The 71911-nt window shown below is 41.6% G+C and overlaps 5 protein-coding genes and 1 pseudogene across 5 annotated transcripts; 1 reads left to right on the top strand and 5 right to left on the bottom strand.

Annotated features, from left to right (window-relative positions):
* Window positions 1-5635: 5635 nt before the first annotated feature.
* LOC113596286 (keratin-associated protein 9-7-like) lies at window positions 5636-6580 on the bottom strand. The gene has a single exon (XM_027048881.2). It carries the CDS (start codon window positions 6488-6490, stop codon window positions 6104-6106), a length of 387 nt encoding a protein of 128 aa, XP_026904682.2. The 5' UTR covers window positions 6491-6580; the 3' UTR covers window positions 5636-6103.
* A 5442-nt stretch (window positions 6581-12022) lies between these two features.
* Window positions 12023-13082, bottom strand: LOC113596289 (keratin-associated protein 9-9-like). The gene has a single exon (XM_053212114.1). The coding sequence runs from the start codon at window positions 13009-13011 to the stop codon at window positions 12493-12495; it is 519 nt and encodes a 172-aa protein (XP_053068089.1). The 5' UTR covers window positions 13012-13082; the 3' UTR covers window positions 12023-12492.
* Window positions 13083-21060: 7978 nt separating this feature from the next.
* On the bottom strand, window positions 21061-23855 carry LOC128313437 (keratin-associated protein 9-1-like). The gene has a single exon (XM_053212100.1). It carries the CDS (start codon window positions 23802-23804, stop codon window positions 23097-23099), a length of 708 nt encoding a protein of 235 aa, XP_053068075.1. The 5' UTR covers window positions 23805-23855; the 3' UTR covers window positions 21061-23096.
* Window positions 23856-29925: 6070 nt separating this feature from the next.
* Window positions 29926-39475, top strand: LOC106971737 (keratin-associated protein 4-3-like; annotated as a pseudogene).
* Window positions 39476-60004: 20529 nt separating this feature from the next.
* On the bottom strand, window positions 60005-61881 carry KRTAP29-1 (keratin associated like protein 29-1). Its single transcript, XM_015068603.3, has one exon. It carries the CDS (start codon window positions 61844-61846, stop codon window positions 60830-60832), a length of 1017 nt encoding a protein of 338 aa, XP_014924089.1. The 5' UTR covers window positions 61847-61881; the 3' UTR covers window positions 60005-60829.
* Window positions 61882-66009: 4128 nt separating this feature from the next.
* LOC106971742 (keratin-associated protein 16-1) lies at window positions 66010-68122 on the bottom strand. The gene has a single exon (XM_027048949.2). It carries the CDS (start codon window positions 68055-68057, stop codon window positions 66408-66410), a length of 1650 nt encoding a protein of 549 aa, XP_026904750.2. The 5' UTR covers window positions 68058-68122; the 3' UTR covers window positions 66010-66407.
* Between the last annotated feature and the right edge of the window lie 3789 nt (window positions 68123-71911).

A 71911-nucleotide genomic window follows, 5' to 3' on the forward strand; every position in this document is an offset into this window, starting at 1 on the left:
TTCCCTCCCCAGCCTTGGTCCTTACGTTATATTTGGTTTGGGAGTATCCCCAAGGTGAGGGGCATGATGCTGATATGCTCACTGGGACAGATTTAGTAGATCCCTGAGCCCAGGTTGGTTTCCCCACAGAAGCCTGATTCAAGACTCCCACAGGCATATCTGTCTCTTGTAACACTCTACCCCACCTGTGTATCCCAGTTCAATCAAAGACTCTTGGGTGAGATGTCTGGCATCATCTCTTTCATATGGCAAGGTATAACCAAAGTAGGTGGGTAGAAGCAGCAGCAGTTTACTGGGACTAAGCAAGCATCAGTTAATGTATCTCCTCATGACCAGTAATTTTGATTTATCTTGGAACAAATGGTTTCCCAGGATTTGCAGACTTCAGTTAAATAACTGGGTTAGTGGGCCAACCAGGATGAGTTGGCGACTTTACTTCTAACCTTGTTAACCAGCAGAGTGTGTGGCCTCACCTCACTGATAGCATATTTTCAGTTAATATTTGTTGTTTATATTTCTTTTTTATTTGCTTTCATTTGATATGGGAATTGGATTAGTTAAGGTGATACTTATTTTATCTTTTGGATCTAACATGTTTAAAAATTTTTAGGTATACCATTCATTTAAAAAGTGTGCAAGTTATTAATCCATCTTGATAGATTATCACAAAATGAACACACCCATATCAATATGACCAGAATAAGAAATAGAAATTAAATTCAGTCTCTCTAATTTATACTTCTTCACTTATCCCCAAAGGTGACTAATCACTGTGTTGACTTGTAACCGTATAGGTCAGTTTGGGCTTTTTAAAACCTTCATATATATGAAATAGTATAGAGTTGGCTCCCTTTACATTATGATTGAGAGACTACCAATGTAATTATTTGTTGTTTATTCTTTGTCATTGCTGTTTCTTTCACTGAATGAATATGACATAATTAGTTTCTTGACTTTCCTGTTGATAAACATGTAAGTTTTTTGAAGTTTGGGACTATTAAAAAATAGTGCTTCTATGAATGTTTCTTTGCAGGTTGTTTGGTAAACATATATAAACATATCTTTGGAATCCACCTAGGAGCAGATTGCGGATAGAATTGCTTGGTCAAAATATTTATCTCATTTCTGTTTCGTGTGCATGTCAATCTTTTGATTTTTCTGGAAATTTTTCTTATTTCTTTCCCATTATGGATGGGCCAAGTTGAAGGCAGAAACCTTCTTTAAAAGACCACAATTATTATATTTTCAAGTTTTACCACAAAACACATTGAATCCATTGTGCTTATTTTTAGTAGAGTAGTTTCTTCTCCCTTCATTCTTCCTGTGATAATCTGGCATTTTGTTTGTGTTGTTTAACTCTATATCCCTGACTCAATATAAATTGTACTTCAAATTTAAAAATTATAAGCCTACATGTTCTCATTCTCCCTCCCAAAGTCCATATATTATAGAGAAAGGATAACAGTATGTGAAAACAATAGTCATTCATATGTCATTGACCATAACATTTTTCCCCTTGGCCTTTTTATGGCATTATATGTAAGCAAGTGCCAAGGTTAACCTCGCTAGATAAGGTGTTTTCTAGAAATGCAGTGTTTTGTAGTGGCCTACAGAACATGAACTGAGGATTCTAGAACTGCCTGGTAGACTACTGTGAATAGAGTCAAAAGGTTCAGAGAAACATATATGTTAGAATGGATTTATTTCATATCAGCCCACAAACTAATCATGTTCCCTGAGAGGTCCCAAAAGAGATTCCTTCACAGAAGCAGTAAAACATATGCATCATTGAAAAGGCCAGTGGTGGTAGTCATCTGTGGCCAGGATTGATGGTATAAACTGATGATGGAGAACTGGGAAATGGGGGATGACAGAGAGCAGAGTTGTGGTAGATATAATTACTAAAATAGGAAGAAATGTCAATCAGTGGTCCTCGACTCACAGAGATCTGACTAATAGACTATGGCTTCCTTAAGGGTGAGGTAATTATGCAGCCAACAAGAGTATTACGCTGACACCAGTATATACACTGGAAAAGGATCAAGGACAGGTGAATCAGAGGCTGCTGTTAGTGACTTCAATAGAAAATGATGACCTCCCATTCAGTTTCCAGACCCAAGTCAGTTCTCAGACTAGAGCCCTTCGATTGAAGGAGAGGGTTAGTCTTCTTGAGAAAGATACTGCAAGAATGAAGTGTGTGTGTGTGTGTGTGTGTGTGTGTGTGTGTGTGTAGCATTGTTTCCCCCCAGTCCTTCCACAACGGATTTATAATCATATGCCAGAGTAACTGTACACTTGGGAAAGGTGAGAACCCAGATATATCTAAAGGTGTTGGATTCAGAGTTTGAGCAGACACTGATACCAGGACTCCTTGTGTTAAAATGCATGCATATGGAGGCCAGGTAATAAATGGAGTTCTGATTCATGTCCATCTCATGTGGGTCTAATTAGTATTAAGGTCCACTTTATACTCATTTCCCTTCTACTTGAGTAGGTAGTGAGTGACAGAATCCTTCCATTGTGTATCATTTGGGTCCTCTGAGAATCAGACACTGAAACAGTGGTAAGAATGTAAGAAATTCACTGGGGAGTGATGCCTATGAAAGGTTTAAAAAGAATGGGGGAAATAAGGTGGATTAGACAGCAAAAACCTACAGACTGCCATGTAGATGCAACATCTTTCAAAAAAAAGTACGAAAGAGGCAGCATTAGGCAAGGAGGATATAAGACTGCCATGCAGGTCTAACAAAACATTGCTCAACCCAATGGAGATATCCAGAGCAAAGATAGCCATTAACAAGTCTCATGTTGGGAAGAAAATGCTAGGCCCTAGTACCTTCATGGTGTGCAATTATCCAGGAGTTTACAGAAAGAACAGGGCCTTATCTGTAAAGCTGATGTAGATCCTGAAGTTGCTAACAGTTGGAAACTCAGCTACCTGCACTCTTTGCAGCAGAAGTACATCTCCAGACATGTGAAATGAAAACCATAATAGAAACAAAGGCGAAATAAGAGCCCCTAAAAATTCCTCGCTTCCTGATCAATGTATTAACCAGAAGCAATAGCAATCCATGGAGTTTGGTGCTTCCTCAAAGACTTAAAGAATACAGGGATGGTAGCTCCCAGCACAACTGTATTTGATTGCCTGTCTGGCCCCTGCAAAAACCTAAAGGATCATGGTATATAATTATGGAATACCTTAAATTAAATCAATTGATAGACCCATTAATAGCTATTTTTTTCTACAATAGTTCACCTTCTAACTTATGAGGATAAGGCCCCAATAATAGTGTTGATACTCTTTTAATAAGAGACAGAGACCAAAGCCCTCTCACTCTCTCCTTGCCATTTGAAGATACAGACATAAAGCAGCCATCAGCAAACCAGGAAGAAGGTCCAACTAAACATGTAATCAGCCAGCACTTTGATCTTTGACTTATCAGCCTCCAGAACTGTGGCATATAAATATTACTGTGTGATCCAACCAGTCTATGGAAGTTCATTATACCACCTGAAACTGACTGGCACAACCAATCATGTATCTTTGATCTCAGTGTGCTCAAGCCAACTTCCAGTTGCCACATATACATCTCTGTGTCTAAGGGTTCTCTTCATACAACAGCAGAAAGTCATGCTGTCTGTGCATACCATGTTGAGAAAAACACAACCAATGATTTTGGAGAGTTGTCTATGAAGATTCCGTCTCCATTTTCATCAGGTAGGTAACTCTAAAATGTATATTTTACATCATTTCTGATAATTTTCACTCAGGTATAATCAGTTGCAAACAGTGATAGTAGATTCTTGTGCACCCTTACTCACCCCATTTCTTCAATTCTCTGTTAGTGTGCAGTGCGCATCCTAAACAAACTGTATTTTATTCTTTTTCTCAAAATATATTCTCTGAGATTACAAACTATGACTTTACCTCTCTTGGTCTTAATTTCTTCTTTTCTAAAATATTTAGAATATTTACACTTCCTTGAAAGTTTATTCAGAATTAAAGATAATGTACATAGAGCATTTGTTTAATACCTAACAAGTAGTAGACAATACACGTTGTGTCATTTCCTCATCCCATAACCTAAACACCTAGCTCTTAAGACCCATCGGTAGATACGTTTCACTTTGTCAGTCTTGCCAGAGCATCCCGGATACCTAGAACTCAAACATTGGCATGTGCCCTGGATATGAGGCTTCACAGCTCATCAGAGATCCCTCAACTGCTCCCAGGAGGTGACTCAGGGATTAAGTTACCTATTCTTCTTAGAGCCTCAATCAAGCCTCACATCCCTGTGTGCTGAGGCAGCACCATTAGTTCAGGACCAGAACTGCCAGCCTTCTATCACAACCCCTATGAATGTCCACATCATTTTCTCTTTATCCTTCTTCACATTCTTCTCACTTCCCTGGAACAGGCATCTTTTTCTCCCCTCAAATGCTTCACAGTTCCTTCACAAAATACCGGAGGTTGTTCTGTTCCCGTAGGTGGTTCAGAGCTCATGGATTACTCGAAGTCTACATCCCCAAGCATGACCTCTCAATCCCTGACGTCGTCCTTCCTTAATTGTTTTGGTAGCATTTTTTTAAATATGAAATTGATTGTCAAATTGGTTTCCATACAACACCCAGTGCTCATCCCAACAGGTGCCCTCCTCAATACTCATCACCCACCCTCCCCTCCCTCCCACCCCCCATCAACCCTCAGATTGTTCTCAGTTTTTAAGAGTCTCTTATGGTTTGGCAGCATTTTGATCACAATGACAAATTGCTTTACCGTTGGGGAGCAAAATATGTTTGGCATAAAATTACCTGATACCTTTTTACTCTGCCATTAGGTCCTGAGGACCAGGAAGTCATACAAGAATGTGATTTTCATGACCCAAACACAATTGTGCTCAGCTGTGTCTCTTTCTTGTGAGGACACTGGATGCTCACATGTATCTGATGCAGAGGAGTGCAGAGGGGCTGGACAGCACCCAAGGAAACAAAAGGATCCTGTATTCACAAGAGCTCTAAAGGGCAGGTCTCGCTGCTCTGACACGTGGCTGCTATTGGATGATTTGTAGGGAACTGATGTCTACAACTTAGTGCTAGATGTCACCTGCATATATAGGAAAACAGTACTTTTGTGGTCAAAGAAGACACTCAGATGAACATCTTGCTAGTGCTTAGTCCCAGGGTTTTTCTAACTCATCAGGAGATATGAATGTAAGTGCACCTCAGTAAGGGCAAAAGACAGAGTCTGGGATCTTAGTCTGTCCATATCGCTTATGACATTCCACTGTGAAATTTCATCACCTGAAAATGGAGATCATGATTTGTGGAGGACTGTATGAGGCTCTAATTAGACATTGCATGTGATATTCCACCTGTGTATAAATCCTTACATGGGGAACACTATAAAAAAAAAAAAAAGACAAGTGGCACCTTGGTGGCTCAGTAAGTTGAACATCCAACTCTTGATTTAGGCTCAGGTCATGATCTCATGCTCAGCATGGACCCTACTTCAGATTCTCTTTCTCCCTCTCTCTCTGCCCCTCCCTCGGTCTCTCTCTCTATCAAAATAAATAAATGTTTAAAAAAAAGACTTGAAAAAATAAAATAAATTTTAAAAATTAAAAAAAAGACATTATGAGATGACAAATGGATTTATTAAAAAATATATGTGAGGCACCTAGGGAGACATTCAAAGGGATCATGACAGGAAGAAAGCAGCATACAAGAACCATCAGTGCACCGAGAAAGAAAAAATATTAGTGCACACTTCCCATTTTTGCAAAAACTTAAGTGTCAGTTATGTGGGTTTGTTTCTCCAAAGTACTTGGAGGGACAGGATAAAGATCTTGACTACAGAATTAGGCAGAAATCATGGCTGTACGAGGATGTGTAAAGCTGGCATGTGAGCCTTAAAGAGGAAGGAAGAAGATAATCAGGGAGAAGTAGTTGACTTTCATCAAGCTGATTCACAAGCTTGTAAACAGGCAGATGAGTAACAGAAATGTTTGTGATTGCATGCTGGTTTTCAGCAATGTTTGACAGTGACTTTGTTTCCCAAACAAAAATCAGTGTTGTGACCAGATGGTGGTTCTTGGCGAGGCAATCAGCAGCAGGAGGGCTGGCAGCAGGATCCAGAGCCCTGGGCTAGGCACCCAGGCAGGCAGCAGCAGGTGGGGTGGTAGCAGGTTCTCGTGCAGTACACAGGGGTACAGCAAACTGGCTGGCAGCACTGGGACCCACAGCAGTTTTGTCCACAGCCATTGGACCCACAGCCGCTGGACCCACAACAACTGGGCTGGCAGCAGGTGGTTTGACAGCAAGTTGGGCGGCAGCAAGGCTGGCAGCAGCTTGACCCACAGCCGCTAGACCCACCGCAGTTGTGTCCACAGCCGCTGGACCCACAGCAGCTGGGCTGGCAGCAGGTGGTCCGGCAGCAGGTGGTCCTGCAGCACATAGGCTGGCAGCAAGAGGAGCAGCACGAGTGGGTCATGGTGTCAGGGGTGGAGGGTGGGCAGGTCCTGTCCAGAGGTGAGGTTGTCAGATTCTGGTGCCTCCTCCGGATCTGGGGCTTTTATGCACTGGACCCCCAAAGTTTAGACCAATGGGCAGGACTTTCCTAGTTGGTGTTTACATTTTGTCCATAGTCACTGGGGGAATCATAAATGAGGAAGTTGTTTCCTAAATGTTAAGAATCATTACAAAATAAGTGTTTAATGTGTTTCCTACTTGAGAATAACTCATACAAACATTTTCAGATGAAAGGAAAGTGATCACATCAGCAGCATTGTTCTTGCTTCAATGATCATCACATCGTGTAATCTAGTTTCTGCTGGTCTGGGTAGGGTCAGAGCAGCTGTCCCTCCCCAGCTTTGGTCCTAGATTATATGTGGATTAGGAGTACCCGTGAGGTGAGGGGCATGATGCTGATATGCTCACTGGGACAAATTTAGTAGATGTGTGAGCCCAGGCCTGTGCCCCCCCAAAAGCCTGATTCAAGACTCCCACAGGCATATCTATCTCCTGTAACACCCTACCCCACTTGTATGCCAGTTCAATCAAAGACAATTGGGTAGCAGATATCTGGCCTCATCTTCTCCATATGGCAAGACATAACCAAAGCAAGTGGGAAGAGGCATCAGCAGTACACTGGGACTTAGCAAACATCAGTTAGTGTACCTCCTATTGACCAGTAGTCCTGATTTACCTAGGCTTGAGTGTTTTCTCAGAATAAGGGAATTTCAGTGGTATAACTAAGGAAGTATGGGCATACCAGGGTGATTTGGTGACTCTAGTCCTAACCTTGTTAACTAGCCTGCACAGTGCCTTCCCTGATGTAACAGATCACCTCTTTATTTATGTCAGTTCTTTTTCTTTCTTCCTCCCTTTGTTCCTTCACTTGTTTGTTTGTTCCTTTCTTCCTTCCTTCCTTTCTTCCTTCCTTCTTCCTTCCTTCATTCCTCTCATATCTTCCTTCTTCCTTTCTTTTGTTCTTTTGTTCTTGCTTTTTTTTATTTCTTTTCTTTCTTTCTTTCTTTCTTTCTTTCTTTCTTTCTTTCCTTCTTCCCTTCCCTCTTTCTTTCTTTCTTTCTTTTTCTTTCTTTCTTTCTTTCTTTCTTTCTTTCTTTCTTTCTTTCTTTCTTTCCCTTTCTTTTCCTTCCTTCCTCCCTGGTTCCCTCTCTCCCTCCCTTCATCACTCTCTTTCCCTCCATTCCTTTCCTTCCTTCAAACTGTTATTTTCTTTCTCCAATTTTCCTTTTATACCTTTCATTCCTTCTTCCTTTTTTGTCTTTCTTCCTTTTCCTCTCTTTTCTTTTCTTTTCCTCCCTCCTTCCTTTTCCTGTGTTTCCTCTTGATGCCTCCCTACTCCTGCTTCTGCCCTCCATCTTCTATTGTCTTATTGTTCTGTATCTTCAAGAAATTGCATCTGCCCACCAATAGAATTAAGAAAATGTTGAAATGAGTGGTGAAAATGATAGATTGCCAAAGGTGTCTTGACTACACCAGGGCTATGTCTTGGATATTAGTATGTTTAGGATAATGTACCTACCATATCTGCACCTCTATGCCTAAGTGCTCTTTTCATGCACAGCAGAATGTCAGGCTGCCTGAGCATGCCACATGGAGAAAAACACTCCACCCGTGCTTCTGGAGAGTTGGTTTATAAAGACTCCCGCTCCCTCATTGCTGAAATAGGAGAATCTCAACGTGTGTGTGTGTGTGTGTGTGTGTGTGTGTGTGTGTGTGTGTGATTTCTGAGATATCTTTCAGGTTAAAGCTTTAGTTGCAAACTGTGATGCTGGTCTCAGAGTGCTTCTTCCCTGTAACATTTCGCTACGCTCCGACCAGTGTGATGTGACCTCCCCAAAGAAACCACATTCCCAGACTCTTTTATTCAGGGTAGTTTCTGAGAGAAACCAAACTCTGACATTCCTTTACCCCACTCAGTCTCAATTTCCTCACCTCTACAATGGGAACCTTAATACCTACTTTGCAAATCCCTCCAAGAATTAAAGGGAATGCTCAGGAAGGATTTAGTCCACATCCAGCAAGTATTCGGAAACATGGATCGTGTCAGGTTTTCATCTCATTTTGCCAACATGGCGCTCTTGAGAACTGGCAGCGGTAGGCACGTTTGGCCTCGGCAGTCTCTCCAGAGCATCCTGGGTACCTAGTCTCCAATGGTGGCATGTGTCCTGCATAGGGGCCTTCGAAGCTCATCAGAGGTCCCTCCACTGCTCCCACGAAGTGACCCGGGGCCCTGTCTCCTATTCCTCTCAGAGCCTGAATCGGCCTCATAGCCCTGAGTGCTGAGTTGGCACCAGTAGTTCAGGACCAGAAGCAGCAGACTTCGTTTTTGACTCCTAGGAATGCCCACGTTGTTGTCTCTTTTTTCTTCCTCACATTCTCCTCACCCCCACGGAGCAGGCATCATTTTTCCCCCCTCGGTTGCTCACACTTCCTCTACAATATACCAGAGCTTATTCTGTTTCCTTAGATGATTCAGAGCTCGTGGATTCCTCAAGTCCTACATGCCCATTGCACGATCTCTCTGGCCCTGACACCATGCTTCATCAACTCTCTGGGCAGCATTTTGATCACAATGACAAACTGCCTTACAGGAGGGGAGATACATAGGTTTGGCAGAAAATCACATGATGCCATTTTACTATACCATTAGGTCCTGGGGACGAGGAGGCCAAACAAGAATGTGATTTGCACGACCCAAACACAAGCGTGTTCAGCTGCCTCTGTTGCTCACGAGGACACCGCAGGCTCACCTGTATGTGAGGCAGAAGAGTGCTGAGGGGCTGGATGCCACCCAAGGCAACAAGAGCATCCTGTGTTCCCCAGAGCTCTAAAGGGCAGGTCCCGCTGTCCTCACATATGGCTGCTGTGGCTGAGTTGTAGGACACTGATGTCTACAACGTAGTGCCAGTGATGGCCCGCCTGTACAGGAGAGTAACACTTCTGCAGTCAAAGAAGTTCTCGGATGGACATCTTGCTGGTGCTGAGACTAAGGGTGTCTGCTACCATGTCTGGAGATCTGAACGTAAGTGCGCTTCAGCAAGCGCCCAAACCACAGTCTTGGATGCGAGTGTGTCCATGTCAGCTGTGGGACATTCCACCGTGAAATCTCCTCAGCTGAAAATGTGCATAATGACTTGTGGAGGACTGTGTATGGCTCCACACGGACACTGCATGTGATGTAAAATGTACGTACAAATCCTTGCATTGGAAACGGTACAAAAACACAAAGACACTGGATTATCTGTTTTTCGGGTGTTGAGTTTGGTAAGTTCTTCATAGATTTTGGATACTAGCCCTTTATCCAGTATGTCATTTGCAAATATCTTTTCCCATTCCATCGGTCGTCTTTCAGTTTTGTTGATTGTTCCCTTTGCGGTGCATACGGGTTTTATCTTGATGAGTTCCCAATAGTTCATTTTCGCTTTGAATTCCCATGCCTTTGGAGATGCTTTGAATAAGAAATTGCTGTGACTGAGGTTGAAGAGGTTGTTGCCTGTTTTCTCCTCTAGGGTTTTGATGGTTTCCGGTCTCATATTTAGGTCTTTCATCCATTTTGAGTTTGTTTTTGTGTATGGTAAAAGAAAGTGGTCTAGTTTCATTCTTTTGCATGTTGCTTTCCAGTTCTCCCAGCACCATTTGCCAAAGAGACTGTCTTTTTCCCATTGAATACTCTTCCCTGCTTTGTCAAAGATTAGTTGGCCATACATTTGTGGGTCCAATTCTGGATTCTCTATTCTGTTCCATTGGTCTGTGTGTCTGTTTTTGTGCCAACACCATAGTGTCTTGATGATTACAGCTTTGTAGTAGAAGCTAAAGTCTGGGATTGTGATGCCTCCTGCTTTGGTTTTCAGTATTTCTTTTCAGTATTACTTTGGCTCTTCAGGGTCTTTTGTGGTTCCATACAAATTTTAGGACTGTTTCTTCTAGCTTTGAAAAGAGTGCTGGTGCAATTTTGATTGGGATTGCATTGAATGTGTAGGTTGCTTTGTGTAGTATTGACATTTTAACAATATTTATTCTTCCAACCCATGAGCATGGAATGCTTTTCCATTTCTTTGCATCTTCTTCAATTTCCTTCATAAGCTTTCTCTAGTTTTCAGCATACAGATCTTTTACCTCTTTGGTTAGGTTTATTCCTAGGGATTTTATCGTTCTTGGTGCAGTTGTAAGTGGGATCAGTTTCTTTATTTCTCTTTCTGTTGCTTCACTATTGGTGTCTAAAAACTCAATGGATTTCTGTACCTTGATTTTGTACCCTGCGACTTTGCTGAATTCATGTATCAGTTCTAGGGGGTCTTCTTTTGGAGTCTTTTGGGTTGTCCATGTAGAGTACCATGTCGTCTGCAAAAAGGGAAAGTTTGACTTCCTCTTTGCCAATTTTCATGCCTTTTATTTCATTTTTGCTGTCCGATTGCTAATGCTAGGGCTTCCAACACTATGTTAAACAACAGTGGTTAGAGTGGACATGCCTGTCGTGTTCCTGCTCTCACGGGGAACACTCTCAGTTTTTCCCCATGGAGGATGATATTAGCTGTGGGCTTTTCATATATGGCTTTTATGATGTTTAAGTATGCTCTTGACACAATGGACAGAAGACACAAATAGACACTTTTCCAAAGAAGACATCCAGATGGCCAACAGACACATGAAAAGATGCTCAGCATCACTCCTCATAAGGGAAATACACATCAAACCACACTGAGATACCACCCTACACCGGTCAGAGTGGCTAAAGTGAACAAATCAGGAAACTACATGTGCTGGCAAGGATGTGGAGAAACAGAACCCTCTTGCACTGTTGGTGGAAATGCAAAGTGGGGCAGCCGCTCTGGAAAACAGTGTGGAGGTTCCTCAAAAACATAGAACTACCCTATGACCCAGCAGTAACACTTCTAGGAATTTACCCAAGGGATACAGGAGTGCTGATGCTGGGGGCACATGACCCCAATGTTTCTAGCAACACTTTCAACAATAGCCAAAATATGGAAAGAGCCTACATGTCCATCAACTGATGAATGGATAAAGAAGATGTGATTTATATATACAATGGAATACCACTTGACAATGAGAAGAATGAAATCTGGCCATTTGCAGCCACATGAATGCAACTGGATGCATTACGCTGAGTGAAATCAGTCAGTCAAAGAAGGACAGATCTCCTATGTTATCACTCATATGTGGATCTTGAGAAACTGAACAGAAGTCCGTGGGGGAAGGCAAGGTCAAAAACAATAGTTACAAACAGAGAGAGAGGGAGGCAAACCACACGAGACTCTGAAATACAGAGAACAAACTGAGGATGGATGGCAGGGGTGCGGGAGAGGGGGAAATGGGTGATGGGCATTGAGGAGGGCCCTTGTTGGGATGAGCACTGGGTGTTGTATGTTAGCCAATTGGAAAATAAACTATATTAAAATAATAAAATGAAATAAAATAAAATAAAATAAAATAAAATAAAATAAAATAAAATAAAATAAAAAACAAAGACAATAGGTGATTCCAAATGATAGAGAATTTATTAAGAGATACAGGTGAGACTCCCCACGTCTAGGGAGACATTGAAAGGGAACATGACAGGCAGCAAGAGGCATACAAGCTTCTTGAGTACACCGAGAAAGAAAACATACCCGTGTGGGCTTTCAGTAGTTTCCACGAGTTATAGGTCATTCCTGAGGAGTTGTTTTGCTAACATATTTAGAGGGACAGGATAAAGTTCTTGACTATGGAGACCAAACAGAGATCCTCACTCTGTATCAGGATGGGTGAAGCTGGCACATGACCCAGAGGAAGGAAAGAAGAAGCGAATCAGGGAGAAGCGGTCCACACTTCATCAGGGTGATTCACAAGATTGTAAACAGGCGGATGAATAACCGAGATGTTGGGGATTGCGGGCTGGCTTTCCACAACGCTTGGCAGTGACCAGTTCCCAAGTGGCAAGTCACATGGTGGTTCATGGCGAGGCAATCAGCAGCAGGAAGGCTGGCAGCAGGATCCAGAGCCCTGGGCTAGGCACCCAGGCAGGCAGCAGCAGGTGGGGTGGTAGCAGGTTCTCGTGCAGTACACGGGGGTACAGCAAACTGGCTGGCAGCAGTGGGACCCACAGCAGTTTTGTCCACAGCCGCTGGACCCACAGCCGCTGGACCCACAACAGCTGGGCTGGCAGCAGGTGGTCCGGCAGCAGGTGGTGTGACAGCAAGTTGGGCGGCAGCAAGGCTGGCAGCAGCTCGACCCACAGCCGCTAGACCCACCGCAGTTGTGTCCACAGCCGCTGGACCCACAGCAGCAGGGCTGGCAGCAGGTGGTCCGGCAGCAGGTGGTCCTGCAGCAGGTGGTGTGACAACAAGTTGGGCAGCAGCAAGGCTGGCAGCAGCTGGACCCACAGCCGCTGGATCCACAGCATGTGGGCTGGCAGCAGGTGGTCCGGCAGCAGGTGGTCCTGCAGCACGTAGGCTGGCAGCAAGAGGAGCAGCACGAGTGGGTCATGGTGTCAGGAGTGGAGGGTGGGCAGGTCTTGTCCAGAGGTGAGGTTGTCAGATTCTGGTGCCTCCTCCGGTTCTGGGGCTTTTATGCGCTGGACCCCCGAGGTTTAGACCAATGGGCAAAACTTTCCTTGTTGGTGTTTACATCGTTTTCCACAGTCACTGGGGAATCATAAATGAGGAAGTTGTTTCCTAAATGTTAGGAATCGTTACAAATAAGTGTTTAATGGTTTCCTATTTGAGAATAACTCGCAGAAACATTTTCAGGTGAAAGGGAGGTGGTCACAACAGCAGCATCATTCTCATTTCAATGACCATTGCATCATGTGATCTAGTTCCTGCTAGTTAGGGTTAGAGCAGTGGTCCCTCCCCAGCTTTTATCTTTAGGTTGTATGTGGATTGGGAGTATCCTTGAGGTGATGGGCATGATGCTCTTATGTTCACAGGGACAAATTTAGTAGCTGCATGAGCCCAGGTCTGTTTCCCCACAAAAACCTGATTCAAGACTCCCACAGGCAAATCTGTCTCTCATAGCACCTACTCAACTTGTATCCCAGTTCAACCAAAGTCTCTTGGGTAGAGGATGTCTGGCATCATCTCTTCCATGTGGCAAGACAGAACCAAAGCAGGTGGGTAGATGCAGCAGCACTACACTGGGACTAAGCCAGCATCAGTAAGTGTGAGTCCTTTTTGACCAGTACTCCTAATTTACCTAGATTGAATGCTTTCACAGGATGTGGGACTTTCAGGTGTTATAAGTGGGGCAGTATGGGCAAACCAGGGTGAATTGGTGACTTAGTCCTTACCTTGTTAGCTAGCCTTGTCAGTGTCTTCACGTAGCTGATTACACTTTTATGTACATTTGCTCTCTTTCCTTCCTTCCCTTCCCTTCCCTTCCCTTCCCTTCCCTTCCCTTCCCTTCCCTTCCCTTCCCTTCCCTTCCCCCTCCTCTCCTCTCCTCTCCTCTCCTCTGTTCTGAAGTTTCTTTCCTTTTCTTTTTCCTTTTCCTTTCTTTTTTATTTTCTTTTCTGTCTCCTTCCTTCATTTCTTCCTCTCTCCTTGCCTCCTTACTCCTCCTCCTCCCCTTCCCCTTCATCCTCCTCCATCTTATCTTTGTTTCATCCAGAAAATGTATCAGCTTATTAATCAAATTAAGAAAATGTTGGAAAGAGTGATGAAAACCATAGATTGTCCAAGATGTATTGAATACACCAGCCATATATCTCAGAAATTTGTGTGTTTGGGACAATTTCTACCCACCAGATCTGCATCTCTGTGCCTATGGGCTCTTTTCACGGACAGCACAATGTCATGCTACCTGTGTGTGCCACACTAAGAAAATACTCAACTCTTGCTTCTGGAGATTTGGTTTATAAAGACTCCAGCTCTGGGGGCGCCTGGGTGGCTCAGTCAGTTAAGTGTCTGACTTCAGCTCAGGTCATGATTTCATGGCTCGTGGGTTCGAGTCCCACATCGGGTTCTGTTCTGACATCTCAGAGCCTGGAGCCTGCTTCAGATTCTGTGTCTTCCTCTCTCTCTCTACTCCTCCCCCACTTGCACCCTGTCTCTCTCTCTCAAAAAATAAACATTAAAAAAAAAAGAACCAGCAGTAGGCAAGTTTGCCCTTGACAGTCTCTCCAGAGGATCCTGGATGCCTAAGCTCCAACGTTGGCCTGTGTCCCAGACATGACCCTTTGTAGCTCATCAGAGGTCCTTCCACTGCTCCCAGGAGGTGACCCGGAGCATAGTCTCATATTCCTCTCAGAACTCGAATCAAGCCCCACATCTCTGAATGCTGAGGGAGCACCATTAGTTCAGGACCAGAAGCACCAGCCTTCTGTCCATCATGACTCCTATGAATGTCCACATTTTTTTCTCTTTCTTCTTTCTCACATTCTTCTCACTTCCCTGGAACAGGCATCTTTTTCCCATCAAATGCTTCATGGTTCCTTCACAAAAAAAATGGAAGGTGTTCTGTTCCTTAGATGGTCCAAAGCTCATGGATTTCTCAAAGTCATACATGCCCATTGCATGGTCTCTCAGTCTCTGACATTGTTTTTCCTTAATTGTCTTGGTAACATTTTGATCATGATAACAAATTGCCTTACAGTTGGGAAGCATAATATGTTTGGCAGAAAACTAACTAATACCTTTTTACTCTGCCATTAGGTCCTGAGGACTAGGAAGCCATACAAGAATGTGATTTCTTGCACGTGATTTTTGCTTCACATGCAAAAACAAGTGTGTTCAGATGTGTCTCTTTCCCATGAGGACACCACCTGCTCACCTATATCTGATGCAGAGGTGTGCTGAGGGCCTGGGCAGCGCCCAAGGCAACAAAGCGATCTTGTGTTCACAAGAGCTCTACAGGGCAGGTCCCGCTGCCCTCATATGTGGCTTCTGATGTCTGAATTGTAGAACACTGATGTCTACAACTTTGACCCAGAATCACCTGCATATACAGGAAAACAATACTTATGTGGTCAAAGAAGACACTCAAATGAACATCTTGCTGGTGCTCAGACCCAGGGTGTTTTCTTTTTTTAATGTTTTTAATTTTTTTTTAATTTACACCCAAATTAGTTAGCATATAGTGCAACAATGATTTCAGGAGTAGATTCCTTAATGCTCCTTATCCATTTAGCCCATCCCATCTCCCACAACCCCTCCAGTAACCCTCTGTTTGTTCTTCATATTTAAGAGTCTCTTAAATTTTGTCCCTCCCTGTTTTTGTATTATTTTTGTTTCCCTTCCCTTATGTTCATCTGTTTTGTCTCTTAAAGTCCTCATATGAGTGAAGTCATATGATTTTTGTCTTTCTCTGACCAATTTCACTTAGCATAATACCCTCCAGTTCCATCCACATAGTTACAAATGGCAAGATTTCATTCTTTTTGATTGGAAAGTAATACTCCATTGTATATGTATACCACATCTTCTTTATCCAGTCATCCATCGATGGACATTTGGGCTCTTTCCATACTTTGGCTATTGTTGATAGTGCTGCTATAAACATTGGGATGCATATGTCCCTTCAAAACAGCACACCTATATCCCTGGGATAAATGCCTAGTAGGGCAATTGCTGGGTCATAGGGTAGTTCTATTTTTAAGTTGTTGAGGAATCTCTATACTGTTTTCCAGAGGGGCTGCCCCAGCTTGCATTCCCACCAGCAGTGCAAAAGGGTACCTCTTTCTCCGCATCCTCGCCAACATCTGTTTTTGCCTGAGTTGTTAATGTTAGCCGTTCTGACAGGTGTAAGGTGGTATCTCATGGTGGTTTTGATTTGTATTTCCCTGATGGTGAGTGATGTTGAGCATTTTTTCATGTGTCGGTTGGCCATCTGAATGTCTTCTTTGGGGAAGTGTCTATTCATGTCTTTTGCCCATTTCTTCACTGGATTATTTGTTTTGGGGGTGTTGAGTTTGATAAGTTCTTTATAGATTTTGGATACTAACCCTTTATCTGATATGTCATTTGCAAATATCTTCTCCCATTCCATGGGTTGCCTTTTAGTTTTGCTGATTGTTTCCTTTGCTGTGCAGAAGCTTATTTTGATGAGGTCCCAGTAGTTCATTTTTGCTTTTGTTTCCCTTGCTTCCAGAGACGTGTTGAGTAAGAAGTTGCTGTGGGCAAGATCAAAGAGGTTTTTGCCTGTTTTATCCTCAAGGATTTTGATGGCTTCCTATCTTACATTTAGGTCTTTCATCCATTTTGAGTTTATTTTTGTGTACGATGTAAGAAAGTGGTCCAGGTTCATTTTTTCTGCATGTTGCTATCCAGTTTTCCCAGCACCACTTGCTGAAGAGACTGTCTTTATTCCTGGATATTCTTTCCTGCTTTGTCAAAGATTAGTTGGCTATACGTTTGTGGCTCCATTTCTGGATTCTCCATTCTGTTCTATTGATCTGAATGTCTGTTCTTGTGCCAGTACCATACTGTTTTGATGATTACAGCTTTGTAGTATAGCTTGAAGTCTGGGATTGTGATGCCCCCTGCTTTGGTTTTCTTTTTCAAGATTGCTTTGGCTTTTCAGGGTCTTTTCTGGTTCCATACAAATTTGAGGATTACTTGTTCTAGCTCTGTGAAGAATGCTGGTGTTATTTTGATAGGGATTACATTGAATATGTAGATTGCTTTGGGTAGTATTGACATTTTAACAATATTTGTTCTTCCTACCCAGGAGCATGGAATCTTTTTCCATTTTTTTGTGTCTTCTTCAATTTCTTTCATAACCTTTATATAGTTTCCATTGTATAGATTTTTCACCTCTTTGGTTAGATTTATTCCTAGTTATTTTATGGTTTTGGGGGCAATTTTAAATGGGATCGATTCCTTGATTTCTCTTTCTGTTGCTTCATTGTTGGTGTATAGGAATGCAACCAATTTCTGTGCATTGATTTTATATCCTGCAACTTTGCTGAATTCATGAATCAGTTCTAGCAGTTTTTTGGTGGAATCTTTTGGGTTTTCCATATAGAGTATCATGTCATCTGCAAAGAGTGAAAGTTTGGCTCCCTCCTGGCCTTTTATTCCTTTTATTCCTTTTATGCCTTTTATTCCTTTGTGTTGTCTGATTGCTGAGACTAAGACTTCCAATACTATGTTGAATAACAGTGGTGAGAGTGGACATCCCTGTCGTGTTCCTGACCTTAGGGGGAAAGCTCTCAGATTTTCCCCATTGAGGATGATATTAGTGTTGGGTTGTTCATATATGGCTTTTATGATCTCAAGGTATGATCCTTCTATCCCTACTTTCTTGAGGGTTTTTATCAAGAAAGGATGCTGTATTTTGTCAAATGCTTTCTCTGCATCTATTGAGAGGATCATATGGTTCTTGAACTTTCTTTTATGATGAACTTTGATATGATGAATCACATTGTTTTACAGATATTGAACCAGCCCTGCATCCCAGGTATAAATCCCACTTGGTCGTGGTGAATAATTTTTTTAAGTATTTTGGATCCAGTTGGCTAATATCTTGTTGAGGATTTTTGCATCCATGTTCATTAGGTAAATTGGTCTATAGTTCTCCTTTTTTGTTGGGTTGGTTTTGGAATCAAGGTAATGCTGGTTTCATAGAAAGGGTATGAAAGTTTTCCTTTCATTTCTATTTTTTTGGAACAGCTTCAAGAGAATAGGCATGAACTCTTCCTTAAATGTTTGGTAGAATTCCCCTGGAAAGCCATCTGGCCCTGGACTCTTGTTTTTTGGGAGATTTTGATTATTAATTCAATTTCTTTACTGGTTATGGGTCTGTTCAAATTTTGTTTCTTCCTGTTTCAGTTTTGGTAGTGTATATGTTTCTAGTAATTTGTCCATTTCTTCCAGATTGCCCATTTTATTGGCATATAATTGCTCATAGTATTCTCTTATTAATGTTTTTATTTCTGCTTTGTTGGTTGTGATCTCTCCTCTTTAATTCATGATTTTATTTATTTGGGTCCTTTCCTTTTTCTTTTTGATCAAACTGGCTAGGGGTTTATCAATTTTGTTAATTCTTTCAAAGAACCAGCTTCTGGTTTCATTGATCTCTTCTACTGCTTTTTGATTGCTATAGCATTAATTTGTGCTCTAATCTTTATTATTTCCTGTCTTCTTCTGGTTTTGGGTTTTATTTGCTGTTCTTTTTTCAGCACTTTAAAGTGTAAGGTTAGGTTGTGTATCTGAGACCTTTCTTCCTTCTTTAGGAAGGCCTGGATTGCTATATACTTTCCTCTTATGACCATCTTTGCTGCATCCCAGAGGTTTTGGGTTGTGGTGTTATCATTTTCATTGGATTCCATATACTTTTTAATTTCCTCTTTAACTTCTTGGTTAGCCCATTCATTCTTTAGTAGGATGTTCTTTAGTCTCCAAGTATTTGTTACCTTTCCAAATCTTTTCTTGTGGTTGATTTCGAGTTTCATAGTGTTGTGGTCTGAAAATATGCACGGTATGATCTCGATCTTTTTGTGCTTGCTGAGGGATGATTTATGTCCCAGTATGTGGTCTATTCTGGAGAACATTCCATGTGCACTGGAGAAGAATGTATATTCCACTGCTTTAGGATGAAATGTTCTGAATATATCTGTTAAGTCCATCTGGTCCAGTGTGTCATTCAAAGCCATTGTTTCCTTGTTGATTTTCTGATTAGATGATGTGTCCATTGTTGTGAGTGGGGTTTTGAAGTCTCCTACTATTTTATGGTATTACTGTCAATGAGTTTCCTTATGTTTGTGATTAATTGATTTATATATTTGGTGCTTTCACATTTGGCGCATAAATGTTTACAATTGTTAGGTCTTCTTGGTGGATAGACCCCTTGATTATCATATAATGCCCTTCTGCATCTCTTGATACAGTCTTTATTTTAAAGTCTAGATTGTCTGATATAAGTATGGCTACTCTGGCTTTCTTTTGTGTGATAGATGGTTCTCCATCCCCTTACTTTCAATCTAAAGGTGTCTTTAGGTCTAAAGTGGGTCTCTTGTAAACAGCATATAGGCGGGTCTTGTTTTCTTATCCGTTCTGTTACCCTATGTCTTTTGATTGGAGCATTGAGTCCATTGACTTTTAGAGTGAGTACTGAAAGATGTTAATTCATTGCCATTATGTTGCTTGTAGAGTTGGGGTTTCTGGTGGTGGTCTCTGGTCCTTTCTAACCTTTGTTGCCTTTGGTATTTATTTGTTTGTTTGTTTGTTTATTCATCTTTTGTCCCCTAAGAGAGTCCCCCTTAAAATTTCTTGCAGGGCTGGTTTAGTGGTCACAAACTCCTTTAATTTTTGTTTGTCTGGGAAACTTTTTATCTCTCCTTCTATTTTGAATGATAGCCTTGCTGGATAAAGAATTCTTGGCTGCATATTTTTCTGATTCAGCACATTGAATATATCCTGCCACTCCTTTCTGGCTTGCCAAGTTTCTGTGGACAGGTCTGCTGCAAACCTGATCTGTCTTCCCTTGTAGGTTTAGGACTTTTTTTACCTTGCTGCTTTCATGATTCTCTCCTTGCCTGAGTATTTTGTGAATTTGACTATGATATGCCTTGTTGGTGGTCAGTTTTTATTGAATCTAATGGGAGTCCTCTGTGCTTCCTGGATTTTGATGTCTGTGTCTTTCTCCAGGTTAGGAAAGTTTTCTGCTATGATTTGCTCACATAACCCTACTACCCCTATTTCTTTCTCTTCCTCTTCTGGGATCCCTGTGATTATGATGTTGTTCCTTTTTAATGAGTCACTGATTTCTCTAATTCTTAAATCGTTCTCTTTTGCCTTAATCTCCCTCTTTTTTTTCTGCTTCATTATTCTTTGTAAGTTTCTTCTCTATATCGCTGATTCTCTGCTCTGCCTCATCCATCCTTGCCGCTGCAGCATCCATTCGAGATTGCAGCTCAGCTGTAGCATTTTTTACTTCATCCTGACTAGCTTTTACTTCTTTTATCTCTGCAGAAAGGGATTCTAATCTATTTTCGACTCCAGCTAGTATTCTTATTATCATCATTCTAAATTCTGGTTCAGACATCTTGCTTGTATCTGTGTTGGTTAAGTCCCTGGCTGTCGTTTTTTCCGGCTGTTTCTTTTGGGGTGAATTCCTTCATTTAATCATTTTGAAGGGAGAAAAGCAATTAATGAGGTAGAAAAAATGAAAATGAAAATGAAAAAAATATTAAAATTAAACACACAGAAACACAAATCAAATAAATGATGGTAGATCCTAGATGTGTTTTGGTCTGGGTGTTGCAAGTGGCTTGATAAATTAAAGAAAAAAAAGGAGAAAAAAGAAAAAAAAAATTGTTTGAAAATTTGAAAAAATGAATACACTGAGGTAGACTAAAATGAAGTTATAGAAATAAAATATATTTTGAAAAACTTTACACAAAAGTAAAAACTATAATAGAAAAAATTAAAGAAAAATATGTTTAATAAAAATTGAAAATAAAAATGAATTTTCCCTTTCTGTATTTAAGAAAAATAAAAGAAATGAAAAAGAGAAAAAAAAAAAGAAAGAAAGTTGAATAGGTGGACCAGCTAACAGACTGAAATATGACTGAAATTACTTCATTTTTCCCTAGAAGTCAAATTATGAAGTACTTCATAGTCCATGAACTTAGCAGGCAATGAGACTTGTGTTCTTGGAGAGCGAGGTTGGCCCAGTTGGGCGGGGCTTAGTGTAATGGCTCCGTTCTCCACTAGATGGCGCTGCTAGCCTACTGGGGTGGATTGTGGTGCTTGTAGGTAGGTATGCGCATGGGCGGGAGTAGTGAAAATGGTGTTACCCAGTACCCAGTCTCTAGTATGGGAACTCTGTTCTCCCCAATCAGCAATCGCTCACCTGTCCTTCGTCTTTGGCTTCCGTCCACTCTCTGCTTCCACACTGTCTATGACTGAGCCCCAGGCAGCACCTCCCTCCTGAGTTTTGTCTCAGATGCGGCTGCCTTCCCTGGCCCCCCACTTCTAAGGGACTGTGGCTTTGACCCTCTGCGGAGGATCTCACCGAGCAATGGCTGGGTGCCAGCTGCACCCAGGGACACTTGCAGGACTGTGCTGCTGCCAATGCCCAGAGACTGGGGCCAGGTGCCAGCCCACCCCAGAAAAAGTTCATGAGACAGTGTAGCAGCACCACCTCAGGGATTATGGCAAATCACAACACACATCTGGCACCAGGCTTCACCCCCAATGACATCGTTCCAGCACCAGCGAATGTGGCCATTCTCTGGGGTCTGCTGGGCCCAGGTGGCCTCACAGCCTCTACCAAATGTCCTTCCAGCAGTGGAACTGCTTCTCCCCATGTGGCTCAAGAACGTCCCAGACCCCACTCTGCTCCTGAGGATTCACCCTTCCCACCAGAGCACCTCCAGGTATTGAGCTGCAGAGTTTCAGACTCTGCACTCCCCTGTTTACAGTCTTAATGGAATTTAAACCCTCTTCTTTCTCCTTTCTCCCTGTTTAGTTCAGTCCTTGCAGCTGTTTCCACTTTTCTGCTTTCTCTCCAGCTGCTTTTGGGGAGGGGTGCTTTTCCCGTATCCACACACCCCCTGCTGTCTCCATCCTCTCTCCACATGCAAAAGCCGCTCCCTGCCCTCCAAGGCTTCTCTCTCCCCAGGTTCACCTCTCCACACCGTGTACCTGCTGAGTTCTGTGGTTCAGGTTGTGCATATTGTTGTGTTAATCCTCACATCAGTTTTCTAGGTGTGCAGGATGGTTTAGTGTTGGTCTGGCTGTATTTCATGGATGTGAGACACACAAAAAACTTCCATGCTGTTCCGCCATCTTGGCTTCTCCACCCAGGGCGTTTTCTAACACGACTGGAGATATGAATGTAAGTGCAATTCAGAAAGGGAAGGAGATGTAGTCTTGGATCTGAGTCTGTCCATGTCAGCTACGACATTCTGCTGTGAACTTTCCTTATCCAAAAGTGGAGATAATAATTTGTGGAAGACTATATGAGGCTCCAAATGGACATTACATTTGATAGGCAACTTGTGTATAAATTCTCACATTGGGAGCACTAGACAAAAAAAAAAAAAAAAAGAGAGAGACAAAATGAGATTCAGAATACAACAGGATTTATTAAAAAATATAAGTAAGACTCTCTGCATCTAGGGAGATATTCAAAGTGATCATGACAGGTAGAAAGCATCATAGGAGGACTGAAATATAAAAATGATATGAAGTCTTTCATTATTTGGTGACACCCATGTATGAGTCGTAAGGATTTGTTTCTTTATCTAGATACTCAGAGGGACAGGATGAAGACATGAGTCAAAGACCTGGAGTCAAAGCAGAGATCATGGCTCCATAGCAGGATACATGAAGCAGGATACAGGGCATGTGATTCACAGGACATAAGGAAGAATATAATTTTAAAAAAGTGGTCCATACTTCATCAATCTGATTCACAAGCTCTTAAATAGGCAGATGAATAACAAAGAAGGCTTGCAGCAGCTGGACACAGCAAGGGCAGCAGCATGTGGTCCTACAGCAAGTGGACTGACAGCATATTGGGCAGTAGTCAGGCTAGCAGCAGCTGGATCCAGAGCCCTGGGCTAGGCACCCAGGCAGGCAGCAGCAGGTGGGGTGGTAGCAGGTTCTCGTGCAGTACACGGGGGTTCAGCAACCTGGCTGGCAGCAGTGGGACCCACAGCAGTTTTGTCCACAGCCGCTGGACCCACAGCCGCTGGACCCACAACAGCTGGGCTGGCAGCAGGTGGTCCGGCAGCAGGTGGTATGACAGCAAGTTGGGCAGCAGCAAGGCTGGCAGCAGCTCGACCCACAGCCGCTAGACCCACCGCAGTTGTGTCCACAGCCGCTGGACCCATAGCAGCTGGGCTGGCAGCAGGTGGTCCGGCAGCAGGTGGTATGACAGCAAGTTGGGCGGCAGCAAGGCTGGCAGCAGCTGGAGCCACAGCCGCTAGACCCACCGCAGTTGTGTCCACAGCCGCTGGACCCACAGCCGCTGGACCCACAACAGCTGGGCTGGCAGCAGGTGGTCCGGCAGCAGGTGGTATGACAGCAAGTTGGGCAGCAGCAAGGCTGGCAGCAGCTCGACCCACAGCCGCTAGACCCACCGCAGTTGTGTCCACAGCCGCTGGACCCATAGCAGCTGGGCTGGCAGCAGGTGGTCCGGCAGCAGGTGGTATGACAGCAAGTTGGGCGGCAGCAAGGCTGGCAGCAGCTGGAGCCACAGCCGCTAGACCCACCGCAGTTGTGTCCACAGCCGCTGGACCCACAGCCGCTGGGCTGGCAGCAGGTGGTCCGGCAACAGGTGGTCCTGCAGCACGTAGGCTGGCAGCAAGAGGAGCAGCACGAGTGGGTCATGATGTCAGGGGTGGAGGGTGGGCAGGTCCTGTCCGGAGGTGAGGTTTTCAGATTCTGGTGCCTCCTCTGGATCTGGGGCTTTTATGCGCTGGACCCCCAAAGTTTAGAACAATGGGCAGGACTTTCCTTGTTGGTGTTTACATTGTTTTCCATAGTCACTAGAGGAATTGTAAAAAAGGAAGTTGTTTCCTAAATATGAATTTTTACAAAATAAGTGTTTAATATGTTTTCTATTTGAGAATAACTCATAGAAACATTTTCAGATGAAAGAAAGTTATTCACATCATCAACATTGGTCTTGCTTCAGTGATCATCACAGCATGTGATCAAGTTCCCACTGAGCTGGGTAGGATCAGCACAGTTGTCCTTCCCCAGGTTTGGTCCTTATGTTGTACATAGAATGGGAATATCTCTGGATTGAGGGGCATGATGCTGACATGTTTACACAGATGAACTGAATCATGCCTAAGCCCAAGTCTGTTTCCCCCACAGAGCCTGATTAAAGACTCCCATAAGCATCTGTCTGTTGTAGTACCCTCTGCTACCTACATATCCCAATCCAAGGATCTTTGGGTACAGGATGTCTGGCATAATATCTTCCATATGGGAAGGCAAAACCAAAGCAGGTGGTTAGAAGCAGCAGCAGTACACTGGGACTAAGCAAGCATCAGTCAGTTAACATCCTGAGTGATAAATGGTCCTGATATACCCAGAACTGAGGGCTTTCCCAGCACGTGGAATTTCATTGATATAACTGGGGTGGTTTGGGGAAAGCAGGATAAGTTCATGACTTAATCCTAATTCATTTTTTACATAGTCATTGACCTCATATAACTCATTATATATTTTTTTCTCCTACTTTCTTTTAATTGAAGGAGTAGTCTAGGTAAGATGACACCTAAGGTATTTGTGAGTTCTAAAATGTGCAAATGTTTTTAGAGCTTAATATTCATCTTATTTATTTTTTATTTATTTAAGCCCAAGTTAGTTATATAGTGTAATACTGGTTTTAGGAGTAGAATTTAGTGATTTGTCACTCACATATTACATCCAGTGCTCATCCCAACAAGTGCCCTGATAAATGGGTCATGGACATTAACATTAATTTTAAAAAGTACTTCAATTGAGATGCCTGGGTGGCTCAGTTAGGTAAACAACTGACTCTTGATATCAGCTTGGGTCGTAATCTCTCTGTTGTGATCTCTCTGTCGTGATCTTGTGGTCATGAGTTGAGCCCCACGTCGGGCTCTGCTCTGAGCATGGAGCCTGCTTTGGATTCTCTCTCTCCCTCTCTCTCTTTCTCTGCCCATCCCCTGCTCATACTCTTTCTCTCTCTCTCAAAATAAATAAACATTAAAAAAAATTCTAAGTTCTTCAATTTTTAAATTATAATGCATTAAAGTTAATCGTTTTAAATATGATAGAATATCACCAAATGAACATCCATGTCACTAATACCAGGTTAGCAAATAGAATTTTACTTCATCCCCTTCAAATTATATCCTTCATCATACCCAAAGGTAGGTTATCGTTCTATTGACTCACACATTGTATATGTTAATAGTCACTTCAAATGTTTTTAGATTTTTTTTATAACGGAAATATAGAATTGGCTACTTTTACTTTATATTATGAATGTGAGATTTATATAGGAAATTCCTTCAATTCTGTTTCTTTATAATTTTCCAATGAATAAATATGATATAATGTATTTGCTTATCTACCATTGATATATATTGTGGTACATATATATGTATATTTATACCATTGATATATATTGTGATATATATTGTTGCAGCTGGGAACTATCAAAAATATTACAAATATTAAAATGTTCTATTAATTCTATTGTATGAGTCTTATGATATATATTCATTATTTTTTATTATTTTAAAGTTTTATTTATTTAAATTCAAGTCAGTTAACATACAGTGTACTGTTGGTTTCAGGAGTAGAACCAGTGATTTGTAACTTACAATATAACACCCAGTGTTCATCCTAACAAGTCCTCTCCTTGAGACCCATCACCCATTCAGCCCATCCCCCCACCCGCCTCCCCTCCAGCAACCCTCAGTTTGTTCTCTGTGTTTAAGAGTCTCTTATGGTTTGTTTCCCTCTCTGTTTTTATCTTATTTTTCCTTTCTCTCCCCTATGTTCATCTGTTGTGTTTCTTAAATTCCACATATGAATGAAATCATATATTTGTCTTTCTCTGACTGACTTATTTCACTTAGCATAAGTGAAGTTCCATCCACATTGTTGCAAATGGCAAGATTTCATTTGTTGATTGCTGAGTAGTATTCCATTGTATATATGTATACAATATATACATACATGTATAGATATGTATATAGATATGTGTATATATGTATAGATATGTATATATCTATGTATGTATCTATATCTATATCTATGTCTATATCTATCTATCTATATAATCCATTCATCAATTGATGGACATTTGGGCTCTTTTCATAATTTGGCTATTTATTTTAAGTTTATATGAGAGAGAGAGAGGGAGAGAGAGAGAGAGAGAGAGATTGAGAGACTCCTAAGCAGGCTCTGAACTATCAGTGTGTGAAGCCCAATGCAGGGCTTGAACTCATGAACCATGAGATCATGACCTGAGCTGAAATCGAGTCAGATGCTTAACCAACTGAGCCACACAGGTGCCTCCATAATTTGGCTATTGTTGATATCGCTGCTATAAACACTGGGGTGCATGTGCCCCTTCAAATCAGCATTTTTTAATCCTTTGGATAATTACCTAGTAGTGCAATCACTGGGTCGTAGGATAGTTCTATTTTTAATTTTTTGAGGAAACTCTATACAATTTTCCAGAGAGGCTGCACCACTTTGCATTCCCACAAACAGTGCAAAAAGGGTTCCCCTTTCTCTGCACCCTTGCCAACATCTGTTGTTTCCTGAGTTGTTCATTTCAACCATTCTGTCATGCTTGAGGTGGTATTATGGTTTTGATTTGTATTTCTCTGATGATGAGTGATGTTGAGCATCTTTTCATGTGTCTGTTAGCCATCTGGATGTCTTCCTAGGAAAAGTGTCTATTCATGCCTTCTGCCCATTTCTTCACTGGATTATTTGTTTCTGGGGTGTTCAGTTTGAAAAGATCTTTATAGATTTTGGCTATTAACCCTTTATCTGGTATGTCATTTGCAAATATCTTTTCCCATTCTATTGGTTGCCTTTTAGTTTTGTTGATTGTTTTCTTCACTGGGCAGAAGCTTTTTATCTTGATGAGGTCCCAATAGCTCCTTTTTGCTTTTATTTCCCTTGCCTCTGGAGACATGTCAAGTAAGAAGTTGCTGCGGCTGAGGTCAAAGAAATTGTTGCCTGTTTTCTCCTGTAGGTTTTGATGGTTTCTGTCTCACATTTAGGCCTTTCATCCACTTTGAATTTATTTTTGTGTATGGTGTAACAAAGTGGTCCAGGTTCATTCTTCTGCATTTTGCTGTCCAGTTTCCCAATGAAACTAAAAGCTGGTTTTTTGAAATAATAAACAAAATTGATAAACTCCTACCCAGACTTCTCAAAAAGAAAAGAGAGAGGACCCAGATAGATAAAATCACAAATGAAAGAGGAAAGATCACAACCAACACCACAGATGTACAAACAATAATAAAAGAATATTATGGAAAACTATATGCCAACAAACTGGACAGTCTGAAAGAAATGGACAAATTCCTAGAAACTAACACCTACCAGAGCACAAACAGGAAGAAATAGAAAATTTTAACAGGGCCATAACCAGAAAATAAATTGAATTAGTTATCAAAACTCTCCCAACAAATAAGAGTCATCAGCCAGTGGCTTCCCAGGAGAATTCTACCAGACATTTAAAGCAGAGTTAATACCTATTCTTCTCAAACTGTTCCAAAAAGTAGAAATGGAAATAAAGCTTCCAAACTCATTATGAAGCATTACCTTGATTCCAAAACCAATCAAAGACTTCCACTAAAAAGGAGAATTATAGGCCAATATCTCTGATGAACCAGGATGCAAAAATTCTCAACAAGATACTAGTAAATCGAATTCAACAGTACATTAGAATAATATTCACTGTGATCAAGCAGGATTTATTCCTGGGCTGCAGGACTGGTTCAATATTTGCAAATCAATCAATGTGATACACCACATTAATAAAAGAAAGGATAAGAACCATATGATCTTTTCAATAGACGCAGAAAAAGCATTTGACAAAATACAACATCCTTTCTTGATAAAAATCCCTCAAGAAAATAGGGATAGAAGAAACATGCCCTAACATCATAAAAGCCCATATATGATAGGCCCACAACTAATATCTTCAATGGGGAAAGACTGTTCCTCCTAACGTCAGGAACACAACAGGGATGTCTCACCACCTTTGTTTAACATAGTGTTGGAGGTCCTAGCCACAACAATCAGACAACAAAGAGAAATAAAAGGCATACACATTGGCAAAGAAGATGTCAAACTTTCACTCTTTGCTGATGACATGATACTCTACATGGAAACCCCGAAAGACTCCACAAAAAAAACCTGCTAGAACTGATGCGTGAATTCAGCAAAGTCGCATGATATAAAATCAACATACAGAAATTGGTTGCATTTCTATACACCAATTATGAATCTGCAGAAAGAGAAATCAAGGAATCTATCCCATTTACTATTGCAGTATATATTCATTATATATGTACTTATTTATTTATTTACATGTTTTTGTTGGAGAAACACCAACAGGTGAATTGCTTATGTTATTTCTCTATCAGAATGTTTATATTATAGGAGCACCTAAAAATACAAAGTGAATATTAACATACCTAAAGGGAGGAATATACAACAATACAATAATAGTAGAGATCTTTAATACCCTACTTTTACCAATGGGTAGAAGATCCAGACAGAAATCAGTACGGAAACATGGGCTTTAAACAATGTTACAACAGATGGAATTAACAGACATATATAGAACATTCCATCCAAAAACAACAGAACACATATTCTTCTCAAGTGCACATGGAATATTATCCAGGACAGATCATATATTAGACCACAAAGCAAGTCTTAATAAATTTAAGAATATTAAAATAAGGAACACGAGGGTGGCTCAGTTGGTTAAGCATCCTGACTCTTGGTTTCGTCTCAGATCATGATCTCACAGGTTGGTGAGTTGGAGCCTGCACTGACATAGGAAGCCTGTTTGGGATTCTCTCTTTCCCTTCTCCACCCCTCCCTTACTCATGCTGTCTCTGGCTCTCTCAAAGTCAATAAATACAACTTAAAAATTTTATTAAAAAAGAATATTAAAATCATAGCAAGCATATTTTATGACAAGAGTCGAAACTGTATGAATCAATTAGAAAAAGAACACTGCAAAATTCACAAATACGTGGAAACTAAGCAACATGCAGTGTACAACCAATGGTTGAAGAAGGATTCAAAACAGAAATCAAAAACTACCCTGAGATAAATGAAAACTGAAATACAATGGACCGAAAGTTCCACGATGCAGCAAAAGCAGTTCTTAGAGGAAGTTAATAGTGATAAATGCCTACATCAAGAAACAAGAAAAATCTCAAATAAACAACCAATTTTACACCTCAAAGAACTTTAAAAATGAACAACAACAACAACAAAAACCAAAGTTACAATAAAGAAGGAAATAACAAAGATCAGAGAAGAAATAAAGGACACTTCCCATCTAACTATGCCCAAAGGAACATAGCAGGCAAAGGACAATTGTTCTGACCTTTGCTAAGCCAGCAGAAACTATCACATGACCACATCATGTCAAATGACCAGAAATGTAGCTGGTGTTGATTCCTGACTTTCTCATTTCTGGAAAAGGTTCTTATGTAGTATTCTCAATTAAGAAAGTGACAAAGACTAAATTATTGAAGCCTCAAAACACTTTAAAGGAACAACTTCCTCCTTGACAATTCTCCAGTTACTACAAAAACAAACAAACAAACAAACAAACAACATGTAAACAACACGGAAAGTCCTGTTCATTGGTCCGAACTTTGGAGACGCCAGTGCATAAAAATCCCAAAACAGGAGGAAACATCAAAATCTGAGAAACTCACCTCTGAACAGGAACCCATACTCCATGCCTGACACCATGACCCACTCGTGCTGCTCCCCTTGCTGCCAGCCTACATGCTGCAGGACCACCTGCTGCCAGCCCACATGCTGTGGGTCCAGCTGCTGCCAGCCTTGCTGTTGTGGGTCGAACTGCTGCCAGCCTTGCTGCTGCTCAACTTGCGGTCATACTACCTGCTGCAGGACCAGCTGCTGTGGGTCCAGCGACTGTGCACAAAACTGCTGTGGGTCTAGCAGCTGTGGGTCCAGCTGCTGCCAGCCTTCCTGCTGCTGATTGTCTTACCAAACACCATCTGCACATAACACCCTCCTGTTAACTGGCTTGCCATTTGGGGGCCAAATTTCCTTTCTAGATTTTGGTGAAAGCCAGCGTGCAATCGCCAACATTTTTGTTTCTCATATATGTTTATAAGCTTGTGAATCAGCTTGATGCTGTGCAGAGGACTTCCTCCAAGTCTCTCTCTCCCATGTATGTGGCTCATGTGCAGCTTCAGAAATTCTTGGTACTAAGTTATGGCCTTGGCTTTGATTCTGAAGTCAGGATCACCTGCTCCCTCAAAGTAACTTAAGAAAACAAGTTTTCATGTTTTTTTCATAGATTCCTGCAACTGATTAATAAACTTCATAATCATATTTTCAATGTACTTATGATTCTTTCTCCTACTTTCATTTTTTTATAATCATTTGAGTCATCTCGTTAGATGCAAGTGTTTTACATGCCTTATATGCCTCTTAATAAAGTCTATACCCCAATTCTCCCCATATTGTTTTGTTTTACTGTATTGATATCAGCACTTGTATACATATTGGGTACCATATGTATCATCAAACATGAGCTACACAGCAGCCTAACATGAATTGTATTCCACATTTTTAGGTGAGAATATTTCACTGTGTAATTTCATATAGCCAATAATGGACAGACTCAGATTCAGGACTGGATATATTTTTTTCCTGCTCAAAGGCAACTACTTTTACATGTCAGTAAAAGTAGCAATAATATTTAGTACTGAGGACTAGTAAGCTGTGCAGATGAATTTCTCCTTTAACAATGGAGGAAATAACCCCTCATATATGCAGATAACATCGGTTCAAAAATCAGTTTCTCACAACTCAGCAAGCAGCAGATACATGTGAGGGCAGGTAGGACTGCATTTTGGAGCTGTCAAGAAAACAGGGAGCCTTTCCCATCTCCATATGTTCAGCCACACGTGCAATTTGTCACCATGAAATCTTGTTAGCATCCATTGCGTCCTCACAATAGAGTCTCATCTAAACTGACTAATATCTTTGTTTCATGCAAATCCAATTCAGAATAACCTCCTTCTACTAAACATCTACCACCAGAATGAGAAAATAAGTAATTCCCTGTAATAAAAAAATGGAGCATATATTGCACTCTCCCTAATGTTATGGCCATTTGTCATCCTGACCAAAATGCTATTAAGAAATTTAAGAAAGGGTCACCTGGATGGCTCACTCGGTTGAGTGCCCGACTTCAGCTCAGGTTATGATCTCACGGTTTGTGAGTTTGAGCTCTGCATTGGACTTGCTGCTGCCAGGGCAGAACCCACTTCAGCTCCTCTGTCCCCCTCTCTTTCTGCCTCTCTCCCTCTCTCTCTCTCTCTCTCTCTCAAATGAAAAAACATTAAAAAAATTCTTAAAGAAATTTAAGACAAAATTAAAGACTCAGAGACTGTGCAATGAGCACATATGATTTTCTGAACCATCCAAGAAACTAAACAACCTCCTGTATTCTGTGAGGCAACTCTGAAGGATTTGAGGGGAATTAAGAGTGTGTTCCAGGAGGGTGAGAAGAATGTGAGGAAGAAGACAAATAACACAATGTGGGCATTCATAGGAGTTATAATAGAAAGTTGGCACTCTGGTCCTGAAATAATGGTGCTTCCTCAGCACTCAGGGATGTGAGGCTTGATTTGGGCTCAAGACTTAGGAACATTAGGCCCCGAGTCACCTCCTGGGAGCAGTGGAGGAATCTTGATGAACCGTGAAGGTTCATTTCCAGGACACATGCCAACATTGTAGACTACATATCTGGGATTCTCTGAAGAGACTGCCAAGACCATGCGAGCCTAATACTGTTTCTTAAGAGCCAGATGATTGGGTGATGAGATGAAGAACTGACATAACCTAGTTCCTACTACTTGCCAGGTATTGACCAAATCCTTCATGTACGTTATCTTTAGTTCTTTAAGAAGAATTGAGAATTAGAAATTAATAATTTCTATGAAGAAATTTTCAACATAGGTATTAAGGTTCCCATTATGGAGATGAAGAAATAGGACTGAGAAGGGTAAAGTAATGCCAGACTTTGGTTTCTCCCAGAATCTACTCTGAAGGATAGAGTCCAGGCATGTAGTTTCTTTGGGGAGGTCAAATCACACTGGTAGAAGTGTGGGGAAGTGACACAGGGAGGGGGCACTTTAAGGCCAGTGTCACAGTTTGCAAGTGAACCTTAAACCTGAAAAATATATCAGAGATGATGTAACACACACATGATGGGATTCTCCTAATAGCTACAAGGGAGCTGGAGTCTTTTTAAATCAACTCTCCAGAATCGTTGGTTGAGCATTTCTCTCAGTGTGGTACACATAGAAAGCATGGCATTTTGCTGTTGCATGAAAACAGCCCTTAGGCATAGAGATGCAGGTCTGGTAGGTAGAAATTGTCCCCAACACACTTAGATCTATGACATACAGTGGGCATATTCAAGATATTGAGAAACTATGGTTTTCACCAGTCACTCCAATATTTTTTTCATCAGAGTGGTGGACAGACACAATATCTAGAAGAAAAATAAGACTGAAGAGAAAACAGAGGAGGAGAAGCAAGAGGAATTGAAAGGGTAGAAGGAAAGGAAGGAAGGAAGAAGGAAGGAAGGAAGGAAGGAAGGAAGGAAGGAAGGAAGGAAGGAAAGAAGGAGAAAGCAAAGAGGGAAGAAAAGGGAAGACAAAAAGGGAAATAAGAGAGAGATGGACACAAAGCAGAGAAAGAAGAAGGAAGGAAGGAAGGAAGGAAGGAAGGAAGGAAGGAAGGAAGGAAGGGAAGAATTAAGAATTAAAAACAATTCAGCACAATAAAGATGTACTCTAAACATGAAGTCACTGACTAGGCTAGTTAACAAGGTTAGGACTAGAATCACCCAACTCACACTGGTTCGTCCATACTGCCCCAGTTACACCCCTGAAAGTCCTACATCCTGAGAAAGCACTCAATCCTAGGCAAATCAGCACTACTGGTCAACAAGGATGTACATTGACTGATGCTTGCTTAGTCCCAGTGTACTGCTGCTACTTCTACCCACCTGCTTTGGTTATGCCTTGTCATGTGAAAGAGATGATACTGGACATCTCTACCCAAAGGTCCTTGGTTGAACTGAGTTACTACAAGAGACGGATATGCCTGTGGGAGTCTTGAATGAGGCTTTTGTGGGGAAACAGACCTGGGCTCACGCATCTACTAAATTTGTCCCCATGAACATATCAGCATCATGTTCCTCTCCCCAGGAATACTCCTAATCCACATACAACCTAAGGACCAAAGCTGGGGAGGGATCACTGCTCTGTCACTACCCAGTCAAACTGGAAATGAATACATGATCTGATGATCATTGAAGCAAGAACGATGCTGCTGATGTGACAAATTTCCTTTAATCTGAAAATGTTTCTATGAGTTATTCTCAAATAGGAAACACATTAAACACCTATTTTCTAAAGATTCCTATCATTTATGGAATGTCTTCTTCTACAAGCCCCCAGTGACTATGGAAAACAATGTAAACACCAACAAGGAAAGTCCCACCCATTGGTCTAAACTTCGGCGGTCCAACACATAAAAGCCCCAGATCAGGAGGAGGCACCAAAATCTGAAAACCTCACCTTTGCACAGGACCTGCCCATCCTCCACCCCTGACACCATGACTCACTCATGTTTCCCCTCCTGCTGCCAGCCTACGTGCTGCAGGACCACCTGCTGCCAGACCACATGCTGCCAGCCAACATGTGTGACTTCCTGCTGCCAGACCACATGCTGTGGGTCCAGCGGCTGTGGACAAATTTGCAGTGGGTCTACCTGCTGCCAGTCATGCTACCACCCAGCTTGCTACCACACCACCTGCTGTAGAACCACCTGCTGCCACCCTTGCTGTGTGTCCAGCTGCTGCCATCCTTCCTGCTGCTGATTGCCTTGCCAAGAACCACCATCTCCACGCAACATGGTTTGCCATTTGGAAAACAAAGTCACTGCCAATCATTGTTGAAAGTCAGCATGCAATCGCCAACATTTCTCTTATTCATCTGCCTGTCTACGAGCTTATGAATCAGTTTGAAGTGTGGACCACTTCTCCCTGTTTCTCTTCTTCCATCATCTTATGAGTCATATGCTAACTTCATGCATCCTGATACCGAGTCATGATCTCTGCCTTAACTCCACAGTCAAGATCTTCACCCTCTCCCTATCAGTAACATAGAGAAAGAAATCCTCAGGATTCATACATAGGTGTCTGCAACTACTGTAAGTCTTCAAATTATGTTTTCTTTCTCAGTGTACTCACGGTCCTTGTATCCTGCTTTCTTCTTTGCATGATCACTTTGAAGGTCTCCCTAGATATAAAGGATCTCATCTATATTTCTTAAGAAATTCTGTACCATTCTGAATCCCATATGATCTTTGTTTCCTTGTACAGCATTCTCAATGTAAGGATTTATACACAGGTTGCATATCACATGCAGTATCTATTTGGAGCCTCGTACAGTCCTCCACTAATTATTGTCTCCATTTTCAGATAAGGAAATTTCACAGTGGAATGTCATGTACCTGACATGGACAGACTCAGATCCCAGACTGTGTCTCCTGCCTTGATGAAGGGCACTTACATTCATCTCTCCAGACAAGTTAGAAAACATCCTAGGACTGAGCACCAGCAAGATGTTCATCTGAGTGTCTTCTTTGACCACAGAAGTAATATTCTCCAGTATATGCAGGTGACATCTGGGACAAAGTTGTAGACATTAGTATCCTACAGTTCAGCCATCAGCAGCCTCATGTGGGGGCAGTGGGACCTTCCCTTTAGAGATCTTGGATCTTTTTGCTGCCTTGGGCTCCATCCAGCCCCTCAGCACTCCTCTGCATCAGATACAGGTGAGCATGCGGTGTCCTCATGAGCCACAGACATGGCTGAACACACTTGTGTTTGGGTTGTGGAAATCACATTCTTGTTTGGCCTCCTAGTCCTCAGGACCTAATGGCAGAGTTAAAAGGTATCAGACAATTTTATGCCAAACATATTATGCTCCCCAACTGTAAGGCAATTTGTTATTGTGATCAAAATATTACCAAGACAATTAAGGAAGGACAATGTCAGGGACTGAGAGTCTGTGCAATGGGCATGTATGACTTCAAGTAATCCATGAGCTCTGAACCATCTATAGAACAAACACTATCCATTATTTTGTGAAGGAACTACGAAGCATTTGAGGGAAATAAAGATGCCTGTTCCAGGGTGGTGAGAAGAATGTGAGGAAGAAAAAGAAAAAACAAGGTGGACATTCATAGGAGTTATGATAGACAGAAGGCTGGCGCTTCTGGTCCTGAACTAATGGTGCTGCCTCAGCACTCAGGGGTGTGAGGCTCGATTTAGGCTCTGAGAGGAAAAGGAGAATTAAGCCTTGGGTCACATTCTGGGATCAGTGGAAGGACCTCTGATGAGCTGTGAAGGCTCATGTCCAGGGCACTTGCCAACGTTGACGCCTACGTATCTGGGATGCTCTGGAGAGACTGCCAAGACTAAACTTGCCTACCTCTGATTCTTAAGAGCTGGGTATCTGTGTGACAGGATGAAGAACTGACATGACCCATGGTCCTACTACTTGCTAGGTATTGACCAAATGCTTCATGTACATTATCTTTAAATCTTTCCTTTTATTAAGTTTTTATTTTAATTCCAATATCGTTGATCTACCATGTCAAATTCATTTCAGGTGTACAATATAGTGATTCATCATTTCCATACAGCACCCAATGCTCATCACAAATGCACTCCTTAATCCTCGTCACCTATTTCAACCATTCCCCCACCACTGTCTCCTCTGGTAACCATCGGTTTGTTCTCTCTAGTTAAAGAGTCTGTCTCTCTTTTCCTTTGCTCTTTCATTTACTTTTTTAAATTCCACATGAGTGAAACCATATGGTCTTTGTCTTTCTCTGACTGACTTATTTCATTTAGCATTATACTCTCTAGTTCCATCCATGTCGTTACAAATGTAAGACTTCATTCATTTTTATGGCTGAATTGTATTCCATTGTAGATATATACCACATCTTCTTTATCCATTTGTCTATCAGTGGACACTTGGGCTGCTTCCATATACTGGCTATTGTAAATAATGCCGCTACAAACATAGGGTTGCATGTATCCCTTTGAATTAGTGTTTTTCTATTTTAGAGGTAAATACCCAGTAGTGCAATTACTGGATCATAAGGTAGTTCTGTTTTTAACTTTCTGAGGAAACTCCATACTGTTTTCCACAATGGAGCCACCAGTAGTACAGGAGAGTTCCCTTTCTCCACATCCTCACCAACAGCTGTTGTTTTTCTGTTGTTGGTTGTAGCCATTGTGACAGGTGTGAGGTGCTATATCTTATAATTTTGAATTTCATTTCCCTGATGATGAGTCACGTTGAGTATCTTTTCATGTTGTCTGTTGGCCATCTATAAGTCTTCTTTGGAGAAATGTCTGTTCATGTCTTCTGTCCGTTATTTAATTGGGTTACTTTTTTGGAGGTGTTGAGTTGTGTACGTTCTTTACATAATTTGGATACTGACCCTTTTCAGATATGTCGGTTACAAATTCTCCCATTTCGTAGGTTGCCTTTTAGTTTTGTTGATTGTTTCCTTGGCTATGCAGACACTTTTTATTTTGATGTAGTCCTGATAGATTACTTTTGCTTTATTTCCCTGGCCTCAGGAGACCTATCTAGAAAATATTTGCTATTATCAGTATCAGAGACATTACTGCCTGTGCTGTTTTCCAGAATTTTTATGCTTTCAGGTCTCACACTTAGGTCTTTAATCCATTTAGAATTTATTTTTGTGTATGGTGTAAGAAAGTGGTTTGTTTCATTCTTTTGCCTGTAGCTATCCAGTTTTCCCAACACCATTTGTTAAAGAGACTGTCTTTTTCCCATTGCATATTTTTGCCTCCTTTGTCAGAGACTAATTGACCATATAATTCTTGGTTTATTTCTGGGTTTTCTATTCTATTCCACTGGTCTGTGTGTCTATTTTTGTGCCAGTTCCAAACTGTTTTGATTATTATGGCTTTGTCTTGAACTGTGATAACTCCAGCTTTGCTTTCCTTTTTCAAATAACTTTGGCTATTTGGGATCTTTTGTGGCTCCATACAAATTAGAATTATTTGTTCTAGTTCTATGAAAAATATGCTGTTGGTATTTTGATTGGGATTGCATTAAATTGGTAGTATCTTTAATTCTTGAGGAAATTTTCAACATAGGTATTAAGGTTCCCAATTGTGGAGATGAGGAAATCAGGACTGAGAAGGGTAAAGTAATGTCATAGTTTGGTTTCTCTAGCAAGCTACTCTGGGGAGGACAAATCACACTGGTAGGAGTATGGGGAAGTGACACAGGGAGGGAGCACTTTAAGGCCAGTGTCACAGTTTGCAAGTGAACCTTAAACCTGAAAAATATATCAGAGATGATGTAACGCATACACACATTGGGATTCTCCTAATAGCAATGAGAGAGCTAGAGTCTTTATAAACCAACTCTCCAGAATCATTTGTTGAGCATTTCTCTCAATGTGGTATGTATAGGAAGCATGACATTCTGCTGTTGCATGAAAACAGTCCTTGGGCATAGAGATGCAGATCTAACACACTTACATCTATGACATATGGCAGGCATATTCAAGATATCATTGACAATCTATGGTTTTCACCAGTCACTCCAATATTTTGTTCATCAGATTGGTGGACAGACACAGTATCTAGAAGAAAAATAAGACTGAGGAGAAAGCAGAAGAGGAAGAGCAAGAGGTATTGAAAGGGAGGAAGGAAGGAGGGAAGGAAGGAATGAATGAACGAACAAACAAATGAATGAGTGAATGAACAAAGGAGGGGAAAGGGAAGAAAAGACAGAGAAAGAGAGAGACAGACATAGCATAAAAAGGAAGAAATGAAGAATGAGAGACAGGGAGAGGGAGGAAGGAAACAAAAGAATTAAAAATTAAAAACAATTCAGCACAATAAAGTTGTAGTCAGCCACATTAAGTCACTGACTAGGCTAGTTAGTAAGATTAGGACTAGAATCATCCAACTCACCCTGGTTTGCCCATACTGCCCCAGTTATACCACTGAAAGTCCTATATCCTGCAAAAGCCTTTAGTCTTAGGTAAATCAGGAATACTGGTCAACAAGGATGTACATTGACGGATACTTGCTTAGTCCAAGTGTATTGCTGCTGCTTCTACTCACCTGCCTTGGTTCTGCCTTGCCATATGGAAGAGATGATGCCAAACATCCTCTACCCAAGGGTCGTTGGTTGAACTGGGATATACAAGTGGGGTAGGTTGCTACAAGAGACAGATATGCCTGTGGGAGTCTTGAATCAGGCTTTGGGGGGAAAGAGATTTGGGCTCAGGCATGAATTTAATTCATCCCTATGAACATATCAGCATCCTGCTCCCCTACTCCAGGGATACTCCCAGTCTACATGCAACCTAAGAAACAAAGCTGGGGAGGGACCGCTGCTCTGACCCTACCCAGCCCAGCAAGAACTTGAATACATGATCTGATGATGACTGAAGAAGAATGACACTGCTGATGTGACCACTTTCCTTTAATCTAAAAATGTTTATATGAGTTATTCTCAAATAGGAAACACATTAAATATTTATTTTCTAAATATTCTTGAAATTGTGGAACTTCCTCTTCTACAAGCCCCCAGTGACTATGGAACACCATGTAAATACCAACAAAGAAAGTCCTTCCCATTGGTCCAAACTTTGGGGTCCAGTGCATAAAATCCCCAGAACAGGAAGAGGCACCAGAATCTGAGAAACTCACCCCTCAGAAGAAGCCCACTCTTCACTCCTGACACCATGACCCACTCGTGCTGCTCCCCTTGCTGCCGGATCACTTGCTTCCACCCCACATGCCATTAGCCCAGTGGCTGTGGGTCCAGCTGCTGCCAGCCTTGCTGCCACCCAACTTGCTGTCAAACCACCTGCTGCCAGCCCAGCTGTGGGCCCAACAGCTGTGGACACACCTGTAGTGGGTAGAGCTACTGTGGGTCCAGCAACTGCCAGTCTTGCTGCGGCCCAATTTTCTGTCAGACCACCTGCTGGAGGACCACCTGCTGTCAGCCCCGTGGCTGTGGGTCCAACTGTTGCCAGCCCAGCTGCTGCCAGCCCTGCTGCTGCCCAACCCATTGCCACACTACCTGCTGTAGGACCACCTGCTTCCACACTTGCTGTGTGTCCAGCTGCTGCCAGCCTTTCTACTGTTGATCCACATACTAAATCATTGTGTGACAGAGACCAAAGTTCTCTCAATCATCAGTTCTCCAATTACTGTCCCAAAGTCTACTACCAGGCTTCATTGGCATCCAGCATGCTGCCACCACCTTTATTAGTCATACTCGTGATTAAAAGGCTCTGCTAGTATGCATGTTGCTGCAAAGAACTTCAGTCTTATAGCCTTCGTCTTTATTTGCTGTTTATCTCTGATAGCTGTAGGCATTCTTTCTCCTTGACCTACAGTCATTGTGGCAGCCTTGCAAAATGATCACCACTTTCCCTCTCAATATCACAAAGCACAAATTTATGATTTTTTTTGTTTCTTCCTTGTTTACTATTTCATTATAATCATTTTTATATACTTATTCTTCTTCTTTCTTGCTTCCACCTTTCATAATTACTCTGCATTGTCTTCCCAGATGTGGGAAAGCTTTTCTGGTTCCTTTCTAATAAAGTCTTTGCTATCTTCCAGCCTATATTATGATTTTGCTTTTTGTAACCCATTTATTTTAATGCCACGCATTAATAGTTCATTTGACAAGTATTTTCTATGCTAAGCCTGACAATGACCTCTAAACTGGCAGAACTAGAAAGATCACCTCCCTTTTACAGATGAATAAAGGCCACTTGGCTAGTTACGGACAGGATTTGGTCAAGGGCTATAGCCTCTAATTCTAGCTCCAGGGTCTTACATTTGCAATGTACAAGAAAAACAGTGGTCTGTGCATTGGAAAGACGTTTGTCTTGTATGGCGTGTATATTACTGAAAACAAACCTTTCTGTGTGCAAATGATTTTTCTGTTCACAAATGTATTTTCCCACCTATTCCCCAAAGCTCAATGACCACTTGTACATGTAAGGGCAGTAGGCAGGTTTTAAGAGCCATCCGACATGTTTAAGCATCCATTATATTGCTGGCAGTGTGCCAGCATACTGAAGCCTAAGGCCTAGGTACAGATCCCTGTTGTTTGATGTCAGGGAATGGCATTCTGGCATGGTCTTTTTCATCTGGCCACATGTACTGTGGAACATAGAAAAGAGATCAGGTAAAACCATAGCCTTAGCCATATTTCATGGACCTCTAAACTTCCATTCCATTTTTTCTCATATCCAGAACATGGACACAGCACTGGGAATTGAGCTAACCACACCATGGAAATTTTACCTTTGAGCCATCCACAATCTCTACAAAGCACCATGCTTTGAGTTTTATCTGGTATTCTCTGAAGAGATGCCTGATTCATAACAGGGGACAGAGATAAATCAAGGTAACAATATTTGTTAATTACTTTTATATGTTGGTCTCAATTAGTGTTCCTAAACCTTGGCACTATTGACATTTTGGGCCAGATAATTATTTGTTGGCAGAGTGGAGGTACTGCTTTGAGCTCTGAAGCATGTTTAGCCGCATGCTGGACTCTACCCACTAGATGCCAGTAGCAACCCTTCTTACTTGTTTCAGACAGAGGTAAGATGGGGACAGAGAGTGGATAAATGGTAAAAACTCAAGAGTGGATTATTCTTCTATAAGAAGAAGAATTGTCTAAATGTATAAAATTGGATAATAATAAAACATGACATCAAAACTCATGGGATGCAATAAAAGCAGTGTTTTGATTCTAATTTGTATGTTTAAATCTTTATATTAGAGGAGAGGAAACCTTAAAATTAGAGTTAAATGGCCTATCTTAAGAAGCTAAAGGAAGGCAACAGAATTGTCCCCAAACTACATAGAAGAAATTAAATACTTAAAAAAAAAAAAAGAGTGGAAATTAATAAAACAGAAAAGAAAACAAAAATAATGAAGTTCAATAAAGCTGAAAGTTTGGTCTTTTTTTTAAGTTTTTTTTTAGTTTATTTATTTATTTAGAGGGGGGTGAGGGGAAGGACAGAAAGAGACGGGGAGAGAGAGAGAATCCCAAGGACTGACAGTGCAGAGCTGGACACAGGGCTCGAACTCACGGATCGTGAGATCATGGCCTGAGCCAAAATCATCTCAGAGCTCTTGTCGGACACTTAACCAACTGAGCCACAGGTGCCCCAAAAGTTTGGTCTTTAAAAGGTGAACAAAATAGATAAAACTGTGGGAAGATTGATCAGCTAAAAAACAAACAAACAAAAAAAACAAAACAAAAAGATAAAAATGGTATGTAAGGAAAATTTTGGCATAAAATATAGATAGAAGGGATTTTTATTTTTTTGATATAATTCATTGTCAAATTGGTTTCCATACAACACCCAGTAAGTACCCTCCTCCCTGCGCATCACCCACTTTCCCCTCTCCCCCATCCCCCCATCTACCCTTAGTTTGTTCTCAGTCCTTAAGAGTCTCTGATGGTTTGCTTCCCTCCCTCTCTGTAACTTTATTTCCCCCCTTCCCCTCCCCCATGGTCTTCTGTTAAGTTTCTCAGGATCTACATATGAGTGAAAACATATGGTATGTGTCTTTATCTGCCTGGCTTATTTCAGTTAGCAAAATACCCTCCAGTTCCATCCACGTTGCTGAAAATGGCAACAAAATAAAATTATTTTAATTATCTGTTGCCATGTTACAAACTACTACTGAGGAACAACAATTGTTTACTATTTCTCATGACTCTGGGGCTGAATGAGCTCAGTTCTTTTGTCCCTCAGGGTATTGACTGGGAGAAAATACTCACAATACATACAAGGGACAAAGGATCAGTCTCAAGAACCTGTAAATAACTCCCACAAACTGGTAGACATAAACAACCTCATAGAAAATTGGGTAATAAAATTTTTTTAATAAAATTGGGTAAAAGAAGTAGACAGGAATTTTATATTAGAGAAAATGCAAATAGTCAATAAACATGAAAAAAAATCAAAAGTGTAAGTGATCAAGAAATACAAATCAAGGGGCGCCTGGGTGGTTCAGTCGGTTAAACGTCCGACTTCAGCTCAGGTCATGATCTCACAGTCTGTGGGTTTGAGCCCCGCGTCGGCTCTGTGCTGACAGGTCAGAGCCTGGAGTCTGCTTCAGATTCTGTGTCTCCCCCTCTCTCTGCCCCTCCCATGCTCATGCTCTGTCTCTGTCTCAAAAATAAATAAAAACATTAAAAAAAATTTTTTTTAAATACAAATCAAAACCTCAACAAGATTTCCAACTTACACCACTATATTGGAAAACAATTTAAAATAATCTACGTCAATCCCAAAAAGTAGAAAGGATGTGAATCCACAGAATCTCTTGCACGTTGTGGAGGGGGTGGAGGTGTGGATGTAGGTGACACTAATTTGTACCAGCCACTTAGGGAAACCAAGTGGCTTTTTCTACTAAATGATGGACCTGTCAATCAAACTTGCCAATAAACTCACTCCCTCAGCTTTGTTGACAACCAAACATTCTATTAATAATCTTGTTAAATCGTGAGCCTTCTTAGTGGAATGCAGCCTGCTTCGTTTTGATTTTTTCCTTCGGTATTTCCTGTGGATGCGTCTGCCAGCTGCTGGTCTGCTTCACGTATCCTTGATGTAAAATCATGATCTCAGCCTTGGAAAATGGCTCATCCCCTTTTCCTGTAAGAATCATAAAAAGCAAATTCTTTGAACTGTTCTCTTAAGTTTCTGCAACTGATCAATCTTTACAAATGATCGGTATCAACCCTGTTACATCAAGACACTCATTATTCCTGTGCCCAGCTCCTCTCTTTCATGATCACGTAAAATCATCTTCCTAAAGTCTTTACTGTTGTAGACCATACATTGGGATTTTGTTTTATACAGCTATTCCTTTAAAGGTCCCTGCATGTGTATCACATTTCATATTATTGCTTCTAATCTCACAGTAACCCCACAAAGCTGGGCAAAGCAAGAACCATCATTTCCATGGTACAAGTGGGAAGTCACTTGCCTTATGTCATACAGCTAGTAATTGACAGAATTAGGTCTCATAGCTAGATGGTCTGACTCCTGACTCAGGACATTTTATTTAGATTTTACTGCAAGTAGAAATAACTGTGGTGACTGAGGTTTGGAAAGGTGTACAATTTTAGTTTCTTGTCTCCTGATAGAAATAAAACATCTTCTACATGCAGGTCATTTATCTTACTAAAACAGCAGTTTCCAACTCCCCTTCCCACAAACCTAGGAACAATAGTAGTTGGTTTTAAGGACTAGGGTAAATGAAGTGAGCCTTTTGTTATCTCAGAGTTCTGGTCTGCCACTGACCAATTCATCTCCACCAAGTATTTTTAGTATTCGGTATTTAGTTCCCGGCACTATTCCTAGGACATTAAGAAGGACGCTCACCTAAAAATGTTTTTTTCTTCTATGTCATGGAAATGGCTGTCTTGCTTGGTCTCATTCACTGGTGTCACGGTTTGTATTTTCCAAAATCGACCACAACAGTAGCTACAGTCCCCCTGACTCTCCAGAGACTTATCAGATTCTCCCTGTGAATCTCAGCAAGGGTTGTGATTGTTCTGATAAAGAGAGGATAGAAGAAGGATGGTATGTAACTTCCTGGCTAAATCGTTAGAAGGATGTCATTTTGTCCTGGCTGTCTGCCTCTTTGAGGAAGCTCGCCCTGGGGGGAGCCAGCTACCATGCTATAAGGAAAGAGAACACATGGAGGAAAAACTCAGCTCCCTCTTCCCCCAGCTGACAGCCAGCACAAACTGCCACACAGATGAATGAGCAAGCTTTCAGATGATTCTAGCCCCCAGACTTTGAGTCTTCTTTTAAAAGAAAAAATGTGGGGCTTTTTTTGAGAGAGAGAGAGAGGAAGAGAGAGAGAGACAGAGTGAGAGACAAAATCCCAAGCAGGCTCCCTGCTGTCAGCCCAGAACCTGATGCAGGGCTCAGTGTCACAACTGTGAGACCATGACATGAGCCGACATCAAGAGTGAACCGGGTGCCCCTGAATCTTCTAGCTGAGGCCCCAGACATCACGAAGCATCACAGTCTGAATTTCTGATCTGCACAATTTATGAAGACAATAAGCAGTTGTTTGTACCATTAAGTTTGGGGGTAACTAGTTATGCTACTTTAGACTAAAAAAAACTCTGCAAAGCACTCAAGGTACATTTTCAGTGCCTCCAAACTCTACATCAATTTAACTTCCTGATCAAAGCATTCTAAGGAGGTTATATGTCTGTAGAATCCTAGGAATTGAAGTAACTGAGCAATGGGTGTATAACCCTCTGATCCAACCTGTTTCTGGATTTGGTGAGGCAGAGATGAAGCTGAAGAGATTCAATATCAGAGTGTTAGCAGAAAGCAGGATTTGCTGAAGAAAAAAGGAAGCCATCATCCATGATGGGTGTAGTTCTCCAGAGTAGAAGCCAGACTTTCTGAAAAAGAACTGAACAATGAAGAGACAGCCAGATATTTGCTGGAAGAAGACCTAATATTGGCTCTGGGAGGAAAAGAATAGTTGTGGCCAGAGCCATCTCCTTCTGGTTAGGTCTTGGGAGACCTACCACTGCAAAGGGATTCTTGGAAGAGGCTGCTAGGTTATCCAACTTGCTAAGGGCTGGTTTCCCTGATGCATGACTTTAGGGGAGGGATGAGCTGAGGGGTTGTCATTCACTGAATGACTACAAATATTAGACTTGATATTTCTCATCATTTCTAGTTCATAACCCAGCAAGTTTTAATTATCCGCACTTTATAGATGAGGAAACGGAGGCTGAGAGATGAACTAACTTGCTCAAAGAGGCACCACTTGCCAGTGGTTACCTGGCCTCAAACACTGGGCTGTTTGTACCTGTGAAAATCAATATAAGGAAACCTTGTTTAAAATGAAGTCAACAATGGGGTGCCTAGGTGGCTCAGTTGGTTAAGCGTCCAACTCATGGTTTTGGCTCAGGTCATGATCTCACGGTTTCGTGAGTTCGAGCCCTATGTTGGGCTTTGCACTGAGAGTGCGGAGCCTGCCTAGACTTCTCTCTCTCTCCCTCACTTTCTGCCCCTTCCCCACTCACACTGTCTCTGTCTCTCTCAAAATAAATAAATAAACTTTAAAAAAATAAAATGAAGTCAAGAGCACATGAAAAGATGCTCAACGTCACTCATCATCAGGAAAATGCAAACCAAAACCACAGTGAGATTTCACCTCACACCTGTCAGAATGGCTAAAATCAACAACACAAGAAACAACTGATGTTGTTAAGGATGTGGAGAAAAAGGAATCCTCCTGCACTGTTGGTGGGAATGCAAACTGGTCCAGCCACTGTGAAAAACACTATGGAATTTCCTCAAAAAGTTAAAAATAGAACTACCTCATGATCCAATAGTTGCACTACTGGGTATTTACCCCCAAAATACTAATTCAAAGGGATACATGCATGCTTTTGTTTATAGCAGTATTATTTACAATAGCCAAGATATGGAAGCCGCCCAAGTGTCCATTGACAGATGAATGGATAAAGAAGATGTGGTATGTATATATAATGGAATATAATTCAGCCATAAAAAAGAATGAAATGTTGCCATTTGCAACAACATGGATGGAACGAGAGAATATAATGCTAAGTGAAATAAGGCAATCAGAGAAAGACAAATTCATATGATTTCATTCATATATGGAATTTAAGAAACAAACAAACAATGAGCAAAGGAAAAAAGGAAAGACACAAACCAAGAAGTAGACTCAACTGTAGAGAACAAATTGATGGTTACCTGAGGTGGGGGAATAGGTGAACTAGGTGATGGGGCTTAAGGAGTGCACTTGTCCTGATGAACAATAGGTGATGTCTGGAATTGTTGAATTGCTATATTGTATGCTTCAAATTAATATAACGCTGTATGTTAACTATGCTGGAATTATAATTAAGTAAGGTTAGGTAAGGTAAGGTAAAGTAAAGTAGAGTAAAGTAAAGTAAAGTAAAGTAAAATCAAGTCAGGAGGCCATAGAGGGGAGTTCTACCACTTTTCATCAATTGCAAACCCCATAAGGGAAGAGACATATCTTGCAAGTACCTTGCAAATCCATACTTTAGCTACTTTACTACCCCAGCAGGAGGAAGAAAGGTTTTCCTACCTCCCACAGCAACAGTCCAGCCAATGAGAGACCATCACGGTTCAGCCAATGAAAAGCCACTGTACTTAAAGCTCCCAGTTTGCTCTAATGTTTGCCTTTTTGTTTACAACAGCCCTCCCAACTTCCCTCTTGCTTCTCAGGACTTGGCTATGGTTTTGCCCTAGCTTACTTGTCCCAAATTACAATTCTGCTATATCTGAATAGACTCATTTTTGCTGGTAAGATAACTGACAGTATTTTTTTAAGTTTATTTATGTATTTTGAGACAGACAGAGACAGCACAAGTTGGGGAGGGGAAGAAAGAGGAGATAGAGAATCCCAAGAAGGCCCCATGTTGCTAGCATGGACCCCAACGCAGGGCTCGAACTCACAACCAGGGAGATCATGACCTGAGCCACAACCAAAAGTCAGAAGCTTAACCGACTGAACTTCCTCTGACAGTTTTATTTTTAAGGTTAACGTGCCAAACTCACTGTGTGCCTATACTCTCTCCCCACCAGGCTGGGGAGAGAACATGGCCTATGAAGCCTTGAACATGAAAACAAATTGCTTGGTACTTTCACACATTGCCATGGAGTTACATCTAGATATTTATTTCAACAAACAAGAGTTACTTAGTATTTACTTTGTGTTAAGTGCTGTGTCAGGTCCTGGAACTACAGAAGTGAACAAGACACTCCAGGTCCTCACCCTCACTGTGCTTCTGATGGAATACAAACAGGAGATGAAATTTATACACCAGAAGTAGGACTGATGAGTCTTTGCCATGAAGGATATAGGAAGAATGGGTTGAGAGGTCTATACATATGCAGGATTGTGTCTGGCCAACCCAGTCAGGAAGGGAAAGAGAAAAATTCCATATGGAACTCATGAATCAATTTACAATGTAGGACAGAAGGAGTGATATTGAAAGAAGAATTCAGGCACGACAGGAACTCCCCAACAATGTATATGCCAAAGACAATGAAAGATAGTTGGAATATATTAAGTAATTTTCCCAAAAGCCTACAGAACACTAATGATATGAATACCCATCTACCTGATTTAAATCCTCATGGCCCAGCCTCTCCTGTCTTCTTCTGTAGTGGAGAAACTATGGATGAACATAGGAGAGATGCATAGATGGGTTCTCGTTATGTGGGCATGTGATAGCCTGCCTGGCCAGACACAGAAAATTGATGATGCCTTGAAAATGCAGATCACAAAATGGCTAGGAAAAGGGATACAAGGAAAAGGGATGAAGGTACATCCAAATCTCTGGGGATTGCAAGAGGGCTCTCAGTGTAACTAAAACAGAATAGAAAATGCTTAAGCATCCAGATAAACCACTCTGAACTTGATTTTTAATGAGGAGGATCTGGTGGGCAAAGTTAATGATGATAAAGGTGCTACAGAAGGACTATCTTAAAATATGTGATAACCAGTCAGGAAAATGTGTGCCTGACTGAAACTACATTCTACAGAGCAGAAAGATAATTGCCATGTTTAGAGGAAAAGGAACGTGATTTCCTGGCACAAGGCACTGAAATAGAGAGCAGAGCTAATAAGGGTGGGGAAGTGCTCAGAAATGCTATTCTGATTGTGCAATCACAGATGCTTCCTATGCAGGAAAAGTGCAGAGAGCCAAAGTGAACATAACGTAAAATGTGGAGACACTCTCTAAAAGAACTTCCCAAGGATGGGATGGACCACCCTGGGTTTATGAATGTTTTATTACCAGACATTCAAGCATGGGAACTGACAACCACTTGGCAGCAAGTTTATCAGGATTCCTTCCATGCCGAAGATTCTTTGAGGTCCCTAAACACTCTCTGCCTTGCCCCATCATTATTTAATTGATTGCTCACTAACATGTTGTCCTTCTCTGAGGTCCACAATGCTTTAAAGAAAACACGCTCTGTGATAATAGGCATTCCCTTGGAGGCTGTTTTCTGAAAGGCATTCAGGGTAGAATTCGTAGCCTTGACAAAGTTAGCTATCAGGGACCTGCCTTGAGCCTTGCAGTCTCTAAGACCTGGACTTGTTTACATCCTATGAGTGAAGCCACCTCTTGGAGCAGACTCATGTTAGCAAAGCCCATAAAGCAAGGATGCCTATTTATGAACTTACAGAGAATTAACTGTAACAGGAATTTCTCAACCACCCCACGAGCAAGGAATCAGTACAGAAATTAAAGGAACTAAATGTCAGATGGCATTCGATGCCTCCATCAAATTTTTATAAAATTTTTACAATTTTTACAAAATTCACAGTCCCAGATGAACTCTCCATCTCCCTTTGAACAGTGCTTGGTGGCACACTGCCAATGTTTGCTTCAGTGCTTGTCCTAACCCTTGAGTTTCCATGGTTCACCAACACCCTCAGTTAAGCTTCATATTTCTTACATCTTCAGTCAGATCTGAATCAATTGCCCAGACTTTGAAGATATCCTTCTTTTAAAAAAATTTTTTAATGTTTATTTATTTTTGAGAGAGAGCAAGAGAGAGAGAGCACACAAGCAGGAGAGGAGCAGAGAGAGAGGGAGACACAGAATCCAAAGCAGGCTCCAGGCTCCGAGCAGTCAGCACAGAGCACAACACAAGGCTCAAACTCACGAACTGTGAGATCATGACCTGAGCCAAAGTCAGAGGCTTAACCAACTGAACCACCCAGGTGCCCCAAAGATATCCTTCTTTTTAAGATGACTTCACATAACAATGTAGATTCTGAGGCTCGGTGGTATGGCTTTGTAAGTCCTTGTTCATTCATCTTCATTTATATCACTGTATTGTGAGCATCCAAGATGACATTTCTGTTTTTGTTCACTTCTACCATAATATCTATTGGCTGTTTAAGATATGTCTAATTGTATTTCAGGATGACTTTGGATTTATCTGCCTTTCTCTTCTCTACCAATTGGGAAAAAAAGAATCCTCAGTGATGTACAGTTATCATTAAAATGTTGCATTGACTCTTATTTTTGTGTATCTTTGTTCATTGGGTTATAATCTAGCATGACCAGCTTGCTATGAATGACACACCCATCGTATTCCTTCCTTCCCTTCTGTGAGTTACACCAGTGCTCACACTGTAGTTCATTTACTCTTCTTGCGATTTAGATAGAACATGAAAGCCAATCCCTAAGTGAGGCACTCTAGTGCAATGTAATACTGTTTAAGAAGGAACAGGGGTTTATTTCAGAAAAACAGTCTCAGTCTTTGCTCCGTTCAAAGGAGGGGAAAGCTTGGCTCTTTCATCACTGAAAACCTTCTCCTTGGGATCTCTCCCTAATGGGATCATGGTTCAGAAATTGTACTTTAGGATTTTTTATGTGTTATGTGCTTGAAATTACAAAGAATGTTAGATCTGAAGCCCAAACTCTGAAATAGGTTTAATTTTAGGAGAACAAGAGAACTTTTAGAAACAACACGAAAGAAGCGATTTAAAAGCCAAATTTGTCACAAAAGAAATAGGAAATCTTACAGGCTTGGAGGTAACTTACATAGAAAATACAAGATTAAGAATCAGAAATAGGGGTGCCTGGGTGGCTCAGTCGGTTAAGCGTCCAACTTCGTCTCAGGTCGTGATCTCACGTTCTGTGAGTTTGAGCCCCGCATCGGGCTCTGGACTGACAGCTCAGAGCCTGGAGCCTGCTTCCGACTCTGTGTCTCCCCCTCTCTCTGCCCCTCTCCTGCTCATGCTCTGTCTCTCTCTGTCTCAAAAATAAATAAAAACACTAAAAAAAAAAACCTTAAAAAAAAGAATCAGAAATAAAATTAAATGATTCCCACTTCAATAAATATAAACATTAATCTATGAAAATGAAGGGTATTCTTCAAAGAGAAAATACAGATTATTAAGAATTGTTAGTTGAAATTGATCAGAGAAATATTCACAACATTTTAGGCTTTATGTCACCCCAGCTCAGGTGGTTAGAATCTTTTGTAAATGATGACAAAATCTACCGTCCCAATGAGATTCCAGCTCAGTATTTTAATATTTCTTTAAAAGCCATTTCTTAGGGGCTCCTGGGTGGCTCAGTCTGTTAAGCATCTGACTCTTGACTTCAGGTCAGATCATTGTCTCGCAGTCGTGAGATTGAGTCCCACATTGGGCACTGGGGATGGAACCTGCTTGAGATTCTCTCTCCCTGTCTCTCTCTGCCCCTCTCCCATTTGAGCTAAATAAATAAATAAATAAATATTATAAGGACATTGACATTTAGAATGGATGAAAACAGTGACCAAAATAATAAAAGTAAATTAAAATAAAAATTAAAAAATAAAAGCCATATCTTCAAGGCTGATTGTTCAGGCCCTAGCAAGTGTAATTGCTCAACATTTCCACAAAACAATGTTTTCCTCAATTGCTTCACTATTCTTATTTCTGTTTTCCTTTCTCTTATCATAACTTCGAGCAGTCTTCCTAGCTATAGTTGGACTTTTCTGATTAATTTCCTAATCATCTCTACTTATCTTAAAAATTCCGACTGATATTAGCCCTGAGTAATTTATTTATTTGTTTATTTAAATTCCAGTGTAGTCAACATACAGTGTTATATTCATTTCAGGTGTACATTATAGTGATTCAACACTTCCATATCTCAGTGCTCATCAAGATAAGTGTACTCTTTTTTTAATTTTTTAATGTTTTATTTATTTTCAAACATGAAATTTATTGTCAAATTAGTTTCCATACAACATCTAGTACTCATCCCAACAGGTGCTCTTAATCCCTTTCACCTATTTACCCATTTCCCCACCCACCTACCCTCTGGTAACCATCTGTTTGTTCTGTATAGTTAAGAGACTGTTTTTTGGTCTGTCTCTTTTTGAACTCTGAGTCCTTTATTTTTTATTTATTTAAATTCAAGTTAATTAGCATACAATGTAATATTGGTTTCAGAAGTAGAACCCAGTGATTCATCACTTACATAAAATACCCAGTGCTTATTCCAACAGGTGCCCTTCTTAATGCCCATCACCCATTTAGCTGAACCCCTTATGCACCTCCCCTCCAGCAACCCTCAGTTTGCTTTCTATATTTAAAAGTCTCATATGGTTTGCCTCCCTCTCTGTTTTCACCTTATGTTTCCTTCCCTTCACCTATGTTCATCTGTTGTGTTTCTTAAATTCCACATATGAATGAAATCATATGATATTTGTCTTTCTCTGACTGAATATAAATCTAAAAAGCCTAAATTGTACAGTGAGAACTCAATAGGAAAAGCCTGCAGGCTTCACTTACCCTTTATTCCGTCTGTGTTAGCAGGGGTCGTGGCTCCTCCCCTGGCCAGAAAACCTTCAGGGCCTCTTTCTAAACCAAAGCATTCTTCATCCAAGATAAGGGCCTAATAAAAACTAAGCAAGTGGTGCTGGGAAAACTGGACAGCAACATGCAGAAGAATGAATATGGACCACTTTTTTACACCATACACAAAAATAAACTCAAAATGGATGAAAGACCTAAATGTAAGACAGGAAGCCATCAAAATCCTTGAGGAGAAAGCAGGCAAAAACCTCTTTGATCTTGGCTACAGCAACTTCTTACTCAACAATCTCCAGAGGCAAGGGAAACAAAAGCAAAAATGAACTACTGGGACCTCCTCAAAATAAGCTTCTGCACAACGAAGGAAACAGTAAGACTAAAAGGCAACCCACAGAATGGGAGAAGATATTTGCAAATGACATATCAGATAAAGGGTTAGTATCCAAAATCTATAAAGAGCTTATCAAACTCAACACCCCCAAAACAAATAATCCAGTGAAGAAATGGACAACAGACATGGATAGACACTTCTCCAAAGAAGACATCCAGTTGGCCAACCAACACATGAAAAAATGCTCAACATCACTCATCATCAGGGAAATACAAATCAAAACCACCATGAGATACCACCTTACACCTGTCAGAATGGCTAACATTAACAACTCAGGCAATGACAGATGTTGACGAGGATGTGGAGAAAGAGGAACTCTTTTGCACTGCTGGTGGGAATGCAAGCTGGTGCAGCCACTCTGGAAAACAGTATAGAGGTTCCTCAACAACTTAAAAATAGAATTACCCTATGACCCAGCAATTGTCCTACTAGGCATTTATCCCAGGGATACAGGTGTGCTGTTTCAAAGGGACATATGCATCCCAATGTTTATAGCAGCACTATCAACAATAGCCAAAGTATGGAAAGAGCCCAAACGTCCATCGATGTATGACTGGATAAAGAAGATGTGGTGTGTATATGTACATATACATATACATATACATGTATATATATATATATATATATATATATATATATATATATGTATGCATATATATGTATATATATATACACACACGTATATATTTATATATATATATGTATATACACACACACACACACACACAATGGAGTATTACTTGGCAATCAAAAAGAATGAAATCTTGCCATTTGCAACTACGTAGATGGAACTGGAGGGTATTATGCTAAGTGAAATTAGTCAGAGAAAGACAAAAATCATATGACTTCACTCATATGAGGACTTTAAGAGACAAAACAGATGAACATAAGGAAAGGGAAACAAAAATAATATAAAAACAAGGAGGGGGACAAAACAGAAGAGACTCATAAATATGGAGAACAGAGGGTTACTGGAGGGGTTGTGGGAGGGGGGATGGGCTAAATGGGTAAAGGTCATTAAGGAGTCTACTCCTGAAATCATTGTTGTACTATATGCTAACTAATTTGGATGTAAATTAAAAAAAAAATTAAATTAAAAAAAAACCCTAAAACTAAACTCTTAAGCTTCATTCAGATTATTGCTTGGAACAAAGATTAAGATGAAAAGGGATAAATTTCAGAAGATCCTCCACCTTCTTCAGGTTGATTCCAAACAAAGTCAACCCAGTTCTTCCAAAGCACTTCCCTGTAATTGTCCAATGGTGAGAAACATAGCAAAGCATAAATATACTTAATATATAAAATGAACAACTAAGTGAGACTTAAAAAAAGAGTATTTTCCCCCACACAAATAGTTGACTGTAAGAAGAAATAAGACTTTATTTAAGAGTCACTGGTAAAATTATAATTATGACATAGAAAGGAAGTCTTCTCAATATTACTTATGTACGCAAAGGATCACATTTGAACAGAATTGTGCGGAAAGAAAATTGCAAAGAGGAATTGATGGCCCCAAATGGATGTAGAGTGTATAGAGAAAATTTAGTTTCTTCAAATGAGTTCTAGTTTCTTAACCTTAGACAATGTTACTTTTCAAATACCAACACAACTTCCAAGTGAGAACACCAAACCCTTATTGGTAATATTTGAAAATTTGAAAAATCACGGGGAATCTAAGGCATAAAGAGACTGGATGGGTATTAACATCAGAGACAATTTTCACCTAGTCTGAGTGCTGGAAATAAGAAACAGTCTTTCTCAGGAAGAATGAGCATTTGCAAAATATATACCAGGATTTGAGTACAAGAACTGTTTTAGCTTGCTGATCATTAAAATAACTTACAATGTCTGTGAAGACTTTAATAAACAATCTATCTCTCTGCTATTGCACAATTAGCTATTATACAGGACATTTATTGTTGTTGGTTGCTGTTGTTTGTTATAGCATTTATAGGGTTTTCTGTATTTCAAATTATTGAGTCTTCATTCTGTTTAGTGCCTGAACTGCTGCTTTCTCTTTTCTTTAATCTGGCAAATATTAACTTCATTTATACAAACTTATTCTAAGAAAGGTATGCCTGGTGCATCCATGATAGTTGGACATCTTTGCATTGAGTGACTTCTTTCCCCCTCTTTACCTGGTAGTTCAGTTCAATGGAGTTTATTCCTTTTCCCATGGTTTGAAATACTGTAAAAAAAAAAGGCCACTATGTTTATTCCTCTGGTGAAATACATTATGAGGGAAATAACAGGATTTGATTTAAGAAAACACATCCTAGTCTTCCTTGCCCTTGCTGAAAAGTTGGGCTTTATGGTCATTAGTGATAGTTTGGGTTTAGCTAATGAGTGTCATTAGGAATTGTTTATGCATAAAATTCTCCATCCCCATCCTCCACCCCTACTGACTGTCATAATAATTGGTCAATTCTCCATCTCTAATATGTCTTCCTTCCACACTTCTTTGTTGTGTTTATAATTTGTTTTCTATCCACTATGGTCATTTGATTTGTTTTCTTTGCAAGTAAGACATTTCCAAGTTTATCACCTAAAACTCTACTCATCTCGCATATCATTTTATGACCTAGATTATGTATAGTATGTCCTTCATAAGCCCTTATATTTAGAGGGTTTTTTACATTTTACAAAATTCTTTCACATCTATTCCCACACTACTCAGGCAAAAGCCCAAATTTTAAGACATTGGGCTAAGATTATGGACCCCATCCAGGGCTGCCTTAGAGTATAAGTAAGTGGCCCATCTAAAGAGCTGTTTGTTCATCTTATTTTGTTTGCAACAACTCTGGACTATTTATCATAAAATCTCTATCATTAAATATTTCTCCAGCTCCAGCTAGATTCAAGACATTGCTAAGAGATTCCGAGAAATTGGGTTCTTAGAGGAAACCTACTTCCAGATGTCACGGGACTACTGTTATGAGATCAACCCATTTATATGGGCAAACTGGTGAGATTAACAAAAATGGTCTTTTATTTTTCTTCCATCTTTCAAACAGGAAAAACAACCAACCATTTGTAAAGGGAAAGAGAAACTCAAGATTAGGGCATAATAAACATAAATCAGTAGTCTGTTTTAAGAAGCAGGATGTGGGTGCGATGGGATATTAGGGGACCAGGGATTTCCATTTTTTGTTCATACATTATTTTCCCCCCAAGCATGAGATATTTTTATAGTAAAAAAAAAATGAAGATTGTAATGTTTCCTTCTGAACCAAATGAGAAAACCTGAAACAATGACAGAGAGAGGGATTTTAATTCCTTCTCATCTGAATAAGGAGAGCTACAACCACCGAAAGAAGTTTGATTTGAAGTAAACTCCTCAGTGCGATTCTACTAATTTTTTTCCCATAATACATTAGTATCCACCCCTCACTAAATAATGAACTGTCTACATGTTCTTATCTGGCAAGGAAAATCCAGGCTTGTAAAAAGGGTCAATTCTCCTTAACTTGTGCTGGGACCTGGGAATGAAATAAGATCTGAGCTCTGCCTCTGGAATGTGGCCCAAAGAATGTGAGATTACACTAGAAAGACTCTTATTTGGTATCTGTCTTTTCAGACAGGGGAATAATCAAATTGGAAAAATGACTAAACATTTATAAGGACAACTAGATTTTACAAGCACCAGCTTCTCTAGATAAATTCATGTCACTGTGTGCTGTGCATATCATGGCCCAGAGCACTTAGAGACTGGAAGTAAAGCATATATTGGTATTTGAGGAGTCTTAGAGAACAAGCAATGCTGAATGTGTTGAGACAAGCAAATGCCATTCCATTTTCAGATTTCTGCAAATCTGACACCTATAAGTTTGATCTTGCCTCAGAAAAAGATCCTTTGTGAACCCCTAGAAAAAGACAGAACATAAGACCAGTTAAACCAAGTTGTGTCAAAGAGCTAGATTATTGACCAATGAAAATGAATAGAACATGAATCTGGATTTCAGCAGGATAATTGAAAAGGACTCTCAACTTATGAAAAGAGTGCAGAAGCATGGACTGATTTCAATGACAAATGCCAAGATATGCTCATTTCCAATGACAGCTTCTTTCTTCATACATTTATAATAATCACTTGACCTCAGATGCAAGCTGAGACTCTGGATAAGAGATGTACTAGAGAGGAAGTTGAGCAGACAGCTTGGGGCAGATCCACTGGATAGTATTTTCTGCAGATACTCAAAGCATGTGGAGTTTTCTAGGGAGGAGGCACTATGGTTAACTTAGACTTAAGTTAAAGAGCCATATATCTGAAGTCAATATCAAATGTGAACCTGAAGAACTCTCTCTTCCATGCAATTGAGGTAAAGACATCAGCAGTCCTGGGATAGGAATATGAACTTAGCAACAGGCATGCCAAGGCAAAGAGCAGGGGATATCAATATAGGGACCAAGAAATCATTTGAGGAGTTACAGAAGTATCCCCTACAGGAGGACAGATGCCCCCTCACCTCACTTACTCATAAAATCCCAGAAAATTTTCTGGTCAGGGCTGAGATATCTAACTTAGAGAATAGTATTTGATAACCTCATCACACAGACATGATCCAGGGGAAATACGGACTATAGTCAAAAGAGCAGGATGATTTCTCTGGGCAGGTTAGAAAATAACTAGGCCTTGACTTAGGTTCTGATCATGCCCTTTTTAAAGGAATATTGGATAATTGAAAAGTGTTTTGAAGAGAGCAACTATCCTGGGAATGGAACTTGAATTCAAATCACATCATGAAGAATGGAGGTATCTGGTCATAATTATCCCAGAGAAAATATCTTTGGGAGAAAGGAATGCCCCAGTGTAACTGAATATGGAAATATCTGTCTGCAGAAGACATATCTTCTGTTGGCCTTGTAGAATCAAAGAACAAGACCAATCATGGGAGCTCTAAATATTAATTTAGGCAAAAATAAGTGAAAGCTCACTCTTGGCGCCGCCCAGAGAAGCAGTGTTTCCTTGGGAGATGGTCAAACAAACATAGATTCAAATAAAAGTAATAGGAATGTCACAGAGTGATTGTGTAAATAAATGGCCAATTTATTGGCAAGATTCCTTAAGCTATAAGGATTTGATGAAGTCAATGATACTCAGGTGTCGTCCTGAATTTTGACCAAGGCACCAGTCAGATTAGAAAACCTACTCCTCACAGTGGCTTTGCCTCTAATGTCATTCTTCTCTTTCCTCCTTCAAAAAGTTTAGCTGCTTTGAAGTTCACGCCATCAGATTTACCACCATTACCCTACCTTTTGGATAAATTATATCTTTCCCTTTCACGAGGTCTGCAGATCTAGAACTGTACTTTGAAGCTGCACTTAAGGCATCATGCCTAAGGAGATTAGTCCACACTTGCACCTGATTTCAGTGACGAGATTCTGGACTTTGAGCTTATGGTATAATAATATGAGATCTGGGAGGACCCTAGGAAGGAGTGAATGTATTTAGTACGTGAATCACTAGGGGGCTAAAAAGCAGAGTGCAGTAGGCAACCTTTAAGATGACTTCCAATTATCCCCACCTCCTGGTATTCATGCCTTTGTGTAATCCCTTTCACTTGAGTGTGGGCTGGATTTCCTGACTGGTCTCTAATGAATAGAGTACCATGAATGTGGTGGGATGTCATTTCCAAAATGAGGCTATAAAGGATGTGTGACTTTCGTACCATGTGCTTGTTGTCTCCCTCTTGGACCACTTGCTCTGGGAGAATCCAGCTGTTAGGCCATGAGGACTATCAGCCAGTGTATGGAGAAGCCCATGTGGCAAGAAAATGATACCTCTGGCCAACAGCCACGTGAGTGAGCTTGGAAGTGTGTCCTTCCCTAGCCAAGCCCCATAAGGACTGCAGCCCCAGCCAACACCTCAGCAACTGCCTCATAAGAGAATCTAGCTAGACATGCCTAGCTAAGCCACACCTGGATTTCTAAATCACAGAAGCAGTGAGATAATCAATGTTTGTTGTTCTCTGCCACTAACTTTTGGAGTCATTTGTTATGCAGCAATAACTACTATAATGAAACAGGTCATGTATCAAAATGCAATAAAACATTATAGTTCTAAATTCTTAATAATTAGTCAATTTAATTCTTGATAAAAGTCATTCTTAAAAGCAATAGTGAAGGAGAAAAATAAATGGTGTGATTTTACATAATATATGTAAATTTTTAAATTTGTCTAAACTCTAGGTATTGTCTAAATACTTCATAAATACTAGTCATTGTTTTATCTTTACATAAACATTAACTCAAAGTGTACGCAAGGTTGTATCTGAGTAGGGACAAATGTAAATGTTTTGGAGCTGGAGAAGGGTACAAAAAGGACTTTAACTTTTTCAAAAATGTCTTATTTCCATTGTGGGGTTTTTTGGGGGAAGATCCAAAGTAGATATAAGAAAATGTCTGAGTGGTGGTTGTCTGTAATATTTTTCTCAAGACTTCCCTGTACTTTGCTCCCCTATCTGGGACATAAATGAAAATAAAGATTTAGTTATAAGCATGTTCAGGCTCTGCAGAACATTGTTTATAATAAGAGGTTCAGATGTTTTATGGACAAGTTCTAGCAAACCTAAAAGGATCTAATAAATGCTCAGTTATTTAAACTGTTGCCAAGTATAGGAAGAGATACACCATTTCCCAAGACACCTTTTACACTTGCGGTGTTGAAAACGTGCAGTTTGCCTGTTGGCAGGCGGCCAGTGTAAAACACTTGCCAGTACAACAGAGAAATCCACAATTGGAAAGATAAAGAGAATAACACACATTTAGCTGGGTCAAAAACTATTGCAAAATGGAATTTGAAATTCCAGCTATGTCAAGAATTCTGGTATTAGTAAGCAAATTGTTTAAGGAGATGTAATTTATTAAACTTACAGTGTAAGAAATATTGTTGACAGTTCTGTCCAGGACTGAGGTAAGATGCATCACGCTTTCCAGAGCCTCCTGCTTCTTCTGGCGTCACTGAAATCTCCATGGAAGATGTGGGAGAGAGGATTTAAATGGGCTATCCATTAAAATGTCATTTCTAGAAGACATTCCATCTATGGTAATTCTTTTGCAGTATCAAGGTCCCTCTCTTCTTCCGGTTTTTAATTTCCTTTTTGGACTTCAGTTGCAAATAACTGAGTTAATTATATTCCTTATGGCACATTATCACTTTTTGTCCTTGCAAGGCTTCGGTCCTATTTTTTCTTTATGTACTTATATACAAATTAATTTAACTCCTGTTCTCCTTATGCCCCATTATCTTCCTACAGGCAGCTATTTTATTCTGTTTGGAGTATATTCTCCACCAAAAAGCCTTCAAACTTCTTCCCCACTGTCGGCTCTCCTTGATCTCTAGCCTGCAGATCCATACTACAGATTTGGACATACCAGCCTCCAAAATCACGTGAGAAAATTCCTCTTATTACATCTCTTTATATCTATCCTACTGGTTCTGCTTCTCTGGAGAATCAGACCAAGAAATACCTCATGGAAGGAATCACTGCTTGCTGCCTACCCACCCTCCCAGTAGTGGACACAGATTCCTTTAAAATCTTTTAAAATCTATATGATCACAGAAATGTCACAGTGAGCATCTTCACATGTGTTCCTTCATGGACCTGTGTAGGAATGTTTTGAGTTTCAGACCTAAATCATTTCACAGACCCAGAGCCTTTGATGAAAGGGGAAGCCAGATCCCCTCGGAGAAGGATTTTACATCATTGCCACAGATACACTCTGCAAACTTCCTTGTAATCTTTCTCCAAAAGAAAACCAGTCCAACCATTTTTCAAATGTTTAGATTTGATAATTACATACGAGGAATACTCACTCAGATGTTATCTTAGACTGTTATTAAAACTGTCTCTTAAAATGTCAAAGACATAAGCAAACAAACAACAAAAAATTTCTAATTTTACATTTTATTAAATTGGCCATTAGGTGAATGATCATTAAAACCAGTTTTAAGTGAATTAACCCTTAGCTATTCTCGTTGCGCCAAACCTATGTTTATTTTAACCCGTGGCTTCCCTGGACCATTTCTGTCTTTGGCTTCCCAAGTCTGTTCACTGTGGGGAAACGAAGGCCACTCAACTCAAAAGAGCTTTTGGTGGTATAAAGGTTGGAAGCCAGGGGATTATTTGCCCTTTCTCCCTTCCAGACTGAGCATCTATAATTGCAGACACCAGCCACCCTTGCAGACCAAGGGGAACCACTAACTTAGAGGACCCAAGGTCATCGTGTTCAAATGTGACCTGAAGGAAATCTATGAAGAGGTGTGCTGAAAGGAATGAAAGCATTCGGAGAGTTTTATTCATTATGCCCCACCATTCACATTTTTATTAGCAGTTGGCAGCAAAGGAGTCTTTTTAAAGACCTGGCTACATCAAAACAAAAGAGAGAGAGAGAGAGAAAAGAAATACTGGAGAGAAGGCTTTGCTGAGGTGAAATGAATTGACAACATGAGGAAATGTGAGCCATAGAGAGGACCATGCCTGCTGAAATGTCCTCCTTGGTAAAGAAGGATCTCTTAGTGGCTGAACAAGTCCCCTCATCAGTGCCTGGAGAGAATGTGGGGCTGGACTCAGAATGAAGTTAGCCCACAGATAGCATTTGTGCTCAGCAGGAAGAGGGCACCATAGGGTGGCTATGCACTTGTAGATAGTGGCAGACCTCAAAGGAGCTGTGAAGGGTGCTCCATCAGCGAGGTGCTGTCTTACAGATGTTGGACTCATGGCTGGGTTAGCAGGAAGTTGGCGAGCAGGTGCTGGCTTTGCAGACACTTGGGGCAGTTGGTTGGAGACCATTGCAGCCACTGCCAGATGATTTGCCTAAACCTGTTACACAGCAAGCTGGTTGGCAGGAAGGGGGTGTGCAGCCACCTTGGTTGCAGGAAGTGGATCCATCCCAAGTTGGTTGGCTGGAAAGCACGGTGCCACAGGAAACTGGTTTACAAGGGTTCTTTACAGAACATAGGGGCTGGCAGTTAGCCACTGGCTGGCAGATGAAAGATATGGAAGGAGCTGGTTGGCAGCAAAGCGACCAGCAAGGGGACGATGCGTAGCATGTAGGATTGCAAGAGCTGAACGCACAAGTTGATGGCTGGCAGGGAACAGGCATGCAGGGAACCGATGGGCAAGTCTTGAAAATGTAGCAGATGGGTTGGTAATAAGTTAATTTGCAGGTCTGATCTTCACCATTGATGTGTTGACATGAACCTGGTTGACAGCAAGTTAGCTGACATGGACTGGCTGCACAGATGGTTGGTGGGCAAGAATTTTCAGCACAGGAATTTACCTCAGAGCAGGATGGCTGTTGGGACCTAGCGTCACAGGAGACCAATTGGCCACAAGCTGATCTGGACACAAGGATAGGTTCTTGGCAGGAGCTTTGCTGGTCGAGGATGGCTTCACAGCAATTTGCCTGACAGCTGGTGGGTTCCAAGCAGGAGGGTTCCAAATAAGGAGACTGACCAGTTCCAGATTCATAGCAGGCTGTGCGGGAGCAAATGGGTTGGCAGGCAAAACCAACACAAGAAGTTGCCGGAAGGCAGGTAGGTTGGCAGCAAGCAGGTTCACAGCCACTTGGTGCACTGCTGGATGGCTGACAGTTTTCTTGGCAGGTGACCAGCTGCCAAGTTCTGCTCCGGCAGGAACTAGGCAAACAGATACCGTTTTGGAAACTGCCACCATTTGAGCACGTGAAGGTGGGCACAGCTGGAATGGCCGTGGTGGTTCCGGGGCAGCAGCTGTCCACCATGGTGCTGATGTGAAGCTCGCTAGGGAGTTGTAAACTCAGTATACCTGGGTGTGAAAGATATCTCTTATAGGGGCTTTTATAGCTCTTCAGGGGTGTTGGTATGACTTAGAGCATCTTTCCTTGTTATTGTTTCTACTCATTTGTATACAAACATCTGATTAGTAGGCTTCGGGAGCCTGGAAGATATTGTCCCCAGTTTAAAAACTTGTCTGTTGAGTTGAGAGTTTTCTTTGTCGACTTTGGATTCGTTGATGCTGCTCCTGCTCTGGAATGAGCTGTCTTTTTTACAGGTTGCTCTCCAGCCTCCCTAAAGTGGGCCTTTCCCTGTGCTAACCTCTCATCAGAAGGCCTCAGCCCAGCCAAAGCAACCTGCTCTTCCACCAGGAATGCAGTTCTGCACCATTTAAACAATCAGGAAATGAAGCCTTGACCCAATTGAAAGAGGGCGATGTCTGAGATGGTGAACCAGGCAGTACATCCCAAGGACACTTCAGTGTCTCCACCTCTTTCTAGAACCTTCCCATTTGGCTTTCCTGAAACCCAACTTTATTAGTAATACTAATACTAATACTAATACTAATGGCTTCCATTCCATTTATAGCATACTTACTATATACCAAGCCCTTGACTGCATTTTTCATTGAATCTTTGCAATGGTCCTTATTAGTAGCTGCAATTCCCACTGCTATCTTAGAGGTAGCAAAACTAACTCAGAGAGTTTAAATCCTATTTCTCCAAATTATGCAAGTAATAAGAGGTTGAAACAAGATCCAAACCTAGTTGGGACTGACCCCCAAACCTCGGATTGTAATCACCTATTAGACCTCCTGACTTTGGAGTGGAGGAGAAAGACTGTGATATAGTGATTGAAGACTGACCTTAGTACAACAGCACACTGGCTAGTGGGCAGGTGGCCAGGCCCCTTGCTGGGGACCATTTGCCCATTAGTGACTAGAGTCATCAACTAGATTAAACTGGTATAAATACTTACCTCCACTTATCCATACACCCAAAGACATTCTTTTAATTTGGAAATTTTAATAACTGCAAAGTATTTTCCCAAGGATTAAATCAGCCTCTTCCAAGAGGGACTTATGAGGTGCTGGTTGTACTGATTCTTCCCGTCTTTTTCTAGATTTGTCAAGGCTCTGCATTACTGGCCAACTTCAGCAACCCACATCATTCCCTGTCCTGACCTGGTTCACACCAGAAATTCATGACAGAATAGAAAGATCATGGCCTTGGGATCCCAATAGGGTAGAGTTTCATTTTTGGGCTCTGCTACTAACGCATTCCACTGGAAAAGATGACTCATTACCCAAGTGTGCAAAGTACCAAGAGTTTACCAACTAACTGCATTGCTGTTGTTCAAGTTATTTTTACTCTTTTTTTAAGTCTATTTATTATTTATTTTGAGAGAGCAAGTGGGGGAGGGGAAGAGAGAGAGGGAGAAAGAAAATCCCAAGCAGGCTCCCCGCAATCAGCACAGAGCCTGACACAGGGCTCAAATTCATGAACCATGAGATCATGATCTGGGAAATCCTCACCCTTGTCATTAAAATGCCTTTTTTTTTAACCATTGCTTTTTGTGTTACAGCCCCGATCACTCCTTTTGCCATCCAACTCATCACTAATCATTTTGGCACCTTGCAAACTGCAAAGATCACTGCGCTGTTTTATTCCTGAAGGTCTACATCCCAAAGCTCTCCATCTTTCAGGAGAAATACTTCTGGTCTTACCAAATAGATCAGATAATGGGAACATGAATATATTTGAGAAGCCATGTCAACTTCGCTCTGAAAAAGATACCAATGTCCTGTGCTCATTCATACCACTTTTATTGTTTTTAAAGTAATCGATTTTAACATCCATCTTTCTCTGATTCTGCTCTTGCCTTTTTTTCTCCTAAAGAAACTTCTCAATAGGTTGGTACGAGGCACAAACTTTCAGCTATAAGATGAATAAGGTCCGAGGATCTAATATATAACATAGTGACTCTAGTTAATAACACTGTATTACATAATCGAAATTTGCTAAGAGAACTTAAATGTTCTCACATCCCCAGAAATGTGAGGTGATGGATGTGTTAGTTGATTAGATAGGAGGATTCTTTTCACTATATATGTGTGTATCAAATCATCACAATTTACACTTTAAATATCTTGCAATTTTGTCAGTTATACCTCAATAAAGATGAAAAAAAGGTATCTCTCAATAGGGAGACCTTTCACTTTGCTATGGCAAGGCAATAAAGACATCGAATGTATCACCAAGGGCTGTTGTGATCACAGCAAGAGACATGGTGATGTATAAAAAACACAAACTTTGGACTGAACCGTATGTTCTGTATGTTATTTGTATGTTACATGCATTTATGTTGTATGTTACTCTTGTATGTTACTTTCTAGCTGTGACTGTCCTGAATTTTGTGTTTAGCATTCCCCTGTGAATATACATATGGCATATATGTGTAAGTGTGTATACATGTGCATATGTATACATGTGTGTATACTCATACATGTGTGTGTGCATGTGTGTGTGTGTGTTGTTTTTCAGCTTTAAATATATATGTGGTCTGGAGGCTTGTTTGTATCAACTCTACACTGGTCAGGTTCACCCCTGTTTTACATATGGCCATTGTCTAGTTTTCATTGCAGCATAGTATTTATTGAGTGAATACACCACAATGTTGTTGTCTCTATTGATGGGCCCTTGGATTGTTTGTCACTCATATTCTTCATCTTGTAAAATAGAGAGAAAAGCATCTTATTTCACAGAACTGCTATGATTTGCATGAAACACTGGGTCTGTGCTTGGGACAGAGATTTTAAAGCCCTGGCCCACTCCTCTCTTGACTCTGGAAGGAGATGGAGATAAATCTCAATAGGCTGATGAGACAGTACCCCTGACAGCAACATGCAGGATAAGTTCCACCTTTGAGATTCTCCCTCTGCTGCTGTCTCACCCAGAAGTTCTCAAACAGGGATGATTTTTGCCCCTCATCCCCAGGGGTGTTTGCCAATGTCTGGAGACATTTTAGGTTGCCACACTCAGGGGATGCTACCAGCATTTAGTTGGTGAAGTCCAGAGATGCTGCTTAATATCTTACAATGTTAAAGAATGATGCCCACAAGGAAGAATTATTTAGCCCAAAATGTCAATAGCACTGAAGTTCAGAAACCCTGCTCTACCCCCTCTTGTGCTTAGGTTAGCCCAAGATGCACCTTGAGGACTAGACATAGCCCCTCATTCTGTGCCCTAAGAGACTACTCCGAAGAGACTCTGTCCTTAGGATTGTAAGAGGCTGTGTATGAAGTTTACACAAGGATTGTGCCTTACAGAGACTAGGAGAATATAAATAAAGCTCTTGCACAAAAAAAATCCAGTTGTCTTTCTTATTGTACATGTGACCTCCCACTTATTTTCATTCCACTGTGAACCCCAAAGTCAACTGGCTTGCTCCCCAGTTTCCCTATATCCAAGTCCATGCTCCTCCATTCATTTCTCTACACCAAGGCCAGAGGGACATTCCAAAACTAAGTGTTCTTCATGTCACTGCTCTATATCTGGCCCCCCCAGTGCTTTCATGTCAACCGTACACCAAACGAAAATGCCTCTGTATAGATTACAAGGCCCGATGGGTTCAGGTCACTACTGTCTACTTAACTGACCTTAGAACTCACCATGCCTCTAAGCACACCTCTGCCCAAGCCTCAGTAACGAACAGTGTGCTCACAAGCCCCATTTGTGTATATGTTTCCTCTGCCTGGAAAGCTCTTCCTTTCTGATTTTGACCTGGTCCATTCTTATTTGTGCTGAAAGACCCAGCTTCAATTTCACATTCCCCAAGAATTCTTTCCTATCTCTCCCTGTACCCTGCTGAGTTCAGACTGCCCTGTGCTTGCCTCTGTCCCAGTACTTAGCACAACAGAACGTAGTAATTGTCTCTCTGCCTATCTGTCTCTCCCCATCCCCACTCCAACAGTGAGCTCCCTTAGAGCAAAGGCTGACTTCTCAGTCCTACAGCCTACCACAGTCCCCAGCCAACAGCTGTCTAATGAAGCGTGTTGGAAGGATGGATGGATGAGTGGATGAAGTTGCTGTCAAAATAAGTTAGCTGATGAGAATATGAATATTCACAACAGCACAGTGAGAATAACATGCCACTTCAACTTAGCCACTTTATTGGACAGTGAAATATCTTTTTCTCATGGAAGATGTCCCCAAGGAACATGAGCACACCCAGCAAGGCAACACAGGCATGAGGACAGAAAAAAACCTAACGCTGGGGAAGAGACTCCAGATGATGTGGTGAAGCAGCTCTTCTCAGCTTGATGGCAGCAGTGGGCAGGAGCTCAGGATGATTCCCCCTCTCAGTGCCCAGGGGGCCTGCACTTGGACCATTAGGATACTGAAATTTCTGGTGAGTTTTTTGAAGTGTAAGAAGATGGTGAGTGATGGTGAAGAAAGATTCTAAGTCGTTGTGAGCTTTGGGGAGGGCAGTCGAGGTTTCTCTCCAGCTGGAGGTTTGCTTTGCAGGAATTGGTGGGCTGAGGCCAGATCAGTGGTCGGCAGGCTTGGTGGCAGTAGGCGGGGTGGCTTCAGCCTCACGGGTGGTTGGGCTGGTGGGTTTCGCCTCAGTGGGCTGGCAGGGACTGGAATCTGAGACCTCAGCCTTGCAGGTCGTTGAGTCAGTGCAATCTGGTTGGCTGGAAGTGGACTTTTTGCAATCTCGTTTACAGGAGTCAGCACAAGGCAGGCGGGAGCAGACTGGACGGTAAGACAGTGAAGTGACACAGGCTGGTCGGCGCAGGATGGGGTGGCATGGGCGGTAGCAGGCAGGGCGATAGGAGATGGATGTCACATATGGCTGCCTGTAAGTAATGTGTCCAGAGCAGATTGGGCGACAGATTGGACGACAGATTGGGCGGTAAGGAACCGAAGGAGAGCAAGGCTGTTTGCAGGAGCTGGGTATGTAGAAAGTCCTAGAGCAAGTTGGCTGGCAGATGGCAGATGCAGAAGACCCTGGGCGGCAGCAGAGAGGTTGGCAGGAGGTAGATGGGCAGGAAACGGGCTCACAGCAGACAGACCGACAGCGCTTGACTACGTAGCAAGTAGGTTGGCATGGACTAGGTGCACAGATACTTGCTGAGCAGGGGCTGGGCTCAGAGCAGATGGGTTGGCAGATGCTGGAGACACAACAAGAGGGCTCTTGGCAAGTGCTCGAGACACAAGGCGGCTCACAAGGGCTTGGGACACAGCAGACAGGGCGAAGGCACGCAGGCTCACAGACCAGGGCCACACAGCGAGCTGGCTGGCAGTTGCTGGGCTCTGAGCAAGATGGCTCACAAGGACTGGAGTCACAGCAGATAGCCTGACAGCTATTAGCCACAGAGCAGACAGATGGACAGCAGCTAGGCGTGGGGCACACCGGCTGACAGACAGGCTCACAGACCACTGGTTGGCAGGAACTAGGCACAGTGCAGACAGCTGAACAGCAGCTGGGCTCACAGATGACTGGCTGGCAGCAGCTGGGCTCACAGATGATGGACTGGCAGGGAGTGGGTACACAGAGGACCGGCTGGCAGGAATGGGCCTCACAGTACACAGGCTGGGCACAGCTGCTCACAGGACAGGAAGGCTCACAAACGGTGGCCTCACAGCACACAGGCTGGGCACAGGCGGGCTCACAGATGGTGGCCTCATAGCACACAGGCTGGGCACAGCTACTCACAGAACAGGCGGGCTCACAGATGGTGGCCTCACAGCACACAGGCTGGGCACAGGCGGGCTCACAGATGGTGGCCTCACAGCACACAGGCTGGGCACAGCTACTCACAGAACAGGCGGGCTCACAGACAGTGGCCTCACAGCACACAGGCTGGGCACAGCTGCTCACAGGACAGGAAGGCTCACAAATGGTGGCCTCACAGCACACAGGCTGGGCACAGCTACTCACAACACAGGGGGGCTCACAGATGGTGGCCTCACAGCACACAGGCTGGGCACAGCTGCTCACAGAACAGGCGGGCTGACAGCACTGTGGGCCACAGCTAGATGACCCACAGCTATCTTGGCAGGTCACCAGTTGCCATGTCTGGCTCCGGCAGGAACTGGGCAAGCAGACAGGCCCTCCACAGCTCACCTCACTGGAGCAGAGAGAGATGCCTGGCACAGATGGGCATTTCCTAGAACAGCAGTTTCCAGACATGGTGGTGGTGCCTCTGCTCCTTGTGAGTGCTGAGAGGGGTGCTGCCTGACTGGGACAGCTCTCCCAAGCCCTCACTTTTATACCAACTCACTGGCATGTGCTGTTTGGAGACCCTGCGTCTTTTCCTCATTGCTGTTTGGGCCGGTTTTCAGAGGAACATCTTATTATGCCAAGGTTTGTTGATCTGGAAGTTGTTTATCTACTCATAAAGAAGCTGTTTGTTTATTGACTTGCTAAATTTGGAATCTTCGGCGCAACAGATCATCTTGGCATAAGCATCGTGGCCTTCAAACCGAATGATCTGTGTTTCTGAGTGGCAGGAACAGGGGAAGAAGAGAGGAACTTATAATTTATCCATCTTCTAGTCCTCTGTACCAAGCCAAGCCGTGGGGAGAAGGGGAGCCATTAGGGATGTCCACATGAATAGGACCTACTCACTCCTTCCTACATATCTCATTCTCTGGTGGGCAGACAAGCATGCAGGCAAACTCATTGCAGTGCCATGGTAAGGTCAACAATAGACATACAGGGATTAGTAGAGGAGAGCAGTGGTGAGCTCTGTGGGAGAAGGGATGTCTGGGCTGGATTTTAAATGACTATGCTTTGCAGAAATGGTCTTATTTAAAACCATCAGCAATCCCCCAAGATAAGAACTTGTCTCTTCCCATTATAGGTAAAGAAAAGGAAAGGTGGTTGAAATTGGAAAGCTTAAGTCACTTGCTAAAGATCCCACTCAGCTTGCCCCCTAATCTAAGGATGCTCTCCTTCCTCCTCACCATTCTGTTTGGTCTGACCTTTCTCAAAAGACTGTCAAAGCTGCATGTCATAGGCTCAGCCAACTGTGCTGCCCTCCATCCTGTTCTATGAATGGTCCTGTCCCAGACCACTGGCTCTACTTGTCCCCAGAAAGTACTTGATCTTGCCTCTATGCTTCTCCTCCGTGTTTTCCCCCCACCCACTTATACCTCAAGCATTCAGTGGCCCTCCAGAATCTCTCTTGCTTTTGGTGATTTAATAGCTCCTAAAAGAAAGACACTTCCAAAACCCAAAGGATAAAGAGGAAATGCCAGAGATCTTTTGCAAAGACATTGTGAACAAAAGCAAAGAATACAGATGTTTTCTCAAAGTGTGTCAATGCTACTACCTGAGACAGACATAAGATGAGAAACAAACCCTAGGTTTCTTTTTTTTAATGTTTATTTATGTATTTTGAGAGAGAGAGAGAACAAGCAGGGGAGGGGCAGAGAGAGAGGGAGAGAAAAAGAATCCCAAGTAGGGCTCGATCTCATGAACTGTGAGATCATGACCTGAGCCAAAATCAAGAGTCGTATGCTTAACTGATTAAGCCACCAAGCACCCCAAGAATCCTAGGTTTCTAAACACCAAGGCCTGACATCCTTGTTTCAGTAAAGGCCCAGCTCCACAACGCATTTTCAACATCAATACAAAATCCAGGCTCTCCTTTAGAAAAGCTGAACCATCATGCCATCCATTCATCGTCTCTCCCTTCATTCATTAATTTATGCAATTACTCACTCAATTTCTCTTTTATTCATCCATTCGATTCAGCCATCATCAGGCTCTGTGAGAGGGCTACAAAAAGAATGAGTTGCAATTCCTGTCTCAAGGAGTCCGAGTTTAGGAGAGAGACAGATCCATCCATAGCAATTATGGTACAGTATACGTACAAGTGCTATGACAGATGGCTGCACTGGTCCTATGGGGGCATCCGGGAGAAACACCCACAAGATTTTTGGGAAATTAGACAAGGCTCATCAAAAGCATGATACATTTGGGGAGCAGTAAATTGTTCCACAGCCAGGATGGAAGGTTCAGGGGACAGGAAGGAACAACAATGGTACTAAAAGGGTTACTAGCACTCTACCATGAAAGCCCTTGTGGACCACGACAAGTAGTTGGATTTCATACTGACATGGGGGTATTTTAAACAAGGGAACAACTTGACCAAGTTTGCTCTTTGGAAAGGCATCTCTGGCTATGGCAAAGGTATTGGAGAAGGGGGGCAAGTCTGGAGCCCAGGAGACCATCAGCATTCTGGAGCAGTTACTCAAAAGTTTCCTGGTGACAACCTGAACTGGGCAGTGTCATGGGACTGGAGCAATATGAGAGGTTTTATGGAGGTAGAATCTATAGAATCCAGTGGTTGAAAGTGGAAGATTAGGAACAAGAAGTGTCATCCTTGAGATGTAGCTCTCAGACAGTTGGAAAAGAAGACTTTTTGGACAACAGTCTTGCAGTGGGTAAGGCAGAGAAGGAGCCCCCAAGATCCTGATCTCCACCTTTCCAGTTTGTCTATGCATTTCATCTTCCTCAGCTAAGCCAGCAATGCAATTCACATGGAGATGGCCTTCCTCCCACAAGTCCCTCATAAACTCTCTCAGGTGAGAAACTTAATGTGGCATCACCTGTTATGCCATAATGTCCTCCCAAAGAATCCTTCCCTGCTAAGTGGAATTAGCAGAACTTTTAACAATCTACACATTTCTACTTTGTTCTTTTTTTAAAGTTTATTTATTTTTCAGAGAGAGAAAAAGAGAGAGCATGCATGAGCGGGGAGAGGGGAGGGGCAGACAGAGGGACAGAGGATACAAAACTGACTGTGTGCTGAGAGCAGAGAGCTTGATGCAGGGCTTGAACTCACAAACCATGACATCATGATCTGAGCCAGGTCAGAAGCTCAACTGACTGAGCCACCCAGGTGCCCCTCTACTTTATTCTTATAGCTTTCATCTCCCTTGACGTTATATAAGTACCAAAGGGCAAGGATTTTGTGTATTCACTGATATATATCCAGCACCCAGAACAATGTTTGATACATAGGCAGTTTACAATTAATATTTATTGATAAATGAATGAGGACCTCTGCAGGCAGCTAAGAAAGGCAGCGATTTGTCAGTAATTCAAAGAAATCACTACCCTGCTCTCACCCATCCGGGAAGCCATATCAGAAGCAATAGAAGAATCAGATGCTCTGAATCACAACTGCTCAATGCAGACCTACTGGCCTCTTGGCAATTTTGTACTGTTGGCACACTCATGCTCTGGCTGTGGTTTTGTCCTGGGAGTTTTAGTTCTTAGGAGGCCAATTCCAACTAGAGCAAAGAATGACCTACATAGTAAGTCTGAAACTGAACCAGGGCAGACTCAAAGTTTGAAGTCTCTCCCAAGTAAGACACTAGTAGTATTGCTGGACTTTTAAATGAAACAAAAAAAATGAAAACACAATGAGCTACCACTCTATAGCTGCTAGAATGGCTAAAAATAAAAAAGATGTACCATATCAAGCGTTACCAAGGACATGCCGCAACTGGAAATCTCAGACATGGTTGGTGGCAAAACAGTCACAAAACAGTTGGGTAGCTTTTTCATGAGGTTAAACATTGCCACACTATTTATCCAGCTATCCAACACCTAGGTATTTATCTAAAATAAATGAAAACATATGTCCACAAGAAAATTTATACATGAATGTTCATAGCAGCTTTATTCATAATAGCCCAAAACTGGAGACAAGCCAAATTCCCATCAGTAGATGAATATTTTTTTCATGTCCTTTATTCATACAATGCAATACTATTTACCAAATAGGAATGAACTTTGATATCTGCAACAAGGATAAATATAAATAATGTTATTCTAAGTGGAAGAGTTCACACTGCATGATTTAATTTATATGAGATTCTAGAAATGGCAAAAGGTTGATGGTTGCCTGAGTCTGGGGTCAGGGGTGGGGAGGATTTCCTGCAAATGAGGCACTGGGGAATTTGAGGGATGATAGAAAGTTCTATACTGTGAGTGCGGTGGTGGTTACTTGAGTATATACGATTGGCAAA

Source organism: Acinonyx jubatus, chromosome E1, assembly GCF_027475565.1.
Source record: "Acinonyx jubatus isolate Ajub_Pintada_27869175 chromosome E1, VMU_Ajub_asm_v1.0, whole genome shotgun sequence".
NCBI lineage: Eukaryota > Metazoa > Chordata > Mammalia > Carnivora > Felidae > Acinonyx > Acinonyx jubatus.

What these genes read in the sequence shown, in the direction of transcription:
- LOC113596289 (XM_053212114.1), bottom strand. Translation starts at nt 13,011, where the DNA reads ATGACCCACTCGTGCTGCTCCTCTTGCTGCCAGCCTACGTGCTGCAGG.
- LOC113596286 (XM_027048881.2), bottom strand. Translation starts at nt 6,490, where the DNA reads ATGACCCACTCGTGCTGCTCCTCTTGCTGCCAGCCTATGTGCTGCAGG.
- LOC128313437 (XM_053212100.1), bottom strand. Translation starts at nt 23,804, where the DNA reads ATGACCCACTCGTGCTGCTCCTCTTGCTGCCAGCCTACGTGCTGCAGG.
- LOC106971742 (XM_027048949.2), bottom strand. Translation starts at nt 68,057, where the DNA reads ATGTCTGGAAACTGCTGTTCTAGGAAATGCCCATCTGTGCCAGGCATC.
- KRTAP29-1 (XM_015068603.3), bottom strand. Translation starts at nt 61,846, where the DNA reads ATGGTGGACAGCTGCTGCCCCGGAACCACCACGGCCATTCCAGCTGTG.